Source organism: Neolamprologus brichardi, chromosome 7 (assembly GCF_056152115.1).
Source record: "Neolamprologus brichardi isolate AB-2024 chromosome 7, ASM5615211v1, whole genome shotgun sequence".
In the NCBI taxonomy this organism is placed as follows: domain Eukaryota; kingdom Metazoa; phylum Chordata; class Actinopteri; order Cichliformes; family Cichlidae; genus Neolamprologus; species Neolamprologus brichardi.
This window is the reverse complement of record NC_142110.1, coordinates 55,625,309-55,697,005: the sequence shown is the minus strand read 5'-3', so window position 1 is coordinate 55,697,005 and position 71,697 is coordinate 55,625,309. Positions and strand designations below refer to the sequence as shown.

The 71,697-nt window shown below is 38.8% G+C and overlaps 4 protein-coding genes across 7 annotated transcripts in view; 2 read left to right on the top strand and 2 right to left on the bottom strand.

The window, feature by feature from the left end:
- The window catches only part of lhx5 (LIM homeobox 5), a 14,333-nt gene extending 3,143 nt beyond the window's left edge, over positions 1–11,190 (top strand). Inside the window, exons 3-5 of the mRNA XM_006804744.3 lie at positions 537–814; positions 3,623–3,788; positions 9,239–11,190. Of these exons, the coding sequence (XP_006804807.1) occupies positions 537–814; positions 3,623–3,788; positions 9,239–9,588 (794 nt within the window). The 3' untranslated portion in view covers positions 9,589–11,190. The remainder of the gene's footprint in view (positions 1–536; positions 815–3,622; positions 3,789–9,238) is intronic.
- Positions 11,191–32,547: 21,357 nt separating this feature from the next.
- LOC102786115 (beta-1,3-galactosyl-O-glycosyl-glycoprotein beta-1,6-N-acetylglucosaminyltransferase 4-like) lies at positions 32,548–36,860 on the bottom strand. Of its 3 annotated transcripts, none has more exons than XM_087843900.1 (3): positions 36,682–36,860; positions 36,487–36,568; positions 32,548–35,176 (listed from the first exon to the last, which is right to left on the bottom strand). In XM_087843900.1, exons 1-3 carry the CDS (start codon positions 36,704–36,706, stop codon positions 33,883–33,885), a joined length of 1,401 nt encoding a protein of 466 aa, XP_087700026.1. In that variant the 5' UTR covers positions 36,707–36,860; the 3' UTR covers positions 32,548–33,882. The 3 variants fall into 3 exon arrangements, with proteins under 3 accessions (XP_087700026.1, XP_006804808.2, XP_035769739.2); XM_006804745.3 differs by having other exon boundaries at positions 36,512–36,568; XM_035913846.2 differs by lacking the exon at positions 36,487–36,568.
- A 3,609-nt stretch (positions 36,861–40,469) lies between these two features.
- LOC102791185 (3-hydroxy-3-methylglutaryl-coenzyme A reductase-like) lies at positions 40,470–49,618 on the top strand. The gene is made up of 20 exons (XM_087843899.1): positions 40,470–40,589; positions 40,983–41,189; positions 41,597–41,708; positions 42,057–42,144; positions 42,888–42,972; positions 43,088–43,193; positions 43,320–43,426; positions 43,552–43,671; positions 43,785–43,918; positions 43,994–44,283; positions 44,384–44,517; positions 44,626–44,820; positions 44,996–45,154; positions 46,200–46,357; positions 46,442–46,547; positions 46,630–46,800; positions 46,920–47,060; positions 47,211–47,369; positions 47,462–47,610; positions 48,629–49,618. The coding sequence occupies exons 2-20, from the start codon at positions 41,025–41,027 to the stop codon at positions 48,663–48,665; spliced, it is 2,616 nt and encodes an 871-aa protein (XP_087700025.1). The 5' UTR covers positions 40,470–40,589; positions 40,983–41,024; the 3' UTR covers positions 48,666–49,618.
- Positions 49,619–50,158: 540 nt separating this feature from the next.
- LOC102786407 (ceramide transfer protein-like) lies at positions 50,159–70,268 on the bottom strand. 2 transcript variants are annotated; one of them, XM_006804746.3, is made up of 18 exons: positions 69,595–70,268; positions 68,015–68,149; positions 61,503–61,619; positions 61,293–61,358; positions 58,496–58,603; positions 58,173–58,311; positions 57,332–57,415; positions 56,696–56,853; positions 56,516–56,608; positions 56,344–56,430; positions 56,140–56,232; positions 54,996–55,091; positions 54,674–54,806; positions 54,090–54,160; positions 53,823–53,951; positions 53,574–53,703; positions 52,321–52,457; positions 50,159–52,210 (listed from the first exon to the last, which is right to left on the bottom strand). In XM_006804746.3, exons 1-17 carry the CDS (start codon positions 69,703–69,705, stop codon positions 52,330–52,332), a joined length of 1,878 nt encoding a protein of 625 aa, XP_006804809.2. In that variant the 5' UTR covers positions 69,706–70,268; the 3' UTR covers positions 50,159–52,210; positions 52,321–52,329. The 2 variants fall into 2 exon arrangements, with proteins under 2 accessions (XP_006804809.2, XP_006804810.2); XM_006804747.2 differs by having other exon boundaries at positions 58,173–58,308.
- Between the last annotated feature and the right edge of the window lie 1,429 nt (positions 70,269–71,697).

Sequence of the window (71,697 nt, the reverse complement as noted above, 5' to 3'; positions counted from 1 at the left end):
TATAAAAAGCTCAGGAGGGCAGCAACTCCACTCCACACCCTATTTACTAAAGGTGTCACGCGTCCCTTTTTCATAAACCCTTTGTTTTGATCTCCAATATAAATCTCTTCATTTGCTCGCAAATGTAATATTGCTGTATGCCCGTATATCATCTTTTTTTGTGTGCGTAAATTGGAGATGTTAGCGACTGTGGATTTTTTTTTTTGTATTATTTTGCGCATTTGTTTTTTGCATATTGTTTGATACTTCTGATATTATTTAAGAAAAATAAATGTACAAATAAAGAAAGAAGGGAAAACAGAAACTGGGAGACAAAAAATCACCGAGGGGCGTAAAAACGCATTTCATTTACCATTAGGTAAAGTTTCGGATGCGTAATAGTCAGCAACGCTTGTGTGCATCTCCAAGGCTGATTAAAACAGCCCCCCACCCCCACCACCACCCACCGCACCCCGCCACCCCCCACCTTGACATTTCGGATCGTGACCTGACCTTCCTTCTTGTTTGTCCCCCCACCCATCCGCCCCGTCCCCCAGTGTCGTCGTGCACAGATAGGAGTTTATCGCCGGATCTGCAGGACCCAATACAGGACGACATAAAAGAGACGGACAATTCAACGTCCTCAGATAAGGAAACGAACAATATTGAGAACGAGGAGCAGAACTCTGGGGCCAAAAGGCGGGGGCCCCGGACCACCATCAAGGCCAAGCAGCTGGAAACGTTAAAGGCTGCTTTTGTTGCCACGCCAAAACCGACCCGGCACATTCGAGAACAGCTGGCACAGGAAACAGGGCTGAACATGCGCGTCATCCAGGTAAGATCAGCTGTGTTGTTTGTGGATCGCTGGAACTTTTTTTCCGATTCAGATGAGGGAGGGATCTGCGGCGACACGGACAGATTAGAGACAGATGAGACGTTATAAATCAAAGGAATTACTTTTTAATTTTACTGAAATGTGCAGACATTTAATTGAAAGCCTCATCATCTATTAGTGAAATGCCAAAACACGATGCGGACTATTAGATGAATATATGCCACATTTAAACGAACCCCACCACCTGCTGTATGTAAACTGTCTTCCTTGTTTGTTTATTTTGGCTTTTGTGTTGTGGAAGTATTTCATGAAATATATGGATTTGGTTGATTTTATTTTGTACTGTAGTATTTTAATTTCCTAGCTTGTAAAAAAAAACCAGTCCAACATATGGAACTGCAGGCAGCATGGTGCCTCAAATGAGAGTTTCATATTTGCATTAACAGTAGATTCACAATATGCAGAAAAGCATTGTTTTTAATGTTCACACTCACTTATTTTATTATTTATTTATGATTGACTTTTACAGAAATATGGTTACAACATTTGATACTTTTATTTAAATGCAAGTTTTTTTTAAAATTACTGCATTCAAAATCATAAATCACACTTTATTTTTTCTATAAAAAAGAGCCTCCTACTTGCGTGTAATTTCAGCATAAAAACATCAAAGCACACTTTGAACTTACACTAATACATTTCATTGATGCATAAGAAATACATTATTTGTAAAAGAATTTCCTTTTTTGGGGGGTGCAGACTGTATTTGTTTCAGCAATAACATGTGATGCACAGCCATGAAATTAGTGAAAGGTTAGCTTTGTTTTTGCCAAAGGTAAGAGGAAACCCACATACAAACATGTTGTGCAATACAACACAAGCATACACTGCTTTTGGACCTCTCTGCCTGTCTTTTCATCCTCAGAACACACACACAGACACACATGCAAGCACACATGCTTGATGCCTGGGTGCAGACTGTGTTAGGATGATTAGCACCATCTCTGCCAACTGTGATGTGGCTTTTTGTGCACTCACTGTAATTATCGCTGATTTCACAGATTTACATACCACCCTCCCCTTTCCCACCTCTCCGCTCTTACTCACTTACAGCCCGTGCCTCTCCACCGCTTCATCTATATCATAAACTGCAGCCAGCATGTGCGAGTGTGCAGCAACAGAGCTCAGTCGCTCAATGAATCAATCAATCATTCAATGAACCAGCAAACCAGTCGATATATCAGTCAGTCAGCCTGGGCTGCGATAACACTGGAAGTCCCAGCACCCCCCCCCCCACCCCCCCCCCCCACCCCCCCCCCCCCCCCCCACCTCCCCATTCCACCTCTGCACCCTCCGCCCGTGTGTGTTGCTCGGAGCCAAAATGGAGGCTGCGTTTCGTCATCTTCCTCCCTGTTCAGTGTGTGTTAAATACCATTGCTCTCAACGCAGGGAGCCCTGTGAGCCACGCTGCTTCTCCAGCATGCGTATGTAATCCCTAAGCAACGCTCTCTCAAGGGAAGCGAGAGCATTTCCATAAAAATGTACCCTACAGTTAGATGATTGTTCTCAATAAGCAGGTGTTGCGTTTGCCGCTGGAGCACAGAGTGCAGAGCCTAAGTAGTTTTAGGTGTATGTGTGGAGGGGGATATGTGTGTGTGTGCGTGTGTGTGTGTTTTTCTTTTTTTTTGTGAGTGTGTTTTTGTTAATCTGTAGCACAGTGGGATTCTCCCTCTGGCATAGCCTAGCTGGTGTGAACATAGATCATTATGCAGCAGTGAAGCAAAGGCGAAACGAGATGTGTTATGTGCTTATAATTCAAAGACATTCTTCCATATGATGCACCGTTTTGCAATTTTGAAACCCTCCTTTGTTTGTCTTTGAAAGACAGTTTATTTAATCTCAGTGGTTTAACTTCATATGGCTTTGTATTTGGGGCCGTTGATATTACTTTGCTATTCATCTGAAATTTGCAACAGGAAACTGCCATCATCACTGGAAAAATGGAGCAGAAATTGTTCCTTTCTTGTTATTATTCAGTCATCGCTGGCTTTCCTAATTTTTCATTTTGATCCTTTTGTGCTTTCTTGACATGAACTCTAACACTGTAGCACAAAACGCCTCCCGATTCATTATGTGCAAACAACGATTTGATTATACCTATGTAATTCTTGTGTCGCACTGCAGAATGTTCATATGAGATTGAGTTCTTTGACTTTTTCTGTTAATGGCATTTTTATGGGTTTTTATACTTTAAGTTACTCAAGTCATTTTTGAAGCTGAATTTCAAGCATTTACACCTCAATTAATACAAATGAAAACAGGCCATGGCTAATTGTGGTACAGCAAATACAGTTCAAAATGGGTGCAGAGGTGCCAGATAATTGGGAGGCAAGTACGTTGCGTCATTTCTGGGAAATAGTTTGCAGCTTCTGAATAAAAGCTCTTTAAAGGAATCAATTCATTTGAATTTAATTGTGGAATTTGAAAGTGGTGCAAACTTTGCAACACTGAGCATTAACAGTAAGAAAAACCCTTAAAACGATTAGTTGGTCCATATGTAATTGTTTTAGCTTTTCAATTGTGGTTCACAGATTTTTTTTTTGTTTGTGTTCACACCCCAGTGTTACTCTCACATCAACATCATTTGTGCGTTTTTACAAGCTCTGCAAGGTTTACCACAGTTTGAGTGAATGGTGATTTGAAAAAGGATGATAATAAACTACAAATTTGTAAAGGAAAAAAGAAAAAAAGAAAAAAGAAAGAAAAAAGATGAGATCGGCTGATAACTCAGACCCTGGTTTGTTTCAGGTCTGGTTCCAGAACAGGAGATCCAAAGAACGGAGAATGAAGCAGCTGAGTGCTCTGGGCGCCCGACGGCATGCCTTCTTCAGGGGCCCGAGGAGGATGAGGCCGCTGGGAGGCAGGCTGGAAGACCCAGACATTTTAGGACCTGGAGCCTACGGTTACTATGGAGGTAAGAAATGAACGCTGTGACAACAGATGGAGTGCTAGCACAAATTTAGTGCACACTTCTTGCTGTGTCTTTAAATACACTCAAACACCACATCTGCAGGTTCTTTACCTCTTGCAATATTAATGCGCAATATGGAGCGAGTGCAATAGCAAATATAATCTGTATCCCTGGTTTCACACTCAAAAAAAGGTGATATTGTGTAAGCAAACTGCAGTTCTGAGGAAAGCAGGTGCCTAGAGGATGTTTTTCACATTGCAAGTATATCACATAAATCTGCTATATATTAGAATACAGGTTGAGCCCCAGTGTACTTTATTGGATCATTTGCTTTCACATTACTTTCTTGAATCCACTCATCTTTTGTTCAGAGATGAAATGATCAGGACTTGAGTCTAAGTCTAATCTCGTGCACGTTGCACTCAGTTTGTGTGGTACACAATAACCAGCTAAGAAGCTTTTAACTGTTAACTGTTCCGAACACAGCTCTGTAGTCTGGTTATCTCAGCGCGCCCAGAGGAATGTAAATAAAGTTTCAATCCTGTTGAACTGTCACATTTGGCTAGGAGCTAGGAGAGAAAATGCTAGATAGGAGCACATATGTTCCAGTGGGACACTTTGCAAACAAAGCTTGCAGCATGGGTGGCATGACTGAAGTGTGATTTTTTTTAAAAAAAAAAATTTATTTTGGCCTTTCAGAATGGTGAACTTCAAAAATGGCACCTGTAATGGCTCCACTATATTTGTGAGAATTGATTTCTGTACCATTCAGCAATAGAAACACGTCTCCCTTCTTGTCTCTCTTAACTTTTATTCAGCATGAAGTTGCACCTAATAACCCTTTCCAAGATCACAACTTGTGAGTGTCATTCACTTTCTGAAAAGTTGCTAGCTTCCCTCTTAAAAACACAGCTGTGAGAGAAGAATACTTGTTCAAAGAAAGAAAGGGTGAGTTCGATAAGGACGTAAAAATGAATAGAAGATTTATTAATTTTAAAGAGAGATGCATTCATTTTAACCAAAACCAGACACATACCTCCATACAGGAATATATTTAGGTATTGCTATATAAGATAAGCTAGACTTATTAGTGCACTAATTTACTGACCATTCTAATGCAAATAACTACAATGAACAACACCCTGATGAAATATTTCTGCTGCCACAAGGGGAAAACAAGGCATGCATTTGCACTTATAGTCCAAAGGTTTCATTAAAAAAAGGAGTTGGTTTGTTGCTGAAATAGATTCTCCAGTTGGTGTAGAGATTGTCAAAAAAACATTGCTTTTTAAAGGTCATAAAAAAATAAAGAGAAAAAAGACCCTTTGCTTCAAAAGAAAATAATCTCAAGACAAAAGAGCGAGATAACAACACAGCACTAACGCAACAGCCGCCCCACACTGTACTGCAGGAATAAAGCCGATGCACCTGTCATGCATATCAGCAGTTCGTTTTTGATGGACAGTCTGTGAGCTGCTGTTTCCATACAGCACCTCCTGCACCTCTACCTGAAGGGCCCTGGCATTGAGGATACAATAAACCGGAGCCATCAAGGCTGCAACACAGGGAGTGGGAGGGGAAAAGAGAGGACAAAAAACCTCCATCCCTCGCTCTCATGTCTCTCGCTTTCTTTGCACTCTGCTTTTCACACCCTTTTGTCCCACGGCAGCGCAGGCCAGCCTGCTTGCCTTTATCTAAGCTCGCTGCCTCCTCGTGTTCCTCTGCTGCTGTTCAGAGCGAGGGATGCCTGTGTGTGTGGTATGATGCATCTGCATGTATGAGTGTAATTATAGTTTGCAGAGCTGACACTCCCCTCAGCACCTACCCTGGTCTCTCTCTCTCTCTCTCTCTCTCTTTCATCCGCACACACATGAACATACCACAAGCCAAGCTTTTTGCTTATCCCCAAGGTCAGCTGAACTAGCAGGAGCCTGTTTGGGAAATCTAACAATTAGCTTGTTTGCAAAACCTTTGATTATACCTCCTGATAATTTATAAAAAAAAAAAAATAAAACAAAATTACACACTACGGCAAATAAATGCAGATCTTACAATTAGGCCGAATGTTTCTTGAGGTGTAACCCGTTAGTTCTCGAGCCTCCCCGTTTCGACTGAAATAGCAGCGAGAAGAACATGTGGTAGGAGTGGAGAAATGTTAGTGTAGCATCTGGGGCACGGGGATAAAACCTGTCATCGATCTCGGTTCACGGCGGTGCTGAAACCGAATAGATTTAATGCAACCCTGGGAGTTTGGAATGAGAAACAGGAGGCAGGTGAAGGTTTGTAGTAATTGTTGATTAGTAGATGCAAAGAGTGTATAAAGTAACAGGCTATTTGTTAAGCCAATCAATTCTTTCTAAACTGTTTTGGTCATTGCTTATGATGAACAACACACGAAATAGAAAATCACTTAATATTTAATCATTTTAAAAATCACCTTCCAGACTTTTTGCAGTGCAAGCACTGCCTGTGGCTACTTGTCATCTGAGTCCACTGTGCTGGCTGTAGTGGAAGAATAATTGCAGTGCCTGTTTGAAAGCATAGCTGTGTTGATTTAAGATCGATTCATTTTGTTTTTTTCTAATAATAGGGGCACATATTCATATAATTTAAGTTTCTTGTATGTAAGGAACAGGTTAGCTTAAAGCTCAATATACAACCTTGGGAACAGCTATAGTCTGTCTTAGTTTTTAGATTAAATCTTCCTGTCTGCAACATTAAATCTCAAAAAGTACAAATACAAACCCTTTTTCAGGTTGACTGCTGTATATAGGATATGAGCTCCCCTGAAAACACGATTTGCAACATTTTGGGTGGTCTCTAAAATACTGACAATATACTACTGTTGCTATTCTGCATGTAGAATTAAGCTATTATATTGCATGACTACGTGCAATCACAGTTTAATGTGAATTCTTATGGGTGGATTTGTTTCCTTCAGTCAGAGCTAGCATTTTCTTTTCCACTGTTTGTGCTGAGCTGGTCAAAAGAAGTCTTTGTGCTAAGCTAAGCTGAGTGGAACTGCCCTTTGGTGATTGCATTACATCTATGAGACAACCTCAAGAGTAGCATGGGCTGCCCTTAATAATAGCCTTGGCAAGATGAGTGTTCATCTTAAAGACCATAGTTGTTGCCAGTTTAAAACACTAAATGCACCATACACACTACATGCAAAGAAGTTACAGGGAGTTTGCAGGGTTAATTCAGTAAATGGTTACCGGCTTCATATCTGCTACATTATTTGATATGTTTAAATTTAGTATAGGTTTCTCATTTGTAGCCGAGACCAGAAGGTCATATTTTGTGTTTCGACTGGCAGATTTCCAGGTACTCTGGATCAAAAGACCATCTTATAAGTGATGATAATCCCCTAGAAAGTTGTTTTAATTATGCAGTCAACAGGGACAGTCTTTGTGGATGTCACTGTTTATTTTTGACACTCAAAACTCTTCTTCTACTATGGGAACCAGAAACAAAATTGTGCTGTAGAAGTACGAGCAAGGAAACACAAAGAGATGTCTGAAACCTCTAAGAGGCATAAGCATGCCAGTCAGTGTCATAGGTTAACCAGAAAATATTGATTTATCCAAGTATGCAATGAAGAACATCTTTGAAAGCAACAAAATCTGTTATTAATGTGTCAGTTGTTTGCTGCAGCACTTTGAAGTGAACGCCAGGAGAAGGTGCAGACGAACCACGGTCCTGGCTCAGTCTTTTTCAGAGTGTTATAGAGGGAGCATTTTAAACATGAAGGTTCTGCAACAGATATATTTTTAGCCATTCTGTATGATGCATCTAGTTGATCATTTTGACACTTTCTGCACTATAAGAGTAAATCTACTCTTATAGGTTTAACAACATGTTGCACAAAAATCTGTGCAATCAAAAGATTAATTGTATTGATGCCAAAATATCTGGCTTTTTTAATAATGTGACTAACGGTCCAAAAAGTCACAATGACCTCATGATTATCACAGTAATAAAAAATTCACTTGTAACAATAAGCTAATTTATAACTTTGCTGTTTGTTGTATTTTATTTATTGGGAATTAATTAGCCTTCAAGTGGCTGAATAGGGTCATGACTGAAATCTTTCCCACCACATATTGTTGATCTACTTACAACTTTTTGTAGTTTATGTATAAAATATTTTTTTTTATAATATATTTTTTCTGTTAATTATGGATTCCTGGCTAACAGAGCTAGAGTAGAAAGATTAACTACTGCAGAAGCATTAAGGCGAATACTTAATGCCCAAAGTGCTGATGGAGATGAATGGGTTAATGCTGTTAATTCATAAAAATGACTGAAACCCATAATTATTTACATTAGAAATTCTGAGAATGTCAGATAAATGAAAGAGCACAGGTATGGTGAATGACCTCACTCGGTCATTTTCATAATTAGGTAGTTTGGTTGCATGAGGGTTGAAGTCCAAAAGCAAATTCAAGGTTGTGGCGAGAGATTAGGGAAATAAATGTGTACAAAAACATACAGAATGAGCAGTTATACAGTTATTTATGATACTAATCTTATACAATATTAACATAACATTGATAATAAACCTTTAAATATCATGGTTGTCATTGGGGCTTAGCTATCGTGACACTGGATACAAACACAGTGGGAACATGGCAAGGTGGAGTCACGCTGACACGATGCTGAAAGCACGATGTAGTGGACAAAACGGTGGAGAGAGGTATAAATAAAAAGGAGAAATAGCACGAAAAAAAGATTTCTAACGACATTTTAATGCCATTCTCCTTTTCTAACTTTTAACATCTGAGCTGTTCTTGCTAATTTAGCTTTTTTTATTTTTTACTTTTTCAAAATTGATTTTGTGTCGTGAAGTGTTGGTCAGATGAAATGAATAAAAAGATGTCAAACTGTGTGGGACATCTGGTGTTGACGTCTGACATTTCTTTTGGACTGGTTGAATAATAATAAAAATAGCCATCAAATAATTCTTAGCTGAGTCATCAACACTAAAGTAGAGAAACCACCCGTAGTTCAGCAAATAACCACAACCCAGTAATGTAGAAGCAAGCGACAGCGCTGGTGTTTGTCATCAGACCTGACAGAGAGAAGCAGCCGACAGGACATGGCAGGGCTGCAGGGACGCTGGAATCTCATTTTGGAATTTCTCATCCAAATCCAGAAGTTTCTGCAGGGGAATCCATCGAGGTACACGCATGGCTGCGAGCTGAATGAGGGAGAGGGAGATGAATGCACTGTGTAAGAGGCGAGAGAACTGAGGTGGAGAGGTGTGGAGTTGTTTATACACTCAAATGAGGCTGTTGGAGACCGGTTGGTTGGGAATTGGACATGATCAATTTCACCACTTAGGTAGGGGTGGAGCCGTGTGTATAAATGTAGACTGCTTGGGGGAACTGTAAGTGTTTTATGTATCTGATAGAAAGTCTAACCATATGTGTTCTCTTCTTACACCACAGAATACCAAGGTGACTATTATGGACCAGGGAGCAACTACGACTTCTTTCCCCATGGCCCTCCATCATCACAGGCTCAATCTCCGGCCGACTCCCCCTACATCCTGGGCTCTGGTCCCGGAGCGATGGAGGGTTCAGGCCACCACCCGTCAGATGACCAAAGGTTCACGGACATGATCTCCCATGCGGAAACTCCCAGTCCAGAGCCGGGCTTACCAAACTCACTTCAGCCTGTCCCGGGGGAGGCATTCGGGGGTGGGCCCAGTCCTCCTTTCTCCTTGGCCAGTAATTCCAGTTACAGCGCTCCAATGTCCCACCAAGGCCAGGAGATGGGAGAAACCACCGCTTGGTAAAGGACAAAAACACAGGGACCATTGCCTAGGCTGAATGTCAGCCTAGTTAATTCAGGAGATGAATTAAAAAAACAAACAAAACAAACAAAAAAAACCATTGTGGGGTGAAAATTACAGCTCAGATTTTTACGGACTGATTTTCACAACTGATGAACTGATGGACAGAATCAAGAATGGGATAGCTTGTAGGAGAACGTAATATTTGCTGCCCAGTAGACACTCCAAAGCATATCCCTTCCTGGATTACTGGACTTGAAATATATATATTTAAAAAGAAAAAAAAATGCGATTCCACCCAGCAAAAATGCTTCTCGCCTTCCCCTTGACGTTAACGACGGTATCATCTAATAAATGCCAAAGGGGACATGTTTAGTTCTCTTAGTTTCTCACCACCTTCTTTAAGACATTGCTCCAAAGCAGTATTAGTTTCCATTCTGTTGCTCTTCAATGCCACTTCACGCTCAGCGTAACAAAGGAGCCGGTTTTGATACATGCTTTAATGTTCATCTACAAACACCCTGTTTCAATCGAGGCAGCTTATTTTAAACATTCGCCAACATGTCAAATCAAAAGCTGCCACTTGATAGACACGCTGACACCTCCAGCACGGCACTGACATTCTCTAGCCCACGTCTCAGCTATAAGTCCCTTAATGCACACAAAGCATTCTTGATCATAGCTCAAAAGAAGGATGTCTATACCATTATTCAAAACACGGACACAATTATACAGACACTTGTACCCACACACACATACACATACACATACACACACACACGGACAAATCTCACACCCATCGAAGCGGCCCTGATAGTTCTGCTCTGCACACTGCTTCACCTGACCTTCCTTTTGTTACTGTTCCTTTTAAAAAACATGTTTTAATGGAATTGATTTTCAAAAGAACATTGAACCCATAATGGAGAATGTCCTTCAACAGCTGAGGTCTCCTTCCTCTAAAGAGAGAAAACAAAAGAGGGGGCAGACAACATCTGTGACATTACCGCTGTCTGCTCCGAAGCACTCGTTGCCATCTAGTGGCCACATTTTTAAGGCACAGAGAATTAAAATAAGCTCAAAAGCGGCAGACTCGGGTTGTGTGTGTGTGTGTTTGTGTCTATCACTGTGTGTGTGAACATCTTTGTGCTTCAAAGGACAAATTCTCTGCATTTTATTTCAGACCGATCAGGGCCAAGTGTCACCACAGCTGCTATTTGAAAAGTCCGCCTTTGTGAAAACATATTAAAAGAAAGAATGATTATTTTTTTGTCTCTTAATTCCTAATTTCAACTCCATGTCATCTCTACACAAAATGTCTCAAACAGACCACATCTAACACGAGGAATGCTGTTTTTTTCTGCAATGAGTTAGCTCTACTTGAAATTTTGTTTGCAGATCGTCTGTATTTCCTTTCAACATTGTTTCAGATGTAGGAAGAATGTGGTTTTTTTTCTGTTGTATGGAGATATTCTTGGATACAGGACTAAGTGAGAGCTTGTCTGTGTCTTTCTGAATGCTTGCGAGTGTGTATGCTTGTTCATGTGTGTGTGTGTGTGTGTGTGTGTGTGTGTGTGTGTGTGTGTGTGTGTGTGTGTAGATTTATGGGGGGGAATTGGGCCAAGGCTGTATTATTTCTATGTAAATAGCACTGGTAATAAAACCTTCTCTTATAACTTGAAGATCTGGTTTCTTGCTTAGTGTCGTCACACATCTTTTCTTTAATTTGCTGTAAAGCAAAGTAGTATTAGCACGATTTCAAGGCAGCCATGATTTGCTTTGGCTACTCATTACATTTGAGAGAACAATATCGCACTCTTAACTCAGCTACACCTGTTTAGCATTTACTGTGCTGATAATGATTACAATAAGAAAAATGATTAGCTTGTTAAAATTATGCATTACAATAAAACTAACAGCCCAATAAAATACAAAGCAGTTCATATTAGCTTGATCCCAATCAGCTATAACACATATATCTTTGTTAGGACATTTTATAAAAAAATTAATCAGTTGTAACACTTTTGATGTTACTGATACTGGTGAAGACACTTATGGATAAATTCAATTTTAGGGTGGTTGCCAGCCTCAACACATGCAAGAATTCATTGCAATGCAGTGGCGAGCACTTTGACTACTTGTTTTACCAATTGTGTTTATAGTGTGTGGATTAAATGCACATTTATTTACTTTTTCAACTATGAGGTTAAAAACACAACATTAGCATGTGATTAGCTTACAAAAATTGTCGTGATGAATATCTTACCCATATGGAAACCATATATATAAATCTTATAAAGTTTGTATCTGTCTTGTGTGAAACTTGTATGAAAAGCATACAAGAGTGAAAACAGATATAAGATCCCTTGAAAAATTATATAAATGAAACTTGTATGTTTTGGATACTTACTAAAACAATATATGAAAGTAATGAGAAAGTGGCCACTTTCATGAGTAAATCATATAAGCCTTATATGATTCACTATATGAAGTAGGCCACATCTTATGCAAGTCTTTTGTTTTTACTATTTCTTTTCCATACTGGTAGCTACCAGCGGCAGAGGTAAAGTGACATTACCATTAATCTGGAGTCATGTTTAATGGTTAATTTTGATTAAGCTGAATATTGTCTGTTCTGTCAATACTATTTTTGCTCTTCACCTTCACTCATGGGGGGAATGTCTGGCTCTCTGTTTGCTAAATGCTCAATAACCAGCTAGTTGGTAACTTGACTCTCTCTGATATCTGCTGTTCCAGTGGGTTTGTGAGGGGTTGTTCACTGCTAGCTAGGGGTGCAACGATACTCATATCGATATTGAACCGTTCGATACAGTGCTTTCGGTTCGGTATGCATATGCATCGAACAATAGAAAATTTTAATTTATTTTATCAACTTTTCTTCTGACAATGCTGTCCGTGTTGAGAGCTCAGTGGATCTGCGTTCGACTACTCCGCCTAGGCTGCACTGTCGAGCGCAGATCCACTAAGGGCAGCGCAAGCTAGCAAGACAGAAGCTAAGCTTGTTGCAACATGGCAAATTGAACCTCCCCCACCCTCATTCAGATCTGGCCTTTGGAACTATTTTGGTCTTGATGTGAAGTATGACCCTGAAGGTAAGCGCGTCATGGACTAAAGTAAAACAGTATGTCGGATGTGCCACGCAATGCTCAATTACATGGGTAGGAACTACTGCGTTAGCGCAGTTTGCTCGTTAACGTGTTGACGCCGTCCAGCCCCACACACAGGGCGATCCGCGGTAGCTTGTTAACGGAGATTTGCCGTGTTGTGGCGTTAATGTCATTCAGATTAACGCTGACAGCACTAGTGGGAACACAATGAATATGACAGCACATTTACGCCGACATCATCCTAGTGCAAAGACAAGTGGAAGCAGACAAAAACAACAAGCACGCATGCTACAAACTTTAGCCGAGTCATTTAGACAGCCGTTAGCACATGATCCTCCTTATGGGGACCTGATATGTTTAATATGCTGCTGAGAGTATAGCCCAGAAGAAGCGTATAGTATAGCTTTTATTTTGGAAAGAGCCATTTCTCTGTAATAAACTCTCTTTTCCAAAGATGAGTGATTTCTCGATCAGATAGATTTATTTTTTTATTACTTTGTTGTTTCAGCAACATTAAATTTAAAAACTGTACTTTTGAGTTAAAATATATATTTATAATTTTAATAAATGACAAATTAAAAAAGCATGAACATTTTTTGTATCGAAAAAATATCGAACCGTGACACCAAAGTATCGAACCGAACCGAACCGTGAATTTTGTGTATCGTTGCACCCCTACTGCTAGCAGCAGGGACTAAACCACATAACGACTTGTAGTATTGAAAAATAGTAAACATGTAAGTGCTAAAATGTATCTCTCCTAATGCTAATGATGACTTGCACCCTTACTCCAGCAGTGAGTAAAGTACCGATGAGGTCCTGCAATAAAATGATCAGCCTCTCCTTCTCTCTCTTTCGCTATGGTCGGCAGCAGATCACATGACATGGACTAGCAGCCAGCATTGATGGGGGGCAGTCGGCTCGAGTCACTTTGCTGTGCAGAAGTGGATCAGTGAACTCACCACACACTAGGACAGTTTACTGTGTGCACGCAATATGCGCAACACATTTTTTGTTGCAATTTTCAAGTAGGGTCATGCTTTCAAACTAGCTCCAAGCTAACAAATGACCTTTTTTTAGTTTCAAAGAGACGTGAGGGTACCTCCCAAAGTTTGACCTGCACAGGCCCATCCACTCACTGTCCTCCTCAGTCATGCTGTTACCAGCTTTGCTGCAGAAGCACTAAAATGTATAATTCAGGAAGGGATGGGTGCTGTTCACCGTTTTTAAATTCCTTAACAAATTATGATGATGATTTTTTTTCTTTTTTTTTTTCTTACAGCGCTTTGTGTTTCTGCGTCCTGATCGGCTGTAGACCATTGTCAATCTCCCCCGTGCCGTGTCTCCTGTACAGTACAGAATGCATTCAGCTTGTCAAATTTACATTAATCTTCGATCGCTAGCAGTGCAACTCTGAAGTGCTGGACCGTATGTTTGTAGGTTTTCTCCCCAACAAACACAATAATTTGACGAAACGTTTTGCACCGTCAAAGCCGCCTGCAATAGCACCCAAAAGGCGGAGGAAGATGCTAACCATCGCACAAAAACTTGGACTTCTGGACATGCTAAAGGAAGGTAGAAGTTACCGTATTTTTTGGATAATAAGGCTAATTAAGCAAAGCAAAACAGTCAGATAAGTCAAACTTTACTCAACTCATTCTTCTTGCTTCCTCTACTTCCATACCATTAATTCATTAATGTTGAATTCTTTCGCAGCTTTTCTATTCCCGTGTTTTGGACCTGTAAACAGGGTTTGGTCTTTGTTTTCATTCTATAATACCGGACTTTTTTTCTACAAAGGTTTGAACTTTGAGAGTGTTTAAACAAGAGAGAAAAATGTGAAAATGTTCATGCCTGTCTGAGAAAAGTGTATAAAGTGTGTAGTGAGGGGCTTTACAGTCTTAAAACATCTATAATAATTGTAAAAAATGAAGTTGGCTACTTCGCAGATTTCACCTATTGCAGGTTATTTTTAGAACGTAACTCCCACAATAAACGGGGGACCGCTGTATAATGTTTGTGTGTTGATGCATCTTGCTAATCAATCTATTGGTCTCATCTAAATATGAACTCTTTTGGCAATAATAAACAAATAAATAAATAAATAACTACACAATAAAAGAAAGGGATGCTGGTAGCTGAAATCTTGAACTTGAGGATCCAAATTAGTAGTCCACAAACCAATGAATGACATCACGCGTGTCATGGCCATCTTTTATATACAGTCTATAAACTGGAAAAACAAAGCAGTTAAATACTACGGTGACTGTGGTGACAATACTCTGTGGATTTGCTATTGAGACCCTGCACATTGCAAATAGTGATTTGAGTTCCTGGTATTATAAAACAAATATTGGTTACTGTAGTGCAGTCATTTAACTTGCAATAAAATGCTTGAGTTAAATTGACTGGGACAGTTTACTGTGTGCACGCAATATGCGCAACACATTTTTTGTTGCAAAAAAAAGAACAGCACCATGAACAGCAAGATGAAGAAAGCATAAATCAAATTCTTTTCTCCATCCCCTTAAAACTGGCTCTGGAGTCAAGATTTGTCTAAAGCCCTCAGGCACAAACCCAACACCAGAAATCCCCTTCTTGTATGAAACTGACTTCAGACCAGTGCCCCTTGGCAGCCTTGTCCCTCTCCAGGTCCCTTGAACCCCCCCGCCCACCTCCTCATCCCCTTATCCCCCTCTTTATCCCCTCCTCTCTCTGTGGGGCCAGGTGGACAGACGGTGGCCAGGTCTGCAGTAATTTTCCCCCTGACTGGTTTTAATGTAAAGGGTAATGTGAGAGGAGACAGGCAGACACTGTGTGTGTGTGTGTGTGTGTGTGTGTGTGTGTGTGTGTGTGTGTGTGTGATTCTTATATATGTTAACACACTTTCTCACACACTTGCGCACATACAGAGGTGGATGTGGTCCTCAGCATCTACCAGTCCATTACCAAAAAGCTCTACATCCTCTTTATTTATTTCTTCCTTGCCCCCTTTGTTTACTCTCTGGAGTATTTTCCTCAATTCAGGTTTTTATCACTCCAACCTCTCCAGCAGAGCAAGATCTCTCTTAGACCCTCACACACACACATAAGAGAGAGAGAAAAATTCTGGCAATGTATGGGTAGTTGCCCAAAACAAGTCAGGTCTCCGTGTATATGCACACACCTGCAAACATGTATATGCACAAATAGAATAGCACAAATGGCACACACATGCACAGAAACTTGTACCAAGGCCTAAACACCTCTGGTAACCTTCACCTTCCTTTCACCCAGTAGCATCTGGTTATCATTCTCTCTCTCTCTCTCTCTCTCTCTCTCTCTCTCTCTCTCTCTCTCTCTCTCTCTCTCTCACACACACACACACACCCACACACACACACACACACACACACACACACACACACACACACACACACACACACACACACACACACACACACACACTCTCTCTCTCTCTCTTTAAGGTGCACATTCACAATTGTGCAGCCTCTGGATCATGCACACACATATATGAGAATGCACACACACACACACACACACACATGCACACACACACACACACACACAACAATCCCATTAACATCAGTACGTTTGTAATGGATGTGTTTGCGGTGCTGCTGTGGGAGAGAGGAGGGACCTGAAGTAGCTGTTATAAATCACTCGCTTGTTCCCCCCTCCCCCTATCACGTACAAACACACACACACAAACACACACACACATACACACACACACACACACACACACACACACACAGAAGAGTCCTCTATGGCATCACTACATGGGGCTCCCATTCACTAACTCTGCAGCAAACACACACTCTCACATACATATGTGCATAGCCGTTCCCCCCTTCTCCTTTCTATCCTTACCGCCCGGGGTGGGGAAATCCTATTACCCTATGAAGAGGAGGAACACATCATTAATTACATTCACATGCTTTTTTACACACACAAACATGTATGTATGCCAGATTTCCTTGCAGCACAGGCTTCGTCACTTAGATCACAGCTACTCGCGCTGCCACCAAACTCAAAAAATAAGCTGTATCATGCAGCTATATTTTGTAAATTTATCTGCCAACTGCTCTTGACAAGTGACATTAAAGCTGAGCCACTTTATCTGATGGTGTGTACGCGCACACACACACACACACACACACACACACACACACACAAACACACACACACAAACACACACACACACACACACTCAAACATAGGGCCCCTGCCTTCACAAAAGGAATATGTCATGACGTGGAAAACCAAAGTTACGATAGCTGAGAGAGATTTCAGGGAACATGGACAGGCAGATCAGGGACTGTCAGAGTGTCTCCCCCAGATTTATTCAGAGCCTCAGCAGCCTTTTCAAGGTTTGCAGGATAGATGGGTGCCATAAAGTGATACATGCTCACTATAACATGAGTAGAAGAGGAGGAAGCCATGCACAGCTAGGGTGTCAGGGCTGTACAAGCCAAACTAGAACTAGAACTTGACTTTAATCGGGTTTATCTTGAACAATAACTGTTAATATTTGAGTTTTGGTCTCTGCCATAAACCATAGCTACATTTAAAGAACAAATTAGAGCAAAGGATGGAGTCCTGAAAAGAATTTTTAAAAACATAATAACTTAAATTTGGCACAGAAGTTCACAAACACAATTTCACAGCATATGTGTCATATGTGAAGATGATAGATGGATAGAGTCACTCACTTCCTGATACATAACGAAATAATACCATGGGATACTTATAACTGAGACAAATCTCTTTAAAAATATAATACGAGTATAAAGGTCTGGCCAACCTGTTAAAAAGGAAGTTAGGAATATGTGTTTGAAACATACTACATTCATAGGTTTAGTAAGATAACTCTATAAGATAAGATAAAATAACTCTTTATTGTCATTGCACAGTCATACATAGTACAATAGTTCAATGAAATTGGAAAACTGTCCCACGTCGGCACTACGTACAACACAACACTACACGGCACATCACAACACAACAAATAAAATTAAGAATAAGTGTATGTGTATTGCACATTGTTATTATTGCACATTAATTATTATTTCACCTTGTTAAAAATATAAATATTATTATTGTTATTGTCCCCCCTCCAAAAAATAAATAAATCAAAAATCAAAAATGAGGTACACAATAGCCAATGGAGGTAGCCAATCAGGTCAGTCTTTTACTCTTCAGCAATAATATGTCGGTTTTCACTTCTCATCATTGTTATCATTTTGTTCACATTTAATTTTGAGATTTTAAACTTAGAAATGGGCCCGTTTTTGACTGAAATAAGACAAAACGGAGAGCAAGCCTACAGTATGTGCAGAGCCTCTTCCTCTATCACACAACCACAGCACCACCAAGTGGATCCAGACTGCTACTGCAAAGACGCAGATCACGGCTGACCTCATATAGTTTGTGTTAGAACAGGATAACTGAAGTAGATGCAGATTTGAATAGAAAAACACCGAGAAGCACAGGCACTGCCTGTAGCAGTATATCAGTATAATAACTTTGCAAGTCAAATATAACTGAAGCACTTTTTGTATCCAGCCAAATAAAGCAGTAAGAATGCACGTATTTTGTCATCGAGGTCGGGAAATTTTTAGAAAAGAAAAAAGAGATTTTTGTGCAAGCAGAATGTTGCCTCATTTTTCTTTTCAGTCTTTTCTGCTCTTTGTGCATATCATAAACAGCTAAGTTCAGCCGATCGTCTAAATTTAATTTAGAAGATAATTTATATAGCCTCCAGCTCTATGTCACAAACTCTTCCATATTTTCACATAAATTTAGGCAAGTAGTAAAATGTAAAATGCTATTTAATTTCTATCATATACTCAATCAGTTGTAATAATTTCACAAAGAAAATTATTAGGTGACACATTACCATCACTGAATATAAGAGTTCAACATTCAGGGAAAGATACTTATTTGCTTCGTAGCAGAACACAGACCCAAATCTCAGGTAAATTTGCAGCTTAGGCCAATAGATGTGAGATCCAACACAATGTGCACTTCATGGGATGTAAGATCTCCAAGCTCTCTAGTCAAAAATAGCACTAACAAACAACTCTGTTTTTAGTGATAAATGTTATATGTTATGTTACATGTTATATGTTAGTGCTATATAATATTATTTACTATATACCATGATTTATTCTAGGTTTACTGAAAGGAGGTTTCATTGCACAGCCTAATGAAATCACTGCATATACACACTGACTGCCACCACACTGTTACTCCCTGTAAATTTTTCAATTTCTCAAAAGATACAAATCTTTTTTTTATAAATGCAATGTTTAAAAAAAGTTGATTATACTTTCTAAACTTTACATTTTTCCAAAATACAGTTAGTTTAGTTTAGTTTTTCATAGCTCAGCTTAGAGTCTGAAAGCAAAGAGAAAACACACTCACTGGCCACTTCATTACATACTGCCTTGGTTCAGGCCCTTAGTTAATCATCAAACAAGCTGTTTTACCTCCCTTCATTATGTAGTCATGGTTTATCTGAGCATACATTGCTGTAACAAAATGTAAACACTGTCTGGAAAATTTATTGGGTACAATTGTTCAGCTGGTTGTTAATAATTGAATCAGTCACATGGCAGCAGCTCAGTGCATTTATGTTTACAGACGTGGTCAAGGTGACCAGCTGAAGTTTACACCTCCAGTAGAATCAGGCTCAGTGAGGGGTGGCCATATGCCATGACCAGTTGGGGTGAAAGGAGGAAGACAGGATAAAAACACATTGTGGAAGAGAGCCATAAATGAATAATGACTAATAATCAAATACAAAGAGGTGTATACACACATAGTGAGTGAAAAAAGATGAAAAATTGAACAACAGAGATAAAAAAAAAAGTGAAGTGGTCTGATTAGTCTTGATTTGTGTCCGAATTTGAAGTAAACAATGTGAAAACATGGATCCATCCCACCTTGTATCAGTAGATGCTGGTTCATGCTGGTGTCGTGGTGTAATGATGTAGGGGATGTTTTCATGGCACAGTATCAACTCTTTAAAATCAATATGAACAGTAGATAAATGCCACAGCCTACCTGAGTTTTGCTGTTGGCCATGTCCATCCCTTTACAACCACCCATCTCCCATCTTTAGTGTATCAATCAGAAGCTAAAATCATCACAAACCCATTTCTTTAATATGCCATTGAATTCATTGCACTCAAATGACCTCCACAGTCATGAGATCTCAATCTGGGATGTGGTGGAACAAGATCACATCTATGTGCAGCCAGCAAATCTGCAGCAACTGTGTGACTCTGTCATGTCAACATGGACCCAAATCTCTCAGGAGCATTACCAGCACCTTGTTGAATCTGTGCCATGAAGAAACTAAAAGCTGCTCTAAAGTTAAAGTCTTTGACTTGAAAACTTTTACAGGTTTACATTCACATTTGAATTTACATTGTGTGTAAAGGTAATAAAAGCACTCTAAGACAAAAAAAACATGGCCTCAGGTAAATAGCAATGTCATGTTTCAAGGTAATGCTGGTCATTTAATCAGTATCTTTCCTTAAGAGACTGGAGTGGCTAAACAATGGGGACGATAAACATTAACACGCTGTCATGATCCTGGGTCTTATGACCCAGAGTTTTGAGTTTTAGTTCTTTTGATGTTTATAGTGTATGTTTAAGCTTATTAGGTTTCCTATGTTCATTTGCTTATTAGTTCCCCCTTGTGTTTTCAACCCCTGTGAAGTCTCCCTTGCCCTTCGTGTGTTTCATGTCTGTGTGGCTTATGTTGTCATGTCTGCGTCTCATATTTCCTGTTTTATTTTGAAGGGGTCCTGTGTTCCTATGTTCAATGTTTTTAGTGTTACTCTCTCCTTGTGACGTCGTTATGTTCATGTGTGTCAGCTGTTTCTCCATGTGTTCCCACTTCCCTCATTATCCTCCTGTGTGTATTTAGTCCGTGTGCTTTCAGTCATTCTTTGTCAGGTCGTCTGCTCATTCATGTCACAACTTCAGGTATCTATGTCAGTTCACCATGTTTAAGGTTTTTTCATGTTTAGTTTTAGTTCGCCCAGTTTAGGTTATTGTTTAGTTTCACCAATGCCCTTTTGTTTGTACCCTTTTTGCTAGCCTCAATAAACGGCTTGTTTTTTGTTAAATCCACGCCACGTTCAGTTTTTGGTCTGCGTTTGAGTCCTCTTTTGCAAACACATACAGTCTGCCCCAGCCAGACTGTGACACATGCAGTACTTTAGTGTCGAAAGAGTGATTACTGAAACGGTTTACTGTGAACATTTATAAGGTTTTCTGTGTTCTGTATGAACATTATGCAACCTGGAACGTGTTCATTCGAAATGTTTCCTTATTATGGTATTTCTGTATTACATAGTTGTAACTGTAATGCTGTGTATTATGTGAATAATAAAACATAAAATAAAATATTCCAAAAGATCTTTAATCTTGTTTACCAGAACAAATTACGATATTTAACTACATAACAAGTCTTAACTCCAATGTCTTGAACATATTAGGAAATTTAAGAAGCAATAATTAATCAGGCCACTGAAAGTGATATAACACATAAAAGAAAGCTCAAAGCATACTTGCCCAAAGTGCTGACTTTAAGTAATTGAAGCAGTCAAATGAAATAGTCTTAATTGGTTTCTCTCTATATCAAGCTCATTTTTCTTTAAAGATTAAGTATTTGAATAAATATAGATTTGATTTTATATATTGTTTAATTTTACTCAAAATTGCCTCATGTTCATGATGGTGAAAACTATTTGTTTAGTGCAAGCACAAGGCAAAATGTGTGAAAAGGGGAAATGGGAGGAGCTGGTGTATGTTTCCTTTCCTATTTTTGATCTGGTGAGCTCATAAAGTCTGCTACCTGGTTCTGCTTCTTCATGGGAACCTGGTACATTAGTTTTAAGATAACAGTCATTGTTGCTAACAAGTGATAGAAGAATAACCGGTATTTCAGAAATTTCAGAAAATCAGAAACATACAAAAGTATGTCAGGAGTGCTTCCTTGTGGAGGTTTAGTCCCCTTCGCCTTAAAGTTGACATGTGATCACTGTGATACACCATTTATTCAAATGTTGCTTCTGCTCTAACACACTTTCACTTTGCTACATCCTATTCTGACACCAATTGCTACAACCTTTCAATTTTTGAACATTTTACTGTAAAATCTTTTCTCAAAGCTCAAATGTAACTCAAATATAATAAAATAAAAATACCAGATTCACTGAAGCCCACAGATCATTCTCTGAATACCAAAATATATTGCTCAGTATTTTATTTTTATTTTTTTTCATTCTCTAGAATCTAAAATGCTTTTGGAGTCCAACATTTCTGACCCTGAAAATCTTCAAGGACTCTTCAGAAAAACTTTTTTTCTTTATTTTGTTTTTACATTTTGGAATTTACTTTTTAATACAGGAATCAAACGTATAGCATATAAACTAAACTGATGAATTTGAGAAACAGCGCTCATATTCTATTTCACATCATTCACGCGCCACAATCCAAACTTCTAACAGTGAATCCCAAACCTATGAAACACCATTGGATTATTTAATGTCCTTGCAATTACAATAAGAACAAGCATGCATCTCTAGATGTCAGCAACATGACGAAGTAGACAGATGTGATCAGAAAGGAAAAAAGTGAAAAGAAATTATTGGAATATTTAGAACTGCGTGACTGTTCGGTTTGTTCTCTACACATGTCTCACTGGAATACCACATATTTTAATAGTGAGCAGCTAACATTACAAAACCATGTTTCAATGTTTGTTAAAAGGGAGGAAAAACAAATTCAAAACTCTGTTTTTTTCCCTTTCCCTTTAAGCAAGAATTGAAACTCTTAAACCCTAGAGACCGGTGTCTTGAATAACAAAAATAGAGAGCTTAACAGAAAAAGGAACCTCCTGGTGTGAGTAACAAGATCATTGGCATTTTGTTTGACTAAAATAATTAATTAACTACATTCTACACATTCTAAAACATAAGACATTATAAATTGCTCTTATAATGTCAATTAGTGCACTGACCACTGTTTAGATAACTGATCCTATATAGTGGGCCTAGTCACATGTTTGATGAACTAGCTCATCAAACATGTGGGTGGTGGGTCTATAAAGACACATTAAAGCCACTCTACACGTTTCTTTTTTGGGAGGTGAGATAACTAAAGCCTATCAACACAAACAGTAAAATCTCACACCTAAAGCCAAGATAAATAGTTTTAAAGTGCTATAATGAATATGCAAGGTACTATTTAAGGCCTCAAAGTTTAATCTAACCAACTACAACTGAAAAAACTTCTGCTCTTTGCTGGAATAAATTATTCAAATGCAAAGGCATGTCACATTAAGGGACCAGTGATACCAAACTGAGACTCATTGTGAGTGTAATTATGAGTCAAAACATGATTTAATATGAGCACTGGTCTACTGTAGAATTTGTTTTAAAAGTTAAAATAGATTCAAAGAACTCATGAAATGAAATCGGTAGTGTAAGAATGGGCTTCAATAATGTCTCTTGTGCTGTTCTTTCAATACCAAACTTTACCAATAAGTAATCTATGTTAGCCAGAAACTTCAGGCTGCTCCTAATGTTCTCTTTTAGACCGTTTTCTTTAGCTCATTACAATGTCAGAAAGAGGAAGTATCCTCAATATGGTAATGTCTGGCACACAGTTATGGCTGTCAGCCCAGAAGCCCCACCTTCCTGCTGCATAAAGCTTCTACTTTGCTCACTAAGGCCCAGTAAGAGACAAAAACTGTGTCACAATCATTCAAAACTTAAGTTCAAGAATAAATAAGTGGAGCTGGAAATGTGCAGAATAGATACCCTTTGAACACTGGTGAGCCATTTTTTTAATTAGTTTATTATTTATTATTATAAGTTATTTATTATTATAAGTTTATTATCATTTTGTGCTTTTAGACCAGCAACTTCTAAGTCTAAAGTTAATACTTACAGATGTGTATAAGTAAAAACAGTGTGAAAATGATTTCAAATAAATTCATAGGGGGTTCAAAACCATAAAATGAACAACGAGAAATACCTTAAATACTCAGTGGATCAAATCTCCTCTAATCCCCCACCTGTTCCCTGTGTAAGGTGATTCTCATGCTTCCTTTAGGGAAGTGCGGCTCTTAGAGCGATGCCTGTGACCAACCTAGCGTGTAGGCAGATGTCTTCTCTGGCTGTATACCTGGTCAGGTCCTGTAGGCATTAAAGTAAGAAGCAGATGACAAAGGACACCTCAGTGAAGAGTCAACAACTCTGTCCTTAATGAGGACATAATAATGAAGTAATGCTTATATGTTTAATCATCCTTGTGATGAAGAGTGGATAATAAATAAATAATAATAGTAATACATTTGCTTGGGCAAGGGAAGGAAACTAAAACAGCTTGTTTCAGACAAAGTATGACATGGCAGGCTGCACCAAGCACCAGTACGTGAAATAAACAAGGATTATTTTAACTGTTAATCATGTAAAGCTACTCTAGTAAAATCCAATAATATAAACACTGAGCTGGCGATTACGATGATAAGCTGGGGAATAAGTGATGCCAGTCAATGTTCATTTGCAAAGGCCTCACTGCTGTTTGATACTGGGCAGGTGTTGTACTGGGGGGGTTTACAAAGATTTAGTCAGTGAAAACAGCCTTCTGCATCTATACATGTGAGTGAACCAAAAAAGTAAATTTGCAGCCATTATGACAAAAACAATAAGCTTAAATGTTCCGCACTACTGAGAAGTGCAGAGTAGAGATAATTCTCAGTGAGTTTGCCCCTTATTATGATACTTTTCACTTTAATGTGGTATTTTTGTCCTCCTCCACAATGATATAAAGATTTTTGCTGCAAAACAATCAAACTTAAATTTTTTTTTATTTACCTACGTTTTGAAAATGGTACTTTTTTTTTTCTGTGACAAATAACCTTTTAATTGCAATTAAAGTCAACTTACTGACCTCTTAAATAGCCCCTTAATGTGAACTCTACTAGAAACCTTCTGTCTACAATAGGCTTGTAATATACTCTGACATCTACTTTGCTTCACAAGGCTGCTTTACATATGCTTTTACACAACCACACCGTGAGTAACTGCTTTTGTAGATTGCATGAGCAAATATTTTCCACAAATAGATTCGAGAGTTTCACTTAACGAAAGAGTTGTGCTCACCTCATGAACTTTTAATGCAGCCTTGTGTAAACTGGAGTCAAAACCTCAAAGCAGAAACATATTTAACAAAAGGTTCATCAGAATACTTGATTAGGAAATTATGTATGTTACATGTTTACTTGTTTTATTAGTTTTATTATTATTAAGTTGAGAACATTACAACCCTATTTAAATAAGAAAAGAAAACTAGACAAAAAGAAAACCCCAAAAGGAATCCATTCAAGCATCAGTCCATCCATTCATCCATCCATGACCACATTAGGGTCACCAGTTAATGCACAGGGAGAGCATGTGTGCATGTATCAACAATAAAAAACTGTAGCCTGAATGTGAACCCAGGACTTTCTTGTTCACAGTGATGGTGGGATGCAGCCAATGTCAAATGCAGATTTGATTATCTCCTCAATCCTATAATCACACCTTCTATGATGAGTCTGGTACTGATAGCACTGACTGCACCGACTGGATGTTGTAGGGTTGTCCTGACTGACCTGTCTCTGCAACGTTGCCTGGACATCTGGGGCGGTGCCTTGGGTGTGGAGAAGGTGTACTGCAACCATAGGTGTATCACATTTCTCAGCCCAGGACAATCTACACCTTGGTACTAGTGATGTGATCTGTTAGTTAAACCTTCACTTCAAGAGGAACAATGCAGCTTATGACCTGGTCATGGAACAATGGGCCACGGCTTTATCCTCTCAAAGATGTTCAAGGGTGGGGGAGTTTGCCCAACCTGCCCAAAGTCTACATATGTTTTGTGGACTTGGAGAAGTAGTTTTACCGGGTTCATGTGGGTATACTGTGGAGGTTAGACTTGTTTTCCGGTTAATGCTAGACTCCACCAGGGCTGCCCTTGGTCACTGACTCTGTTCATAGGTTTTGTGAACAGAATATCTAGATGTAGTGTTGGATTATAATATTATTTTATGCCATGTTAGACCCCTAATTAAAGATTGTGAATTATTATGTAGTTTTAGTTTGCATTATTCTCCTGAATTAGAAGAAGGTGATAACTATTACATTTGTTAAACTGATTTGCATTACATTTGACTGCTGATTTATTGTGAATGAATGATATTGTTTTATGATGCATTATACTGCTGAGTTATAAGAAATACTGTTCGCAGAAAGTCATCGCCTTATTTGTCTGATTAGAAGAGAACAGAAGATACTGGAGAGGTTTTCTGCCCCATCTCAGCAGGAGCAGATAAACAGGTCGTAGCTTAGGCGCTGTGTGAGAGAAAGAATGTGAATGTTTAGGCTTTTATGATTAGGTGGGGGCCACTAGAGGCTATAAGAGTTTGATCAAGGCTCCACCATTTTGAGATCTGATGCTGTCTGCTGTATGGTGTCCATCTCCCACGCGTGTGTTCATTAAATCATCGTTTGACTCGACCCGGCCGGACCAGTGTTGTTATTTTGGTTTTTCCTCTTGTATCCATCCCCAATATTTGAATCCGTGACAGTAGCCAGATGTAACCAGGTGGAGGGTCTCCAATTTAGTGGCTACAGGATTTTACCTTTGCTTTTTGCAGATTATGTTGTCCTGTTTGGTTCTTCAGGTGGTGTGTGCGTGTGCAATTAAGGTTCAAATCTAAAGGTTCAAATCTAAGATCTACCCTTCTCCTGGGATCACACATTCCAGAAATCAAGTTCACTTGCTCTCAAACCAACTTTACCGGTTGACCGACTAACTGAACTGACTGGCATGAATAACTTCATTTCCTGGAACACTATACAGCAAAGCCTTGTTCAACTCTTCTTCTGTACTGGTGCTCCTGTCAGTGACCTAGAATGCCTAAAAGGACTGATGGCCTATCTTAATCCTCAGGGCCCAGTTGTTTAAAAGGTGTAATGCAGATAAAAATCATCTGCTTTTGGTTTTTCCTTGGTTTTCAATGGATCACATAATCCAGCTCACTTTTGTCCTCATTATTCAAAAAAAAAAAAAAAAAAAAAAAAGGAAAAAGAAAAAAAGAAGTTTAAAATACTGAAACATTTTTCAAATATTACAGAGAACAGTTAGAACAGTAATCACACAGTACTTTTAAGTGTGTTTATTTCAAGTGTTACAAAGAAGAGCTCTGGTGGTAACTTTCTTTGTAACATTCAGTCCACTGACTAAACAACTAATAAATATAAACAATATGGCATTTGAAGGTGTTCTTTAAAAAAAAAAAGTTACACAATTTCAAAGACTACGTTGTCACAGATGTCAGGCAGGACTCAAACACAAATCCAGGGGCAGGTCCAGGACACTCCTCTTCACACAGTCTGTGACTCAGTCACACTCACTCAGTGTCTCAGGGTCAGTACAGAAAATAGAAACGTTCATTAGAAAAAGCAGGAAACATAATGAGATACGATATGATTCACAAAGAGAGTTGGCGCTACACTAACCAAGGTGAGTACAACAACCCAGCAAAAACCAGCACTCCAGTGTGGCCTTAAATAATGGCAGGAGCAATCATGAATGATGAGCAGCAGGTGAGTGATGATGAGCAGGTGTGGAGATCAAAGCGGGGACCAGGAACCAGACGCCAGCCTGACATTATGTAACATAATCATCATCATTATCTGTCTTTGACAAAGACTTCTTTAAGCCTTATTTGATACCTTCTGGTGCAGTAGATGCTGGTTCTACCAGAGGTGATCCACTGTCCACAACAAGAACAAGTGTGTCCTCGTTATTAGAAAGAACTGGATCAGTTTCCTCTACATTTGTGGGCTCAGCATCCCTTACAGTGCTTTGAATCCCATGCAAAGTTTGTCAGTTTGCACCTCCAATAATGTTAAGGACCATATCTCTGTAGTCTGTGCTCTGGTAAGGTTTGTCACCAGTTTGAGTGTTTTTGGCTTCAGCATGGTCCCTTCTTGACTTGGCCTTCTTCCATCTGAATTTAACTAACTCTGCTGTCCTCCTAACACCCGAGCCCATTGTGACTCAGTCCTACAAATACATCATAATGGTTCTTGACACCCACCAGCAGTGCCAATGCTGAATTTATAGGACCAACTTGATTAGTTGAACAAAACACTTAAGAGATATTTTGAACAGCTGCATCTCCCTAGTCAGAGGGATTGCATGAGGATTTTCTGGGTCCTCATCAGGCTCAGGTGCATCATAAACATTATCACAAAGGGGTACATTATGTCTTGTGACAATGCTGTGAAGCACATTACAGGCAAGTATTATTTGGCATTGTAGCCTGTGGCTCCACTAGTACAAGTAGCTGAGCAAGCAAAGGGCCTTATCCAGAGAAATAGGACATGAAAGATTTGCCCTTGTTCCCACATGTCCTAACACAGTGCTGGTGAACAAATCCATCTGTCCATTTATGCTCTTCCAGGGCAGCTTCCTCCACAGAAAAACACAGACTTCCCTTTCCCCAATCACCTGCTTTAGTGTATCTGAGGGAACACCAAGGCGTTCTCATGCCAGCCTTAAGAAATATAATCTCTCCAAATTGTCTTGGGTCAGAGCCATTCATAAATGATTGAACTCTTCATTCTATCTCTAAGGGAGAGGCCAGACTCTCTTCATAGAAACCTCTTGTTTTTCAAAAATAAATAAATATATTTCTGTTTTAAAACAGAAAAAGTGTTCTGTGTACTATTTTCAAATCATTGGAATCTCTTTTAACGTTTTTAACTTCATTGTTTTTGCATTTTGTAATGCTATTTCATCAAAATACCTCAGAGAATCTGAGAAGTAAAACTTCTTCTTCTTCAAGGCTGAACTGTGAGGCTTGTTAAGAAATGATTCACTGAGGCTTAAAAGTTATTTTCATTAGAAGACTTCACCCCCTTGAACAGGGGCCGAGGGGTTTCTTTGGCTGACTTAACAGAGTACCTAATAAGTCCAAGATGCATCACCACTGCACAAACAAAACCTCTTTTATATTTTAGAATCTGAACTAAGCTGACCTCATCTGTCATACCATGTGCGCTCTTCATGATGTGCAAAATAAACATTAGTATAACTCTTATGCTCAAAACAGAGCAACGCAGCCCTGGTAGAAATCAGACACCTCTCAGACATGTGGTAAGTGAGGGGCTACAATTTCATGTGCTATTTAAGGGTTTTACTGTGACCTTTTCCTGAACACTACCACTGCTTCTGTGTGCAAAAGCCTTAGCAGCTTGAATTGAGTTAAGTTCTTCTGGGAATAAGGGATGAGTCAAAAGAAACTACACTTTCTAACACATAACTCGTGTTTAAAAAGCAAAGAGGGAAAAGAACTAATACTCTAAAGAAAAAAGTATGAGTAGAGAACAATGACTGCTTTGTTTAAAAAGAAATTAAGAAAAACTAAGAATAAAAGAAAAAGTACTGAAAAGTAATTGTGAGTTAAAAGGAAATGATTTCCAAGGAACTGCAGACCAGAAACATTAACACTTTTCTTACAGGAAACTAAAATGGGCACTTCACTTGTCAGCATTAGGAATCTGAGCCCATGTAATATAGTTACTGAGAAAGTTAAAATGAGCAGTGTGCAAGTCATACAAACCTTTAACCAGAAATATGGAGACAATTGTGACATTTCTGGGAAATACTGTTTTATTTAATTTTTATGCACTACTAGGCTATGCACTAGGAATTAGTAGTAGAGGGCTGAAGTAGTTACATGAGATGTGCCAGGTTAAGTACATTATCTCAGCAAAGCACTGTGGGGATCAAATCCTCAGATGTCAGTGGGAGTGAAAAATTATTACAGCTTATACAAAGGGCAGATTGTGAAAACTGTACATTTTGTCAGAGCCATTCTTTCAATAGATACTCTGCATACCTTAAGATGAGTCATATTATGCCCTAGATACGAACTTTCTGTTTGGTAAGTATCGTTTCTCCATAATGCTCAAACAGGTTCTGGTAACCAAGTACTGGTTTACTGCTTTACAGCTTACACAGCAGCACTGACAGCCAATCAGCATCTATAAATTGTAATTTGAAATATGTTCATAACACAATCTGACCACAAAAAAAGAAAAGAAGAGAGTAACTGACTGTTAGACCTTTATTTAAAGCTTAGAAATGCTGCTGTGGTAATCCACACATTCAGGACTGTTAAGGGTGTTTTTAGCATTTAGTTTCTTTCTGTTTTAGGTATTTTAGGCATTATCTATCATTTTATAGATAATCTATATTTTCTTTTTTTTTTTAACTTCCTCCTCTCTTCATTTCTTTTGCCAACAAAATTCTCTTTTTCATGATCTTGTCTTTAATGCTACTGTGGTAATGGTGTTGCAACAGTGGAGAATTTCCTTTCAACATACATCACTATTTACAGTGTTTTCATTTACACCAGTCATGTACTACTACACAATGCTGCACTTTCTCACTCACTGCAGTATTGCTGCTCCTCAGTGCTGCTAAGGCAAAAGCGGAGACTGCAGGACAACTGCACACAACAGAGCATGGAGGAGGGGGTAGAGTGTATGCACAGACACAGAGTAACTTAAAGGATGAAAAAAAACTACTGAACTAAGATGAGAGAAACAAAGTAAAGTATTGATTCTATGATGCTATTGATCCAGTACCAATACCACCTTTGGTATCAAAGCTGATCCACCAACTATTATTTACCACTACCGAGTCACAACTACAAGATTCCTGGTCTGAATCTTTGAGATCCAGACCCTTCTGTGAGAAGTTTGTGTGTGCTCCCTGTGCCTACAAGGATTTCTCCAGGTATTCCAGTTTCCTTTCAAAGACATGCATGTTAGGTTAATTGATGATTACAGATTTGAGCTCAATAAAGTGCTTAAAGTGTATCAAATAATGCATGAACAAACCTAGCTTGTAGTCTACAACTCTTTGAGTGGTAAGAAAGGCTGGAAAAGCACTTTAGAAATAGAAGTATGTAACATTAAAACGTCCAAATGATGAAAGAAGCTCAGGGTATCTGATGGCAGGATGGCTGCAAATGCAACTGTGTAAAACTGAAACTGAAAGACACTCCACACTTGTACTTGTAAATCCAAAGCTAGACCCAGTTTAAAGTTTAAAATAAAAAAAGTGTTATTTCACGTGTGAATAATATGACAGAGATCCATCAGCTAAGAATGTTTTCTGGTTTAATCTGGTAAAACATCACTGCAAACAAAGAAGCTCAGTTCAGCTGTTTTATCTAGAGTGATTAGATTAGCATGTAGGCTAGACACATTAGAACAAACAATAACAAAAAGCTTGTCCATTAGTCTTTTACGGACTCCTTTCATCTGTGCGTTTCTGGTTGGTTTATATGCATTGTATTAACTGCTGTTGCCAGTCTGCACAAATTACATGTAACTGGCATTCCTCAGCAGTATATAAGGATTTTCTCCCAGTTACCTGCTGTCAGAAACCTGTCAGATATCATGGGTTAATGCCCCAACAAGTCAGTTTCCACAGTAACATGAGGGTTGTTTTGGTGTTGCTGCTGATTGTGTCAGTGATAGAATTGCAGAAAAAAAAAAAACAAGCTTCTACTTGTCCTTACAGGTGTAGTGTTCTCATACGGGGTCATTTTATTTATATGCAAAACTGGAGCATCCCATAAAGTCTATGATTTACTGGAATTGAATAAGCTTTCATGACTCCATCTGTGACATGCTCAATGTTCTGTAAATAAACGATGTCGTTAAAGATGAGCAAACATAGATTAGATGTCAGATTGTTTCGAAACATCAACACAAATCCGGCACAATTGCTTCAGACTTTCCATTGTTTCAGAAAGCCCTAGTTTGCCCATCTCAATTTGCAGGTAACTCAAGTCCAGCCAAGGCACTGAATCAACTTGGAGCACAAACAAGAGAACAAGGTCAGGTGACGAAGGCACTCATAAGTTGAGAACCTGATTACCACCACAAGGGTGAAGATGAGCTGGCAAGGAGTAAGGTTTCTGCTGACCCTTTTAGGTATGCTGGCTAAAAGTGGGTCAGAGCAATGCACCAGCGCCTGCCCAACTCCACTTAAGAATTGAAAGAACAAGAAAGAGAGACAGTGGATGCAAAAGAGAGCAGTCCTGCGAGAACCATGACAATCTGGTTTCTCCTGTTTATGTTCTCAAGGATGAAATATTGACAATAGGAGCCTCGTAGCTCAGTGCTAATTATAATCGTAAACAACCATGGTTGATTTATGTGAACCACATTTTTTTCAAGTTATTGTTTTGCTCAGAGTTGTGGTAGCTGCAATAAGTTCCTATGTTTGTCCACTGCTGACATTTGTAAACATGTAAATAGAGCTCAGATAACAACAGAGTTCCTCTTGAGATAGCCTCTTTGTTTTTTTTACTTCCTTGTGTTCATATCGATTCATGTTGCAGTAACGCTTTAAAATGAATAACCATTTAAGGTATTTCAGTACACAATCCTAATTGCAACAGAACTTTTTTTTTTGGAGTGTTTATTTCCTGTCTATCGTAAAACTCAAAACATCGGTGTGAAAGCAGTAAAGATAAAAGAAAAGTATAAACTGTAATTAAAAGAGGCCACCCTTTATTTGGAGTCTTTTGACTATTGTGGTTTTTGTTTTTGCTGTTTTTTGTTTTTTTCCAACCAGGCATAACTTTTGGGGTGGATGTGAATGAGAAACCAAGCAACGATCCATGCTCAGTAGTACTAGCTATAAATAACAGAGTACGCCCATTCTGAATCATGTTGTAATTTTTCACTTTATTTGAGGACCATAATTTGTAAAATGAACACCTTGTTGTATTCAACTCAACTCAAGCATCAAAGACTAGAAAATCACAAGGAACTATTTAAGGACATGTTTAAAGCAGGTCACTTGATAAAGCCATATCAGATGAACATCGGGCTTATTTCCCCATCAACAGGCACATACTGCATTGGTTTCCTCCATGACCTTTACTTTTATAACCTAACAAGTTCTGTTAATCTTTTATATACAGTCTATCACTGAGAGGCTGTTTATTTTTCCAATTTACGTTATAGTTTGATGCAAACCTGCATTACATATGTAGTTGGAATCAACCCTTAATAAAGCAGCTTGTATCCATCCACCAGTTCGATTGTTGCAAACAAATTAGTTCTTGATTAATTTGTGAGGAATAGATGACATAGAATAGATGACCTCTCCTCTGTTTTACACAGTATTCTGTGTAAAACCAATCCAATGTGTTCGATTGCATTTCATGGAAAAAGGGGCTGTCCAGATAGCATGCTGTGTGTTGAGGAAATAATATTTTGTTATTATAGTTTGCAAGAGCACCATCAGAATGATCCGAAAACTGAATCTGTAGTAAAACGTTAACACATGTATCAGAGGAAAAGGGAATCGGTCAGAAACAGGCAAGAGCATGTTAGCTTTTAAAATGTAACCAGTCATTATTGTATAATTACCTCTCATTATCTCTCATTCAACCAATTAACAAAAACAAATATTATCCCTGTTTTCCCCATTCACAATGAGAAGCAGACGACTGTTTCTGCTAAGACATGTTCCTCATGGGTGTGTTTTTGTAAACTGGACTTTTCTATGAAGACAGAAATCTAAGAAATAAATCTCTTAAAAACTGAATACATAAAAAAATGCATAAAATTTATAGAGCACTTTTGAGTCTCCGGGAGAGTAGAAAAGCGCTATATAAGAATCAGTCCATTTACCATTTACCATAAAACCAACATTGTCTTTGTAGATAAACAACTGACTCAAGTGAGAGAGAACACCCTGAGAAAAGAATGCAGCTCGGCCAGACCTTTCCTTAAACAAACAGTGCCGATGCAACATATTAGAGCTGTAAACACCATTTTCATATCTCAACACTGCATTTTGTCTTTCCCACTTAAACTTTTGTTTCTAAAAGACCAGAAAACAGTGATTAGTCCCCTTCGCTATTACTTATAGCTCATTATAAATAATCAATTATGTTGATTTGTAACTTCAAGGATAATGATGTATGAGAAATAGCAGTCAAATTTGAAAAATCACTGAAAGAACATAATATTTGTTCCTGATCCATTTTAGCCATCATTTAACCTTTACGACAAGTCAGTGACACTGATTGAAATAACTTCTGCTTTTCCTTCAGCTTCTCCTCAAGGCACTGAATGAGTACAGGGTCCACTTTGGGGTCAAACTTATTGGCAAACCAGTGGCCATAGTTCAGCAACCAACGCATTTCCGCAGCACCAAATATACAAACGCTGCGAACGTGTGTCCCTGTGCACGGTGGGTACAGCTGCTCCTCCAGGTACTGCCACTTCACCAGCCTGGTTTTGCTCATCAGGTCTGTAACATCAGGCTTGGATCTAGGCACCTCTCCAGGGACACCTGGCAGTCGCACAAGTGTTGCCCAAAAGTGTTCATCTGGGGAGTAGGTGTCCTCTGACCAGGACAAAAAATCTTTCACTACACCTGAGGCATTCATATACTCAATGAACTTCCGGGAAAGTACAAAGTAGGCGTTTCCAGAGAACACCTCAATATTGTGTGGTGGTGGGTTCTTTACATACTCTGTTTTCACTGGCAGTTTTTGATATTCAAAGCTGGCATCTTTCAGCTCGTAGTGAAAGGTGAACCGTTGTTTCTTAGCTGGTGTGGGTCGGCTCGTCTCTAGCATGTTTCTGCCATTCAGTTGCTTTAGTTCTGACACTAGCTCCATGTTGGACTTGAGAGGGAAGTCTTGGCCACAGAGGTTGATGACATACTTCCACTTGACTTCTGAACCCAAAAGGTCAGACAGACAGTTGAGATCAGCCTTTAATCGGCTAATGCTTGCATAATATACTGATTCTTTCTTGCTGGTAATGAAGACATTGGGCAGACATTGGGCCAAACCCTCCATGGCTGATATGAACTGAGCAGAGGACTTTTGATCATAGTGGATACAGTAGATATTACTGGGTGAGTACAGTGCATTGATGAGTCTCTCTACCATCCAGGCAGATTTATGCACAACCAAAGAATAAGCAATAGGAAAGTCTTGCTCCTCTTCTGTGGCACACACATTATCATAACCCCTGTACTTTCTGAATAAAGTACAGTTAGAGGTAAGATAAGCTAGACTTTCATCTTTACTCTCCACAACGTCTTTCTTTTTGATCAGCAGAGATTTCCCCACCTCCACTGGGTCCATGTCATAAATAGCAGAGCAATCAATATTGTACTTGGGAATTATCTGCATGTCTGTACCAATATGTGAAGGTTCAGTGATGTAGCTGTGCTTGACACAGACCAATAGCAGGATGGATATAGTCAGCAATGACAGGAGGGAAGGAAGGAACTGCTTTCGTCTTAGTCGCAGCGATAAACATCGCATGGTCATTCTGTAGTGAGAGAAAACACAACATGAAGGAACATAAACCCAACTGATAATGTTATTCTTCAGAAATACCTAACCACCTAAAATGTTCAGTTTCTTTTAGAATAGGGTTACTCCACATTTGTTTATTGTGCAATAACTTCAGCACATCCAGTGAAGCCTTGCAAAAACAAACAGATTCAATAGAAGCTTCTACCCACAGTCTGTCAAACGTACCCTACACCCTGATTGAAGGTTAACTGTGCTGCTAAAACTCTTATCTTATGTTGCCTTCATAGAAGTGTGACAAGTGTCCAAAAGAAAGAAAGTGTCACTTCGTATTGCCAATTGTACAATATTTGATACATGAGTTTGTGAGACTTCAACGTCATAACTTTTTCCCTAACAAAACTGATTTTAATTTATTTTTAAGCAATAAATAGATGTGGCAAAAATTATACAAATGCATACATATATATGTAAATTTACATTCAATTGATTTTTTTTAAATGGTCGGAAGTTTCAATAAATTCTCTGGTTTAAAAAAATAAAACAAATATTCTGTCAACAATTATTTACTTAAGAATTTCTGAGGAAACACAGAATCAGGTTTCACCAACTCCTAAGTACGCTTGTAATACTTACAGTTTCTACAGTACAAAGGTAACATTTTGCATATCTTTATTGTATATGTGGACGTTATTATTCACGAAACAAAACAGAAAACAGGGTCTTATTCAGATCTGACGTATATGATTTTTTTCTTTATATAATGAAAAGTATACAACACACAGAGAGACATATAATTGCTATTAAAAATACCTTTACGTTTGGAAATTTAGTTTTACAGATTTCACATGGATATAGTTGCCTTATTGTCATTTGCTTTGAAAATTCATAGGCCTAGATTAAAAAAAAACAAAAAAACAAAAAGAACAACAACATCTCCCGATTCAAAACAGGAGAAATTCGGCTGAAATTTATAAGTGTGCCCTTAAAAAGAGTGACCAAAACACAAAGGTGACGTGAATATACACTAGAAAAGAAGTAAGTTAGAATAAGTTATCCAATTCAGAGTGGACGATAATAAATAAATAAATAAATAAGATCAAAACAGCTTATTCCAAACTTCCAAACGTGCGATCTGTTTATTGTTGTTTGAAGACTATCATTGCAAATACCTTCAACAAAAACAACAAAACACCATAGAATATATAGCTAATATGATCTCATCTCTTTAAGCAGACAGAAAGAGACAGAAGTGAAATTAGGAGGCATTTGCCATCTATGATATACAATAGCAAACGGGAGAGCTAATTTAGATGTGATGGATACCTTCCATACTGTGAAAAGCCCTCACCTTGCTCTTCACGCTGGTGCCGGTCTCCCCAAAAGACCTGGCAAGCAGTTTTTAAACCTGAAAGTTGTCAAAACGTGGGTTCAATGCAAATGTTCCGTCTTCGCTGCTTCGACAGTAAAACGTCGACTCACGAAAGTGAAGAATGAAAAAAAGGAAGAATGAAAACTTACCTATGTCAGAAAAAAGAGTGGGCATTCGTCCTCCCTGCCCTTGCACTTTCCCCACACTGCTGTCGCGACATCTGTGGACAAAGCAAACTTGAAGAAATTTCTGATTATACGTTGTTAATCAGAGGAAACCGTGTTCAGAAGAAGCGCGACAAGCTGTCATAACCGCGCTGAGCTGAGGACCACAGGACAGAGACGCGCTGAGAAATAACCCGGAAAAGAGGGAGGGGTTCAGGAAACTAATTACAGCTCAAGTCTTAAAAAAAAAAACCCGAAAGAAATAAACGAACAGAAAAGCAAGAAAAAGCAGAAAGACGTGTTTTGTGTGTAATCATTGGTTTGTCTCTGTAGTAGGTAAAAATAAATAAATAAAAAAAACAAAACTTGTTTTAAGAGGGGGTAAGGAGCAAATAAAAAACGGTTTCCCCTGCAAATGCGCTTTGCTGAAACGACTGCTTCCTGAACAAATCTGGTTAAAATAGTTTGAATTAAAACCCCGTGTCTGGAGTCATCTGAACTCACTAAGGGAAGGGTGAGAAGGAAGAAAGCTGTACCAATCGTGGGAGCTCTCAAGACTTAAAACTTGGAGGTGGTGTGTGAGAAAACTCAACAGTGAGGTCATTTCTATGTTTTTTGGGGGGTGGGGGGTGGAGGAAGAATAAAAAAAATCAATCTACGACGGTCGTTCAGTGACTTGGCTTTGTTCTGAAATAACACAATCCTGATTATCTCTTTATGACAGAAAAGCAAACTAATTCTTCAAAAGAATTCTAGGATACTGGCTTCAACGCATTTAAACTATAATCAGCCTATTAAAACACACGTGAAAATTAAATATGCTACCTACACGAGTGACTAATATGAGCCAGGTTGGAATGTAGATTGGTGATTTTGCTGGGTCATAAATGTCAACTCAAAGTCATGCAAATTGGTTATTATTATCAGTAATGCCATGAAAGTCATACTTATATACACCATGCAAAACAAAAGTCCAGGCACTTGTTGAAAAAAAGCATAGCGTGCAGGTGTGCAGGCATATATTGGTCTGAGGTGTGTCTTTTTTTTCCTTCTCTCTTCAAGTTCGTTTTATGAAGCTAACCTAGAAAACAAAAATACAAAGAAACTGAAAGAAACACCGGAAACCACTTACGTTTTTTTTGACAGTTTTACATGTGACACAACTAACAGAGAGCCATTAAACCCAGTCACATGCTTTATTATACTTTAGAAACAAATATTGAAAATGAAATGCAATGCAAATGCTGTTTTTAAACCAATGAATCTATTTATAAATGAAAGAAAAATTACTTTCAAAAATTAAAAGAAGAATTAAAACCCCCACTGGGATCTGCTCACTCTCTCACCCACTCTCTGTCTGTCTTCCGAGAATAAGCCTCGCTTCACTGAGCATGTGCGAGAGGAAAACAAATACTGTTTCCATTTATTACAGTCATCACCAAACAGTGGTTGCTTAACACTACCAAGATATTTTTCATATAAGAAAAGCTCATAAAAGTTCTCATAAGAGTTCGACACTGTTATATAAAATTTCCACATCCAACAAGATGAAAGGACAATCATATTTTAACTATCTTACAGTCTTTTCTGCTCAGAAATGTTCTTTAAATACAATAAAGGTGAAAGGGAATTACGCCTAGCTGGTTTATATGATTATAATATTGTGGCTGTGAATATGTTGTAAGATTATACTGGATGCAAATTAATAATGAGACCTTTGGATGGAAAATATTCCTGCTAGTGTTGTATATAAGAAGAAAAGTCAGATTAGGAACCATAACAGGAGCCAGAGGGTTGGGCCAACAAAAAAAAGAAAAAAAGAAAAAGAAAAAAATGCTGTTAGACTGCTGTAAACCTATCCAAGAGCCACCTTCTGCACACTGTGAAAGGCCACTCTGTCTCTGCCAAGTTCCCAGCCTGGCTCCAGGTTTTCATACATAAGCACGGCTTTATGTAGGAGTGACCACTATGTGAGCACAATATAAACACAAATATTTCAGGTCTTGAAGCTTGATTCAAACAGCTAGATCAAGGGCCTTATTCACAAAATATCCTTAGACTAAAAGTCGATTATGACAGATTCAGTAAGTAGGTAAGTAATTACTTAAGGAGTTATTTGATCAAAAAATGTTGAGGCAGTCTTTGTAGGCAAATGAAGGCAATGCATAAGAAAAAAACCCTCATAACCTCAGCATCTAGCTACAGCTCTGTGAAAAAGTATTTACCTCCTTCCTGATTCCATAGCTTTGTTTTGTTTTTTCATATTCGTTGCACTCAAACAGTGTAAAAATTAAATTTAATATTATACAGACATAATCCAAGTAAATACAAAATGCAGTTTTTAAAATTAAATGGAGCAGTGTGGTTATTAGCACTGTTGCCTCACAGCAAGAGTTCAATTCCACCACCTGGTTGGGGCCTTTCTGTGTGGAGTTTGCATGTTCTCTCCGGGCACTCCAGCTCCCACACATGTCCAAAGCCATGCAGTTAGTGGGGTTAGGTTAATTGGTAATTCTAATTGGTAACTCATGAATGTGAGTGCGAATGGTTTCTGTCTCTATGTGTTAGATGTGGAACAGACTGGTGATATGGTGGCTGGGATGGGTGATCCTGACATCCTGCTCTTTGGATGTTATCAGATGTTATCTGTCCATTCAATGGATGCTTGGAAAGACAGAAGAACCCAGAAAAATATTTAAAGAACTGCAGGCTACTCTCACTTATGGTCAGTGTTCATGATTCAACAATAAGACAGACACTGGTCAAAAATGGCATCCACGGGAAAGTTCCAAGGAAAGTACCACTGCTGACTAAAAAAACACAAAGATTATTCTCGCATTTACAAAAAAATATCTTGATGATCCCCAAGGCTTTTGGGAAAATATTCTATGGACGGATGAGAAAAAGTGGTTTTTGAAAGGATGAGAAGTTTTTGAAAGGTTTGAGTCCCGTTACATCTGGGGTAAAACTAACACAGCATTTCAGAAAAAGATCATCATATCAACAGTCAAACATGGTGGTGGTAGTGTGATGGTCTGGGCATCCTTTGCTGCTTAAGGACCTGGGTGAATTGATGGAACCATGAATTCTGCTCTTTACCAGAAACAGCAAAAGGAGAATGTCCAGCCATCAGTTTCAGCTGAAGCACACTTGGGGTATGCAGCAGGACAAAGATCCAAAAAACCACAGCAATAAATAAATAAATAAATAAACGGAATGAAGGTTTTAAAGTAACCTAAAGTCTGGACTCAAAAACGAATGAAAATCTTTGGTGTGACATTAAACAGTTTATTTAAGCTCCAAACCCTTTAATGTAGGTGCATTTAAACAATTATACAGACGAGTGGGCTAAGATTCTTCCACATTGCCATTGTCATTGTTATCACCCAGTTATTGGGTTTAAGTTTTGTTTTTTGTTTTTTTTTACATGGGGCCAGGTAAGTTTGAATAACCTTTTCCCCATAAATAAATGGGATCATAATTTAAAAACTGCAAAAAAGATCTCGCTGGACAAAAGTAGTGGGCCACTACTTTCGTATCTAAATTAAAAAAAGCAGAGACGTGATCCACATGAACAGCGTTGATAAAAGCCACAGATGCAGACAACGACCACTGATTATTCTTGAGGGCTTGTTTGTGTTAAATAAAATAAGATACACTGTACTACTAAACTACTAAACGGTATAACGGCAACAGCCTCAATTAACTCAGCAGGAGCTTGGAGCCGGAAGCAGGGTTCATACGTCAGGACTTCACAAGCGGATTGACGTCAGTATTTCCGGATCGCCATATTAGTTTCATTACATCAGATCAGGCAATGTAGCAGGCTAAGCGATTTGTGGGAAGGGCACTGTCGCTATGGAAAGGACTCTCTGACCACGAAGAAACTCTTTGTATGTTCACAGGTTTCCGTATAATGCAGAGTAGTACTTAAAATGTAATGAGCCTGGGGGATTAAGTTATTTTGGTGACAGGCTGTAAAATTAGTCAGCGTAGCTAATGTTGACCGATGTTACGGTAACTAGCATTAGCTAAGCTGCGCTAATATAGCCTCAGTGTGTTAACATCTAGGTAATGCTAACCAGGAGTATCGCAGTGATACCTTTGTGAATCCTATTGTTAAAATCCTTTTGACAGCACTGCGGCGACCGAGTGTGTATATTAAACTTGACGATCGTCTTTCACTATATTTCGCCATCATCACACAAGCTGCATTTTGATTTTAAAGCCGTACAGAAGTCAGACTTGCTAACTACCAGTGACTGGACAATGTTCTTGTAACGCAGGTGATTCTGGGATCTTGTGTAGTAGGAAGTTATCCTGAGACCATGTTGGCACGTCTATTTAGACTTCATGGGTTGCTGGTGGCCTCGCACCCATGGGAGGTAATCGTGGGGACCCTGGCTTTGACAGTATGCTTCGTGTCTATGAACAGCCTGGCAACAAGCAACCACATGTGCAAGTGGAACCAATGCCCCAAAGTTGAGGAGGAGGTGAGGCTGGTGTGGCACTCTCTAAGAAATGTTGTCGGAGTGTGTTAAAATGGTAAATGGCTTGTATTTGTATAGCGCTTTTACTTACTCCCTATGAACCCCAAAGAACTTTACACTACATTCAGTCATTCACCCATTCACACACTTGTGATGGCAAGCTACATTGTAGCCACAGCTGCCTTGGGGCGCACTGACAGAGGCGAGGCTACCGGACACTGGGGCCACCGGGCCCTCTGACCACCACCAGTAGGCAACGGGTGAAGTGTCTTGCCCAAGGACACAACGACCAAGACTGTCCGAGCCGGGGCTCGAACCGGCAACCTTCCAATTACAAGACCAACTGCCAGCTTTTGAGCCACGATCGCCCCTGAGGGTCTACACTAATGTCTGTTTTTTTTTTCTTGCAGAAAATCCAGAGCAGTGATGCAGTTATTCTGACAGTCACTCGGTGCATGGCCATTATTTATATTTATTTCCAGTTCAAGAATCTCAGACAGCTTGGATCCAAATATATTCTAGGTCAGTATCATGAGATGTTTGTTGTTGTTGTTTTTTTTTTTTTTTTCAGTTTTGGACAGTAGTAAACACTTCTTCTCACATCATACAGATTTGTTTTGGCTGTATAATCACCACTGATTAGTGGCCACAGTTTTTCTTGTACTACTTTTCAGCTTCAGCTGTTTGAATTGCCATAAAATGTTGTCAGTGGATTTAATGTAGAACACAATTTTAATGTATAACATTTTTAACCCAAAACTACTTGAGTTGGTTTGTTTCCTTGCTTTTCATTCAGACTGAAAAACAAATGACTGGCTAACAAATTTATCATAAAAATACACCAACATTCCATTTCTCCTCCGTCTCCAGGTATTGCTGGATTATTTACAGTATTTTCCAGCTTTGTCTTCAGTACAGTCGTCATCCATTTCTTTGGAAAGGAGCTGACAGGTCTGAAGTAAGTGTTTCTAATGGACTCACATATACGCTAGGAGAGTGGTTCTTAAAGTGGTCTGTGACATATTGAGAGGGTACATAGGCAGTGGATTATTTTAGCAATTAGGTATTCTATTAAATTATTATTCTGTTGATTAACATAGTTAATCCAGTAAGAAACACCTTTGTGTTATTAATGAGCAATAATAAATATAAGTAAGAAAATAAGTAAGCATAAGGATAGACATGTTGTCCCTGTTCGAGGTTATGCAAAGAGTTTCAGTTAGACTGATGTTACATTACACTGTACTTCCTCCTCAGAAGAGGCTGAGCTTACAGAGCTTCAACTTGCTGTCAGTTTACTTTGTTGTCAAAAGTTAGTACTTTTTCTGTGTTGACTATAGGGGAGGCCTTCTTTCTGCAAATAATTGTTAGTGAGAGGGTTTTTTTTAAATCACTAATCCATGTTAAAACATGTTAAAACTAGTTGCGTAGCTAACACAGTTGGTAGTAGCAGGATAAGAGGCAGCTAATGTGCTAGTGAGATCAGGTAGATAAAATAGTTAACATTTACCAGCAGGGTGATGTGCACATTGTTTCACAATTTTATGGCAATACATTTGAAGCTCTGCAGCTCCTTTACATTAGAGACAAGGATTTAATTCAGCTGTAAGATTAAGTTCACTGATCTGTAATTGTAAGATGACACTGTAGGAAAGTATTCCAGGTCACTCCCTGGCTGACACTTGTCTGCTGTCCCTGCAGTGAAGCGCTGCCGTTTTTCCTCCTGCTTATTGACCTGTCCAGAGCCTGTGCGTTGGCTAAATTTGCCCTCAGCTCAAACTCTCAGGTAATTTTGCACATATTTGGTCTTACCATATGTATGAAATGTGGCTTTATTCATATGGGGGACACAAGTGTAAAGCATCCTTAACTAACAAATTGGTCTTGTGTGTTGGGAATAGGAGGAGGTGAGGGAGAACATTTCTCACGGCATGGCCATCCTGGGCCCAACATTCACCCTGGATGCTGTGGTTGAGTGTCTGGTTATAGGAATCGGAACCATGTCTGGTAAGGATTACTGCTGTTTCTCCACCTATAAGCATCATCAGTGATGCTCGGTGTGTTAGAAATATTGTGGTGATGCTTGATCGAGTAGAAAAGCAGAAGTCAGCTGTGTTTCTTCCTTTTTTCTAGGTGTGCCTCAGTTGGAGATCATGTGTTGTTTTGGCTGCATGTCTGTTCTGGCCAATTACTTTGTCTTCATGACGTTCTTCCCTGCCTGTGTCTCTCTGGTGCTGGAGGTGAGATGTGCATGCAACAATTTGGAGAAATAAACACAGATAAGATAAGGAAACAAGTTGCTAGAGTTTAACTGTGATATATTTTTTTATTAATATTTTTTGTGGTCCTGCATATTTGTGTGTAGCTGTCAAGGGAGAGTCGTGAGGGGCGCCCCATCTGGCAGCTGAGCCACTTCTCCCGTGTGCTAGCTGAGGAAGAGGATAACAAGCCCAATCCTGTGACTCAAAGGGTTAAAATCATAATGGTGAGTTCCCATCATCTATGGTGGCGATGTTTATTTAGATTAGTCATCAACATTGTGTATTATAAAGTATTTTTAGGTCTGAACAATGATGCTTCTGTGATGTTGTCTTTCAGTCTCTGGGATTGGCTTTGGTTCATGCTCACACTCGACTGACAGCCGAACATTCAGGTCAAAACCGCACAGTGGAAGGGCCTGTAGCAAGGACACAGGACTCTCCTAGCACCATATTGCCTCTTAAGCTCACCAGGTAAACCATGGAATATTGCACTGTTTGCATTATTGATTCCTGCGTCCACTGATTTATGACTTTTTCTCTCTCCAGTATCGACCTGGAACAGGTGATAACCCTCGGTCTTGCTCTGATTCTGGCCGTAAAGTATGTATTTTTTGAGCAAGCAGAGACAGAGTCCTCGCTTTCACTCAAGAGTACCATTATAAGCTCCACTCCCAGTCCGAAGCCCTGGGTGGCAGAGGACTGCTGCATGAGGTCCCTCCCAGCCCTGAAACCCCAGAAGACATCTAATAGTGTTTTGGCAACCATCCCTACCTCTTTAGCAGCTGCTTCAGACGTGAAACTTTCCTCTGAAGCTGACATATCATTTAAAGAAGAGGGTGAGGCTCATAGCGGGTGCTTCTAGCTTTGATAACGCGTGTACCCAGTGATGAAGATGATCTAACTGCTGTGTTTTTTCATGTGATTCCTCTGCTGCAGATGTGATTCAGAATGCATTTTGTGGTGCATCTTCTGGGGATTGTCTTGCTCAGACACAATGTGCTCCTCCAAGTGTTTGTACGTCGGAGCCCCGAAGTCTGGAGGAATGTATGGCCATCCTCTCAGATTCTCAGGTAAGTTGTCAGGTTATACTGGAAGCACAATACAAAGCTATATAGATGATGTTCTGTGTTCCTCAGATTCTTCAAAAATATCACTGTTTTGCCCACAATTCTTTCCAGAGAGGTGCCCATTTGCTGAGTGATGCAGAGGTGATGAATCTTGTAACCCTGCGTAAGATTATGAATTATAAACTTGAAGGTGTCCTTGAGACTCCAGAGAGGGGTGTGGCCATCAGGAGAGAACTGTTATCATCCAAACTTCCTGTTCCCACTGCCTTGGCTTCTTTACCTTACAAAGACTACAACTACTCACAGGTACTGACAGTCCTTTTAAAGTGTAGCCCTGTTTATTCTTAGGAAAAATGTTTATCTTCAGTTGTCAGTTTTAAATCAGATATTTTTTGATTAAAAAAGTCAAATGTTTTTATGTTCATTTTTTTCTTTACTTTGTTCTTAGTTGTGCTTAGTTTGTGTTGTCTTTGCCTTTTAGGTGATGGGTACTTGCTGTGAGAATGTCATTGGCTACATGCCAGTGCCAGTGGGAGTGGCTGGCCCTCTTCTGTTGGACAAGAAGGAGTTTTATGTTCCTTTGGCCACCACAGAAGGCTGCCTGGTAGCCAGCGCCAACCGAGGATGCAGGGCACTTTTTGTAAGTGTGTCTCGTGTGGAGCCCTGAGGGAATAGTAATTATCTTTTCAGTAGATGCAAATAAATAAATCTACAGGGTTTGTAGATTCATGGAAAAACTGACAAGTCATAGAATTTGGCAATGGCAGTCAAGAAAGATTAATAATATAAAAGGTTATGTGGTTCAGTTAGCATGGACTTAAAAAACTCTATATGTAGTAAATAATACTTCAGTGTTTGGGCGGAGGAAACATCACTGACCAGAAAATCGTGTGTAAATTTGTGGCGTGCCAGCAATATAATGTCTGATGTCTGGCCACTTGTGAATTCTGCGTTCTGTCTAATGACCAGCAGGTGGCAGTGAATCTGATTGCTAAAATAAGTAGTTGATCTGTGACCTCAGTAAAGACTTTCCTGAGGAGTTATTAGCTTCAGTTGCAGGTTTCCATTGCAGTCAAAAAAGAGATTAAAGCAGTTTATAGGTTGTGGTGTGGCTCTCTTCTGACTGACTCATTTCAAAACATCAAGGCAGCAATTGTGAAAGCACTCAGCATACCGATTTAAAACTAGATTTCTGATATCAGTGTGGCTATCGTCCATCCTCTATAAATGGTCTCAGCTGATAAGGTGAGTAATTAATTGCTAGGCTTGGGAGTTCAGTTGATGTTGTTTTTACTTAGCGAATCTGTGCATGTGAGTCATTGTGGCAAAACCCTGGAGAGGTGTTGTGCACTTTGCCCTTAATTATTGGGTCTGTGTGATGTCACTACAATGCTCAAGAAAGATGGTTATTTTAAAAACTAACCTAAATCTAAAAACGTAAAGTGTGGTTTGGGTAAAAAACCCCAAACAATTTATGAACCAACACTAAAATGGTATGGCTCATTGAATGGCAGGTAGTGAAACTGATTTGGACTTTTACTGCCCTCCTATACGCAGCCAGGTTTAGAGGATGTAAGGTCATAAAAAAGGTCATCCTCACTGCAATGGAAAATTATTGTATGTAACTCTGGCTGCTGTTATTTCTGTGTGTGCTCCCTGCTGACAGTGTTTTCTTTCCTGTCCAGCTGAGTGGGGGTTGCATCAGCCGGATTCTAGCTGACAGCATGACCAGGGGTCCTCTGGTCAGGCTGCCCTCAGCGTGCCGGGCTGCAGAGGTCAAAGTCTGGCTCGAGACCTCGGACGGATTTAGCATGATTAAAGAGGCATTTGATGAGACCAGCAGGTCAGTGGAAGAGCTATGACTGATTGATGACTGTGGAAAAGTGTTTTTGGTACACACATGATAACTAGTGAGTACTCTTTGTAGGTTTGCTCGTCTGGAGAAATTGTTGGTGGGCATAGCTGGCAGAAACCTATACATTCGCTTCCAGTCTCAAACAGGCGATGCCATGGGTATGAACATGCTCTCGAAGGTATGAGAAGTCTTCTGTAATTCGGTCCTGTTATTTAAATGTTGACTTCAGTGCTGAATGCTTTCTGTGTCTTTTTCTTCAGGGCACTGAGCATGCTCTGCATGTACTCCAGCAGCAGCATCCAGACGTAGAGGTGCTTTCGCTCAGTGGCAACTTTTGCACAGACAAGAAGCCTGCCGCAATCAACTGGATTCTGGGCCGAGGCAAGTCCGCTGTATGCGAGGCCACCATTCCTGCTAAAGTTGTGAGAGAGGTAAAAACAATTCAAAGCTGGATCCTGACAGAAATCTAATGACAGCGGCCACAGTTTCTTCCCCTCCAGTTTTTCTGTTTTTCTGCAGTTTGTAAAATCACCCTTTAATGTTTCCTCAGGTGCTGAAGAGCAGCACAGCTGCTCTGGTGGACCTGAACATAAACAAGAACTTGGTGGGCTCAGCCATGGCTGGCAGTATAGGTGGCTTCAATGCTCATGCTGCCAACATTGTCGCTGCTATCTACATTGCCTGTGGACAAGTAATAGAACCTTAAATTAACACAAAAAAATAAAATAAATACATTTAAAAAAAGGTTTAAATAGTGAAACATTCTGTCTGTGGTATGGTATATGATCCAACAAAAAGACATATTATTAAAGAACAAGTATTTGTTTGTGTTGTGGTTAAGGACCCAGCTCAGACAGTAGGAAGCTCTAACTGCATTACTCAGATGGAGGCTGTCGGTCCAGGTGGGGAGGACCTGTACATCAGTTGCACTATGCCTTCTATAGAGCTCGGCACTGTGGGAGGAGGCACCAACCTGTCGCCACAGCAGGCCTGTCTGCAGGTAGTCTCAACTACATGTAACATAGCTGGCATTTGTTGATGAGTTTTTAGGATATTTTTTTCCCCTCTAACACAAAACCTCTGTACCTGCAGATGCTTGGTGTTAGCAATCCCAACCAGCCAGGTGACAATGCCCGTCAGCTGGCCCGTGTAGTCTGTGCCACCGTTCTGGCAGGAGAGCTCTCCCTGATGGCTGCTCTCGCTGCTGGACACCTAGTCAAGAGCCACATGACCCACAACAGGTGAGATGTCTCATTCTTTTGGGTTTTTTACAGTGATGCCTGGTCAAATTTGAGAATTTGTGCCGTTTTATTTTCATGCCGTGTGTTCTTTAGGAAAATGTGTTGACATGTCTGTTCTAGGATGCAAGCATAACATAACCAGCATCTCCTTTCATTATATGGCTTTACCTACCCTGACTGACAGAGAGCAAAGCATTCACAAGGTGGTTAACCACAATCCATTTAGTCAAACCAGAGTTTCCCAATACAGCTGTGTGAATGTTATTGTGAAAGGTGTGTTGCTGTCAGCATCTGACCAATCAAAAACGTGGACAGGCTGCTCGTGTAAAGTCAACGGACTCGTCAGTGTCAGAGCTTCATAGTGAAGACTGAGTGATCACAATTGTGTATTCGGCTAAATGAATACGTTGTGTAGTTTTTACAATTAGCCCTTCAGGATAAGTTATCAAAGAAATTCAGTTTACTTATTAGAAGGATATATTTTTGCCTCAAAATGATTACAAAGGCCTCACAAATGTGTGCTCCAATCCACAAAGAAATACAAAGCAATTTGACCACAAGTAAAACTTTTTTTTTAACAAATGCATCCAAACCTGGAAAAAAGGTGATTATTTACTACACAATTTCTTAAATTTAACATCACAAATCAGGCAATTTTTTTTCTTTCAAAAACCTTTTTGTGCATTTAAATGTCTAAAACTACATGCAACATCCCTCTCACTTACAAAACCTTAAATGTGTGTGCACAATCACCTGATATACACAGATCACATGACATGCCACATGAGGTTTTGTGGGGTTTTGTCATATCTTTAAAGTCTCTTGTTTTCAAATGTAAAATCCAGAGCCTCTACATTTTGTTCCTAAAAAATGTTTTGAAGTCTGGTTTTTCCAGAGTGCATCCAAAATAGCCCGTACTTATTATGTAAATGATCACCTTTAAGTTTTCCTTTGTTGATATCTGCTAAAGTGTTTTATTGTGTCCACTTTGAAATGATCTCTTTTTTTTGTCTCTTAGATCAAAAACAAACCTGTGTTCAGAGAATACGGCGTGACACTAACATCGATGGGCCGTCGTGATGCGGTTCTAAAAGCGAACCTGTGGACATCCAGATATCACAGTATTAATGAACAGAACATGTGCTTGCTTTGTTTTATTACCTCACTGGTTTGTGAGCTGAGGCCTTAAGTTTTAATTGTTAATTTGTGCCATTTTTCTGCATCTGAACTTTGTAATATTGTTTGAGAACCTGTTAATTCTGCTACTGATCTTTGAGAGAAGTGCGAGAGACTGGTGTTTAGACAAGTAAAATCCATCATGCCGCACAAGTTACAACAAGAGTCCTGTGCCTATCTATGATGGGTCGCAAAGGATGGATGGGATGTCTGAATGGTTTTTACATGAGCTGAATGAAATGAGATCCTCAGGCAGTCATCATCGTTTTTATTTATTTTTTTGGGACAAATGGATCTTTGCATTTATCAAAAGCTTGCTTGAGAGAGTGTAGTGGGCAGCTTGTGCTCAGGTTCTGAAAGTCAACTTTATGTGCAAATGTGTTTTTACCAGTGTTGTAGGCATCACTATGTAGACATGTTCATCCCTCCCTGAGTGAAGGTGCTACTGTATACTGTGTATACCGTAGATTGCCCGTGGTTGTTGGAATTCTCGCTTCAATGAATGAAGCTGTTGCCAGCAGAAGGATGTGTTTGGTTCAGATTCTGATCAACTACTTTTACAAGTTTGAGGAAAATTGTAAGCCATAATAATTTAATAAATCTTTACAGTACACTGTCATCTGTGGAACTGAAGGACTGGGTATAAATTATCACTGACTGCAGGTCCTGCTCATTTTCAGAAAGCAGTGACACTCAGAAGTGCCCTTACACACAGTATGTTTTAGAAATTGAGCCTTGTGCTGCACACTTTAGAATAACCAATTATGATAAAAGTAAACTTAAAACTGTCTTATTTAAAAAATAAATAAATGACACATTTTTTTGTTGACAATACTGTGTTTGTCTTTCTTTAACATTAACAAGACTGGAATCAACACTTGGGGGCTTTTCCAGTTAGCAGATGAACAAACTGAGTCAAATACAGGCTTAGAGAGACGAGGCACTTGAAGAAGCCTGACATGAAATCTATTCTAACACAGTAAAGACTGCGTTAGACTTCCAGGAGGAGAAAAGAAAAAGCTTTTTAAAAACCTAATATAGGGGTAAAGCTAAGTTATTTTAATAACTGGTGATTCTATGCACATAGTTTATTCATTTGAAATGAAAAGTAATTTTATGTTCAAATGGGTGCCTTGGCAGTTTGTTTTTTTAAATGCAGTGGATGCCCTTCATCATACAACCCCGAAGGGATTTAGTGTCTCCTCCAAGAATCAAATCAGGACTCTTTCACTTGTTAGGTAAATGTGTAACCCACTACATTATGGAGCCAACATAATTATGTTATAGACATACAAAATACAGAAAATGGCAACAAATGACCCCAAACATTACAAACTGGAGGATAAACTTATTTATTTCACTTTAAAAACAGGGCAGAGCCATGTTATCACAGTACATTTATAAGTTGATCCCACAGCATAAGTATGAACAGATTTACAAAAAAAAAAATTAATTACATTCGGATTTGACAAACCTGTATTACAAATGCCTGTTTTAGCTGAATGAGCTTCAGCATGGTGTTGTTACTCTTAGCTGCGTGGCTGAGCATCATTTTATATCTCCAACACATTTTTCAGCAAAGAGCTTGAAAAAAATTCAATGCTTTTGTGTGAAGCCTGAAACAGCTACAAATCTGCCAATGACACCACCCCAGAAAAACAAAGAAAAAAACCCACTGTGCTCTCAACAGGTGAAAATGCAACTTAAAAAAAGAAGAAAAAAAAGAAGTACCCTGGCAACAATACTGATATCTTAAATTTGAAACTTGTAGGGAAAATAAATCTTTATCCATCCCGTGTGCTTGACAAAAAGAACTTGGCTTTTAACATTTACATTTTTACATTTACTTAAATGTTTAGCAACGTATTGCATGAAAACTGTTCCTAGAAAAAACAAAACAAAACAGGGATGCACTTCTTGTGAACCAAAAACAATATGGCCAACAGCAATGGTTGGTGCCAGTAGTTTGTCTTTTTGGTTATTTATTCCCCTTTTGCCCAGGGAAACAAACAATTATAAAAAGAACCGACTCATTTTAAAGTCGTGGATCTCTTCATCACACCGCGTTCTATAACGGGAAAATATCGGCAAATGACGTCACTATATCGGCCAACAAGGCCAATATCAGGAGGTACCGATATTTTGGTGCGTCACTAATAAGAAAAACTCTACTTAAGCTAAGCAGAGTCTTACTTAACTCTATAGACTTAACAGTCCTGTACATGTACAATCGACATCTTCAGACAGAAAATACATGATACAAAGACATTTTAACTGATTAATTAAATCCCAGAAATCCTGACAGAAAAGTTGATGGCTTCTAGTAAAATTAATCCAAAAATGATTCAGAAATCTTCAGAATACTTGTGAAAACATCCTGCCAGCCTTCTGTAACATATCACATGGTTCATTCAAGCTTTAATTAAACATTAACAAGGGGAGCATAGCCATGAGGCACTTCACTAGTGATTTCAAAGGGTACACTAAGAGCACCCTCTTTATCCAAGTCTGGATCTACAGTTTGCTGGAAAACTAAGGCATTTGGGCTCAAGTTTAAAAAAAAAAAAAAAAAAAAAAAAAGAAAAAGCTTTGCAGATCTTCAGCAAAAATGCTAATGTCACTAATTACAATTCATGAAACACTTGAAATATGTTCAAAGACACTCCAACATATTAACAGTGATGTAACTATAAAGCAATACAGGTAACGTACATGATGTCCTGTCCCTCCTTCAGAACCAAAAAGAGGCGTCTTCATCAGAGAGCACAAGTCAGATCAAGTTTTAATGTCATAGGGGTCATGTGTGAATGACGGCCCTCTGGACCTCTGTAACCTTTAGAAAAGATTACAGTTGGCTCAAATCATTTATGTTGTTTTACTAGGAAATGTGAGCAGCTTAAAGGAAAGCTGTAAATGTACGAGTTAGGTATTTGAAAAAATAAACATCGAACCAGAGCTGAATATTTAATTTCAATTATCTAACATTTCTGTTTATTTTTACAACCTTACAGAACATAGATTTATATCATTTGTTCTCTCTAAACAGAGACAACCTGATAGTTCAGTCTCTTAAATGAGGGTTAAAGATAGCATTAAGTGCTGCTGCAGGGACAAGAACTAACTGGCTCACAGCTGGCCGGGTATCTCTCAAGAGAGACATTTGGAAATCCTTTCTGGGTTACAATCGTTTAAGTCTGAATGACTGCAGGCCATCATTTTCTAAATGAAGTCCCATTTCAGAGATTATATTATTTGAGGTCAACATATTTTTATTTGAATTCAGAAATCAGGAAGGGTGGGAGCCCTTTAACCCCTTCCTGAGGGGAACTTTAATAAATCTTGTTAAGGACAACAGAGCAGCTGACAATTTGCTTACAGTGTGTGCTTAAAGCTTCAGGTGAAGTTCTGGCCTTGCGTTTCAACACTGAAAAAAATGGAGATGCTTTGTGTTGATTTGTTGCATTTGTAGTCAACAAGTATTCAGTGGCAAAAAACACACACAAAACATTGGAACACTTGTGTGTGATGTCTTGCCTGTGTGCTTCAGAATAAGATGGGTTTGCCAGCAGTTTTTTCCTGGACATAGGAGGTGAAGCGTTTGAGGAACTTGGGGTACTCCCTCTTAGCCACGGCCCTGAGCACAGAGGCAGGAGCCCAGCCTCCTGGATTCACTGCACACAGACGACATAAAGATTATTTCCAGCTTCAAGCATACAGTAAAGAAAGAGCACTGAATCATGGTTAACCCCATTTTCATACATTAAGCATTGATATAACCTACCATAATTAGTGAACATATGTAGGTAGCTTTCAGTTTAAAGTCATTACGTTTGCATGGCTCTTTGTTTGGGCCCGCTGGCAGAAAGTCTACTTTATGGTAAAGAGAGAAAAATATGAGCCCCAGCAGTAAGATGTTGGCATAAAAATCTGGCACTCAACGAGATGTTAAAAAAATGAAAAAGGCAGATTGTTGCTCCTCCCTTAGCCACAACTCTGTTCCTGTTAAAAAAGGAGTTCTTCCTTTCTGCTATTGCCAAGTGCTCAGCCATTTCCAGAGGCTGTAAAGTAAACGAACTAACAATTTTAAATAGAGCCCGACCTATATGGGATTTTAATGCAAATACTATATATTTTTTCTTTCAAACAAACCAAACATAAAGCGATTTCCCTCACTTTTACTATGTGCACTTACTAGACTTATTATTTTACTGTACAAGTCATGGATAACTTGTTTACACCACGCCCTTCTCTACTCAGATCAGATGGTTGTTGTGTTTGTAGCATTCTAAGCATGTATTGCCAAAAAGGGAAGACACTTTGAAGAGTGATTCTTTCATCTCTTTACTTTTTAAATTTCCATTTATTGGCTGTTTTAAATGAAGGTACCAATCACTTATATTGGTTAAACTCAAATTCTAACTCAAATGGTGATTTTAAATGTTTGGGTGAAAATGCAAAATTCATGGACACCAGATTCATAAAAATGAGACTGTTCATGCCTTTATAAGTGAGCAAACTTAAAGATTTAGCAGGGGATCAAATAATTAAACTGTATCTAATGAAGTTAAAAGTTTCTGGAGATAACACCACTGAAAAGGACTGAACAATCTCTCGCAGCAGTGATGCACAACCACAAACCAGTCTCCCTCTAATGGTTGAACTGTGTTAAAAAATAATAACCAAAAGGACAGAAAGACAACAGCAGAAACAACAACAGTAACCCACTAAACAAACTAAGCAGCACCCTGACTGCTAACATCAGCTGTGGCTAAAACAGTGACACACACCATTGGCGACATAGGTGATTTTACAAAGGATGTTGTCCCTGCTGATCTCTTTATCTCCGTCTGGTGGACTGACGAGCGTCTGGCAGATCATGGCAATGTTGATTTTGGCACGCACACACCTGCTGGTTGGCTGTGGAAAGCGATCGAGAATGAACAAATGTGTCAGCATTACACATTTATTTTTTATTTATTTATTTTTTTAAAAGAAGAAGCTCTTTGTGTCAGATTTCAGGAGGCTTGACTGCTCACCAGTGCATTATCATGATCCACAGAGAAATTACAGACCAGCCAGGTGTCTGGATCATTCTCATTGCTGGCCATAATTTTCCTCATGGCAGAAAGGTATAACACATCCCTCTGAGAGGCAGGCCACACCCGCTGCAACACAAATTCTTTCTTGTTGTTTCAGATGTGATAAGAATGATTCATGCTCTAATCAATGGTGAGGTATTTAAGTAGCTTAAAACAGTGTACTTCACTGCATACAGTGTTTGATACTCAGCTTGTAGCTCTCACCTTGTGTGTTTGATATACAATAACTGCATTGTCCGACAGCGTCTCCACAACATTAAAGTTTTCAATGGTAGCTAAAGGAAGCAAAAAAAAAAAAAAGGCAGTATTACATCAAACCCATTAACTATAACATTTATAAGAGGGTTTATTATACTCGTTCCCACCTCCACAGTCTACTGGACTAGTGTTGCACAATTCAGTTTAAAATAAGGACTGAGCTCTGGTGCAGCCCTCAAGTTCAGCCTCAATCTCAAACAAATCATTTTCTCTCCCCCTTCCCTTTCAACCAGCTTTCTTTTGATTGGCTGCTTCTTGTAAACAGGGATCCTCTTTTCCTTGTAATATGGCAGTGTTTGTCACTGCTGATAGTGTAATGCTTCTGATACACCCACCAAATAAGAAAACACAGACAACTTAAGCTCACATATCTCATATCCGCTCTCTTTGTAATCACAGATCAAAGAGTATATAAAAAAATAAATAAATATGAAAGTGAACATTTGGAGTTCACTTTTTTTCACACACCACTACAACAGCAACAATTGTCTGAAATTAGACTTGAATTGATTTTAAGTTCACAAACTTACTCTCCCAGTCACTGCGGTAGGCAGTGTCCCAAAAGTAGTGGCACACCTCATGACCAGTCACCCCCTTTACTGAATGAGTGGCCTTCAGCGGATCCAGTACAATCCCATTTTCTTCTACCTCTCTCCTGTATACCTGGATACATAAGCCACATTTATGTGAAATCCAGACATAATCACTTTTTCTTATATAATGAGGCTTAAACACATGTCATCCAATAAACTGGTTTAGATAAATGTTACTTTAAGAACAAATTCAGTTTACCTTTTCAAAATAAGTTAACGCGCATGCGAGCACCATTTTACATTCAAATCTTCCTCATACCTTCATTTCACCTTCTTCAACGACCAGCTGCCAGTTGGCGTCTCCACCAACATCCTGCAAGGAGTAGGTCATGTGACTCTGCACCATCTCCTCCACCTACAACACAAAGCCAGGAGCAAAAAGAAAAGATGATACTGATCAGTTTGAAAAGATTGAGAGTAAATATATGGCTAATAAAAACAGAATGTGGACAAAAACTTAAAACCATGTCTTAAAAGACAAAATATTAACTTCCTACTTTTAGAACATTTATCAACATTGGAAATAATTCATTATCATTAATATGAATAGAAACTGATTACAGCTGTACAGTGCCTTCATCCAGTCTGCAAAAACATCGACTGACTTGGGTGTTGTTCAGGAAGAAGGAGTAGCTTTTTTTTAACAATATGTGAGGGGCTACCACAACAAGTTCACCAATTATTAGTAAAGGTCACTCTCAGATTCTGCCCACCATGATTTTCTTCCAATAGGAAGGGACCCAACCTCTAGAAATGCTATGTAACATTCACTAAATGTGCTCTGGTTCTCAAAAAGGTTCCAGAACAGCACCCTGTTAGTGGAAATGAAGAAAAGTGTCCTGAAACCACAAAACTGCCTTATTGATGATCGATGTTTGTAACAGAAAAACCCACACAGCCCATTTACCAGTTTCCATCCGTTCTTCAGAGGATGATTAGTTGATTTGCCTGCTGCACTAAAGAGCACAGGCTTGTTTTTCTTTGTGTCATTTCTCTAGTAGTAATGCTGGATTGCCTACATCTACAAATCGGGCACACCTTAGCAAAATGAAGGAAATTAAATTGAAAAGTCAAATGAGAAATGTGAACAAAAATTAATCAAACCTCTAAATGCGGAAGCTGATAGAATCTGGAACATTAAAGTTTTTTTAAAATTCACAGAATTTCTTTCACAAAAGATTAAGAGCCCATTTGCGCTTTCTCTGTGTACTACCAAGTCTGACATTGGACACAAATAAAAATCAGACCTTGCATTTCATGCTGCTAGTAAATCCTCAGTAAATGCAGATGCCTATTCAAGAAGTGGGCATCTGTATTTACTGAGGATTCGACAGTCTATCATGGCAAACAATGAGTCCACAGATGATGACAAGTAATGACATCTGAGTGAAGGGTTTAACAACCTTGTTGGAGAATCTGTGTGTGTCGGAGCTTGAATAGGCATCTTCAAGAGGAACAGCGTCAGATCTCTGTATTCTTGTCTTCTCAGTTTGAGACTAAACACAAACAGAAACAGGTGTTTTTAATCACAGACCTGACAGTGTTTAAGTGTATAATTAGTGTATCTAAATAGTTGATGGTACACTGTACTCTGATATTTAGATTACCTGTTCTTCTATTTTGTCCTGTCTGTCAAGAGCAGCTTCCACTGCATCAAAAAATTCATCCTCATTGATGAGGCTGTTTGGACCTTCCTGCCAGTAGAATGAGAACATTAACTGAAAGGCTCTCCTATAAGCCATTATTAATATTGTACTGTGAATGACATTTACACATTACCTCATAATCTGGACCTCCAAAGTGAGACTTTTTCTTCAACTCATTGAGGGCTGATTTGTAGCCTTCCTCTATTCTTCTTCTCTTTTCCATCTCCTACACACAGAAAATAAGCCTAAATTTGAAGAAACAAGAATTGTAGATGAAACTCATCTGGACACTGTTGAGCCAGAGATTACAAACCTTATCCAGTCTCTTTTGCCAGCTGTCCTCTCTCTTCACCATCAGGTCGATGCAGTGGGACAGAGTGGCTAAGATTCCAGCTGTTGTAGCCTTGAATGTAATGGCCTCTCCCTTAAAATCTATGCCATTGATTCCTTTGGGATTCAAGGACTGGAACACTGCAAATCAGAGGAGCAGAGGAAGTACAGTAAATGCTATGAGAAATAAACATAATTTTTAAGGCTTTGTCCCTTAAAAAATTGAGTAAATGTAACTATTTTGCAAGCTTTAGACTTCCTAAAGCCTCTTCTTACTAGAGGTTTCACAATACATGGGCTCAATTAAAGCAGAGATGACAATACTAAAGCTTTCCTTTCTCAGTGACATCAGACAGATCTGAAAGTAGAAACTTACAACTCACAACCTGCAGCATGCTGGCTATTGGTCTCTGGCTGCTATTTCTCAGAGCTTTCTTATATGCAAGTTAACAGCTTTTGGTACAAGTTATTTTTTAATATTTTAACAAATAACTTTGATAACTCTAAATGACATGTGATATCACAACCTGATATTAGGTATTTTTTCAGTGATCTAGACAGAAATACATTTAAAAACAAGTTCACAGGCTCTCTGAAAGAGAGTGCCCGCAATACTCACATTTTTCTTTGCTGCCATTATTGTTGTGCAGAAACTCTCCGTCTGTGCGGGTGTTGGGAAAGTCATCCTCATCATCTTCCACAACTGGGAAAAAAACATAAGAAAGATTCAGAGGAAACACAAGAAAACCAAAGAAATTTGTGTTGCTACAGGCAAGTCTTTTCTTTCAGGACCCTTCTGAAAGTGAGGGCTACAGAACAGGAAAGCACCTAGTGGCCCATTTGCAACTTAAGCTGCAGCACAGATAAAATCAGACTGACAGATCGCTGCTGTGCTGCACAACATGACAATGGTCCGGTTTCATCTTCAGAATGAAAACAGGGTGAGAGAGGCAAAGAGGCGCAGAGAGGGAGGTGAGGAGAACAAAAGCAGAGCTTTATTCACTGCAGTCAACGACAGTGCCCAGTGCAGGCTGCCGTGAACAAATGTTCAGCCAGCCAAGACAGTATGAGGGGTGGGTGAGTCACAGCACATAAACACATTCCTTACCAGACCCAGCCCAGGTTTCTCCTAAACAAATATTTATCATCAGTTCTAGGTAAAATATGAATGCTAAAGTTTTGGTAAAATGAAGGGAATACATTCAAGGGAAAAAAAAACCAGAAATCCTCATTTTTGAGAAGCTGAAAACGAAAATGTTTGGGGGTTTGTTTTTTTTTTGCCCGAAATGATCAACTATTTAAATCCAGCTACATAAAAAGAAAGTTGATTTAAAAAGTTTAAAACGCTCTGACAAAGTGGATTTTTTTTCTCTTTCAAATGTTAAAAAGACAAAATATATATCCAAACTGGATCACCAAAGCAATGGTTTTGTAGGTGTGTGGGTGGCTGTGGTTCTTACTTTTATCCCTCTGCAGTTCATCCTTGGACACAGCATCTGCACAGCTATCAAAGTATTTCTGCAGTGTGTCCACCTGCCTGCACAAGATATCTCTGAACGTCTCCATCTCGGCCAGCTTCTCTCTCAGGCTGTGACCCTTCTGAAGAAACAACAGATTTAGCTATAAACCTTAGTTTACATTATCAACATGCAACCAGACAAAAATGATCAGCCTGTGCATCTACAACTATCCAAACATCACAAATAGAGCCCTCATGTGTACAGATCCAAGACTGTACCCACTGACTTCCTCAGCTCGAGTAAACAGTACCAGGAAAACTCACCTTGAAGGAAGACGTGGAGGTGGCAGAGTAGCCACTGGTGGCTGAGGTGAGAGACAGCATAGAGCCATGTCTCCGCAGACTGGACTCAGAGCCATAACCAGAATCAGCCTGCAAAAATAAATACAGCAAACTGTGAACAATTTAGTTTGTTACAACACCTTTGAAAATGGATTGTAGTTATTTAACAGGAGAGCTGTAAAGCAAAGCAACTATATTCCAGGAAGACAAAAAAAAAAAAAAGACCAAAACAAACAAACAAACAAATACATCAGACACATACAGAAAACAACAGTTAATGATAAAAGACTATAAAAATTAATTGTAAAAATAAATAAATAAATAAATAAACTATATTGTATTAATGTGGTGTTGAAAATACTACGTCCAGATGAACAGAATCAACTTTTTAGGATATACTTACCTGGATGAGCATAAAGCTCAGAAATTATGTGTAAATACACTGATCTATTTGACACTTAAGCCATATTTAATATGAGCATATTGCAACACTAATAGGTCCCCTTTAAGCAAAATTAGAGACACTAACCAAGTTCTTTATAAAAACAAATATGTATCTTTTTAGTTTTTTCCTTATAAAGTATTCAGATGTAGTCACCATTAGTCCTACTATTCTAAACTTCAAAAGGTTTAATAAAAATTGTTGTCATCCTTTGAAAAACAACATACAGTAAGTAAACACTGAAATTCTTTTCACATTACATTCAAGCAGGTACAACAACACTTAATGTTGTTGTGAAAATGTTTCAGACACAGTGACAACAGCAGCACGTGACAAGGTTTTAGTGACCATGACAGCACAACTGAAATATCAGCTGGCTTCCTGTAAGCCAGGCTGGTTCAATTTTCCTCTTACATAATAAACTGGCCCTCAAAATAGACAGTAATGACAACACAGAGAAAAGGTTCAGCTGCACTGACGAGAAACAAGAGCTGCAGTACCCGTCCCTTTAAAAGATAGTTTCAAGTTGAGCCAGCAGAGGGCATGAAACGTATACGCACATGACAGGCACAAGAGCTTGGGGTTACTGTCGGTCAGTGACCAGAAGTAGCTCTGCCTGTGTTCAGATGGATTTCTGTCACTGCTGCTTGCCCTTTAGCCAACATTCTGCTGCCCCACTGACTTAACCAGTACAAATGGCCCTTGCTAAATGTTTATATAAAGACATTTTAACCTGTTTGATGACAAAAAAGTAACTATCCAAGCAAGTAGAGGGTTTCTATCCATGGTAGGATAAAAATCTGAAAATACAAATTAACACAGTATAAAGTATCAGATGTTGGATGCCTTGTCAATAAGACCCACACACATGCACAGGTCATTAGGTTGCATGCTGCAGGGTAAATAATAGGTGTACAAATATTTAGTGTGCCTGGTGATTACAGCCCCACTGAATACATATAAACATGCTCATTGGAAAAAAAGAAGATGCAACATCTGGTCCTCATAGAAAGCCTTCTGCCTGAGCAGAAACAGACTTTATCATTTTCTAATAATGAATAAGTATAATAAAATAATTGTATAAAGGCAGATACAAGAGATTAGATTACAGTACGTTAGGCCATATATCTGGACATACAGAACTTAAAACAAATATAGTTTATCTAAACACTGACAGTATCCTAGGAACAAGAGTTGCTTCATTTTAGGATGTGTCACTTTTTCAAAGTGTAAGATGACTGATCCCTGAGCTTGTAGTGTGTTGTGTCTCCCTGGAGACGCTGGTTGCTAAGTGCTATGAGTAATGTAGTTTAGACAGGGAAGTGGGGCCTTCTAAGAAGAAGGGTTTTAGGCAATGACTCATTGTGGGTGGGAAGGCCGGGTATGCTTGTATATGCTCAAGATTCATTCTTTGTTATTCTTGTCTGAGTCACTGGTGCTTAGATGATCGAAGACGGGGAGGAGGGTAAAGAGGGGGGGATTTCCTAAAATCAAGTACCACGTGTGAGCAGCATGTGTTTAAGCAGAGAGGCAGAAGGTGTGGTAAAGGAATATTGCATTGGAAATGAGTGTAGCAGGGCCCCTTTAAATAGTCACACACAAAATCTGTATTTAAAAATTAGTTTGTGGGATTTCTTTCCTTTTTTTTTTTTTTTTTTTTTTTTTTTAAACACAGGCATAAATGCTAAATCACACATGCCACAAAGAATTATCTTTGTGGCAAAAAATGCAAAACACATTTACACATGTGACATACATTGAGTAGTATGGATGTACAAATATAAACACAAGAGTGTCCTCAAAGCCACTACTGTCTTTTATCCATGGAATAAATATGCTGGCTACCACTGTTGCTCTCCATGCACTAAAACATGTAAACGACAAACTTCTACTCTAAAAGTGTATAAATTCACTCTGCCACTGATGCCAAAGCAAAAAAAAAAAAAATACAGATTGCATAGTCAAGGGTTATCTGAGATATCTGGGTAACGTCAACAAAAATGATTTAAACAAATCTTAGTTGTGCTCTTCAAACAGCTTCCTCAGCAAGTTACCTTTGTGTTCAGTGTCTGTGTTTGAAAAAGGATCGTGCTAAGCCTCAGCTAACTCCAGTGTTAGAATAACTGAGCTATGTATACCTACTTTGTTAAAAAGCCCTTACGCACCAGTAGAGAACCGTCTAGGATTAAAGTGCCCACACAGTACAGTATTAAAGTACACAATTATGGATAAAAAATAATGAATTTGTGCAAACAGAAACACGTGCTGTAACACTACTGTGCTACAGACAAATGCACAAGAGCTCCTACACTCCTTTGGTTTTGCCAACAAACGCACCAGTGGTGGAGGGATGATTATTCTTCCCTGGACTCCTCCCTTCTCTCTCCTCCCTTCTCTGATACTCTAAGAAATACATACAAGCACACACACAAGCAAACAATAAACACACACTTACAAATCTCTGAATGAGATGACATCTCTAAATATGACAAGAATTTGATCTCTTTTGATAACACCAGTTCATGGTCTGCTGTATTAAAGACTTACCCTGTGCAGTTCAATCGATTCAATCCACTGGTGTCTGTGCTCGGGGTCCTGAGCTCTGAGGTACCACACACTGTCGTTTACACTCATATCCAGCCGGCACTCGTCAAATTCATGAGGCTGAAAAAAAAACATATACACACAGAAAAAGAATATAGGACAAAAACTAGGTTAATCAGTGTGTGAGATTCTCGTAAATGAGGCCAGTTATGGGAACCAAGCTGACTTGATATCTGTAGTGATATAGCCATAAAATTCAGAATTTGCTTTCATGTTCTTTTCAATCCAACAGGAAAACCAGCTGACTTTCCTGTTTAGGAGTGCACAGCGAGGCATATGTGAGGGGTGGTCACCCATGAAAGTAGCTATTAAAAAGACAGTCCAAAAGCAAACTGCTGAGCTGTCCCTTGTATGTTACATGGTGGGCAACAATCTGTTCCTGCGTTTCCTTTAATAATAGCCTGTCTTTAGTTTAGACCAATCTATATATCGCAAAGTGATGGAAGACAAAGAAGAGTGCATGACAGGCACAGAAGTCTCAATTTTAAAATGGTGTATTACAGGTGGAGCAATGGCAGATAACTGGCCTTGTAAAGCATTTTTGCACAATGGAGCACACTCCTAATAGCTCTCCAGTATACTGTCAGAACTGCAAATCCACTGTGTTGGTGTTGCATGCAACCAGACTTTGTGTGACAGTAATGGAAGAGGTAATGATGGCATTTACATATGTAGCATCAGACCTTGTGAAAGGACACTTCGGCAGTTAAGTCCCAAGGCTAAACTGCTTTCAACGTCTAATCGCAAAGGGTAGTATGAGTAAAAGCCTGGCTTGTTTAAAGAGTCACAGATAGAAGTTAGAGGGCACAGAGAAATGAAAATACTTAATGAACAGAAATGCAGTTTAATAGAAAGAAAGAAAAATCTCTCCTTCCGTATGCTCGCCACAATAAAATAAACACATCTGTAAGCTGTATTTATTGTGTTTGTAATAAATGTAACAAATTTAGTCCTTTATAATGGAGGGCTATAAGGGGATCCAACACTGCAAAGACTTCATTTCCATGATTTTTTTTTCCAGGGAGAAAAAGTGATTGAAGTTAACAGTTTTAGTGTTTAATTAATGCAATTATCGATTTCCTGGGTCACTGAATCAATATCAACTTGTGAGGGCAAACATTGTAATTTTACTTAATTGATTATTCCAATCTATGAACTCCATTTAATCTATAACACATTAACACTACTATAAAGTATTTTTTTAATTCTGTGAACCAAGCTACATAGAGCTACATACATTTACGAGCAATTATGAGCTCACTGTCTAATACAAGGATGAGCAATTTTTTTTTTTTTTTTTTGGAAATAGTTCATACTAAGGTAAAGTAAGCAAAGGGCAACACACTGGGACATATGAGTTGAAACATGTCGTCACAATGAAGAGATTACTTAAATAAAACGATTACATGGTGCATCAACTTCTAAAGTAGTAGTTTATATCGGACTGATTGTCAAATATGTACCACTGCACACGTCATGAGTGAAACTTAGTGCGCATACACTTATGTTATAAATGTGAACTCAAGGCAGACAGTTCCATTTGTTTCCAAAGAGCAGTCAAATATTTCCCAGTGAAAAAAAAAAAATCTAACTTCTTTTGTCTTGATAGACTCAACCCTAATACAGCTCTGCATCAATACGTTCCTAGAATATTAATGTCCCAGGACAATCTAAGACTGGCAGTCTGGCATGTTGTGTGATACTGAAACATACAGTCCAAGGGACAGATGAACTGGATAGAATTCCTTTATTGTCCCTCTTCACAGTAAAACAAGATTTAATGTGCAACTCTTCCGTATAATAACCTCTCCGTTAAAAATAGCTGACGGATTGATTTGTTGAAATCACCATTAACATGATTTTTGGTCTGTGGATTTCATTTTTATTTGATTTTATTACATAGCACCCCAGTCTAAGACAGTTTACTGGCCATACTTTGCTCTTGTGTGATCTAATACGCTTAGAGATGGCTTGAGCTTAACTGCAGAATGCTTGAGTCCATTGGCAGAGTAAGAAATGGCCCACTACAGGGAATTTAAGTAGATTTCATTGGAAGAGTGTGATTTGACTATATTGCCTGGCATCTGAGCAGCACTGGGGCCAAGAGCAGATGCTCAATGTCAATACCACAGCATCTGAGTGAATACTGAATGCCCTCCTAATCAAACGCTCATTTAGGAGTTACCAGCAGCACTTACATAAAACCAACAGCCATCACAGAGACACATGTGAAGAGGAAACAAATACAAGGAAGGAAGCAAGCATGTGGCATCCTTGACCCTGTATCAGTTAAAAGAAACAAAGGACTGGATTCAAACCTGCAGAAATCACAAGTAGTTGTTGTCTTTGCATTTTTCATATATCTAAATTAATCTAAACGATTAACCTCCATATAAGCAATGACTCTTTTTGAGAAAAATCACTTGTTAAAAGCTCCCCCACTACTATTGCTTATCTACTACAACTATACTATACTAAAACTATGGAAACACACGTGAGAGAGCTGGTTGCAGTCATGCACAAAACTTGGAAGTGTATAAATCTGGATTCTGGTGACATCTGGTTGCTGGATGTTGGCCTACTAACAGATAATCATGGCAAATAGGAACCTGCACCAAGTCTGAGAAGTTACTTGGATCCAAGGGAAACAAAAAAAAAAAATCAATTTCTGACATGCTCTTTCACAAGATGACACGGCATGCTGACAACAAACACAGCCACAGTCGCATGAGAAAGGCAAACAGACTAAAAAAAACAATTAAATAAAAGTGCATGGACTGTTTATTCTGTGTCAGTTTATTTGTGCAGTTTGATGAATCAACTATCAAAGTGAATATGAAGGTCTAGTGAATACATGTTGTCCAGAGTCTATTACCTTATTAGTCCCCTGTGACCATGAACAGAACAAACAGGCATTAAACAAAGGGATGGATATTTTAGATGTGACTGCAGTAAAGCTCTGAAGGTCCCTTGACAAATCGATACTTTGTTTTTACATCTTCAAAGGCCAATATCTAATAAAGGTTGGATCAAACATGCAGTTCTCTTTGCCTCATAATGTTACTTTCACTATTTAACCTAGATATTTAGAAATCTATCTGGGACAAATAGCAGGTTGTGACCATTAGTGATGCCTTTAAGAGGGAGTGTTAGTGAGTGATTATTTCAGCGATTCTTTTGATTCTTTTTATTCAGGGTATTGTGCCGTTCTCCTTGCCTGTGTTTGCTGCCAAAAGCCTCTGGCAGCATCCCCCACAATCCCTGCCTTTATGTGAATTGCTACTGTACTTTATAATTCCCACACCTATCTCTAGCTATAGATATCCATCCATCTATGTGTGTGTGTGTGTGTGTGTGTGTGTGTGTGTGTGTGTGTGTGTGTGTGTGTGTGTGAATTAGTATCAGAGACTATTATACAAGTGGAATAAGAATCTTATTTGTTTAGTAGTTTTCCACCCAGCACGGTAGATAAATAACTACATTTTATGAACTTATTTACAGCTAAAATATTTATGGTTTGGTCATGAAAATGATGAGGGAAAACAGCCCCACCCTGTCTCTATTCTCTTATAAATATAAACTTCCTACAAAGCACCAAAAAGCGTCCCTTTCTGTCCTCTCCCATCTAACCTCTTTTTAGCTGGTGTACGTGTCTGCAGTCACAAACTCCCAAACTCCATGAATAGGAGTACAAGAAAAGAAGTCACAACAATTCAGTAGAAGAAAAAAAGGAGGGAGTGAAACCACTATAACTCTGAAACACCCTACTAAACTTTGAAAGAGCTAAATGTAATCAAAACAATATATTAATTCTCCACCTAAATGAACTTCAGACATATAACAACACAATATATATAATATGTTCTTATTCCTTCAACACTAAACTAAAGACCAAGTGCCAGGAACATTTTTCTGCATCTGTCTGGGACCAAAACAGGATTCACTTACAGTCATAGTAGAGGAAGCATTGACTCACCAAGTGGTCAAAGGGAAAAGGAAAGCTAAATCAGCAAGAGTGAATGATGCCATGAACATTTTTGTTAGTTACTTACACAATAAGGCACATGTTTCTTCACTGTCATCATGATCCACAGAGTGAAGGAAGTCACACACTATCAGGAAGAGACACACTTGCTGGCTAAAGGCACCTTGCAAAGCTTCACTGGCATTGGTCTATTTAACTTCTTCTCTTTCTCCAACCCTTTCAAGTGGTTCATTGTGACATAAATACCATTGCAGAAAGACCCAGGATGTCACCATCCATTTTTGCATTTACCTCATACAGATAAAAACATCTACTGCTCACCAATACCAGTGAGAGATTCTAAGTAGGTCAGTGTGCTTATTAACTGACCATGGAGCTAAAAATGGCAATGTTCATGTCAGTCTTTGTAGATACACTTATCCTACAATCACATTATAACCACAACTTGGAACAACATGACAAAACAGTTCAGGACCAAGTCAACAAACAGAAAAAAGACCGACTCAGAAATAAATCTTGAGCTAATAAAAGTTAGCAGGTGATTAAAGGATAATAGAAGAAGTTCCTTATCGATTCCACACAATGCTTTAATATCAGAGATTTAACTGTAAGCCTTTATCAGTTTCACTGCTTGAGAATTTGTCATAGTCAAAGCATTTATAACAAACTATAATTTATACACCACCAAAGAATCAATGCCAACACTATGAATGAGCTGATGAGTTACTGGAGGAGTCTTGTTTGGTTTACCCAAAACTTAATATTGATACTATGGAAACTGACCCCAAGAGAGAAATAGTCTCAAACACACACACACACACGCGCACACGCACACACACACACGCACACACGCACACACACACAAAATAATGCATTAAGCAAAATCTCTTAACTGTCATTACCCTGAAAAAAATCTGTTAGGAGTGCAACATAGACTTCCGTTACTTCCCTCTGGAATAAAGATATAATGTGTATGCAGTTTGCATAACTGATGACACTGAACCATTAAACAGAAGCAGCTACACTGTCTCCTAGTTTTCCCCCTCCTTTTTCCCCTTCACAATAATATTAGCATTTATTCTGAATAGTAAATCTCTTCCAGCTAACATTAGGTCGTTAACTTGTGTGTTGGACCATATTTGAACACTACACCATCTGAGAAACTATGATATATAACAAGATTTGTGATTAGTAATGATCTATTCTAATTCTGTTTTACTAGTATTAAGCACAGGTGTATAGATAAGTTTATCCTGTAAAGAGGCTTATGCACTTCTCAAATGGCTGAAGTCATGACAGAGCATCTTTAGGATTGTTATCAGCAGCTGGGAACATTATTTCAAAGATAAGAGCAAGCCTCACTCCAGAGCACGTCCACGGCATTCATGAATTCATGAACTGAATCATCTGGAAACTTGTTATTTTGGGCTGGAAAATAAAATCCTTTTTATTTGATTTGAAGCTTTATTTAAGCTTATTGACAGAAGCCATTTTTTTAACTTTTGTATTTGCACATTATTATTTTTTAAATACTACTAGCACTGTAATTTGTATTATTTAATGTTATTTATTTCATTTTTGTTCTGATGTTCTATTGAGTAATTTTAAAAATACGTTTGATTATTTTCAAATTGGTACATTAGTCAACTACCAAAATAATCTTTAGTTGCAGCCATAGTATGCAGACATGACATTCATGTATGTTTTGTTATGTGGAACATTTTTAACCTTCAGTTTGTTTCTATTCCAATGTAAAATTTTGATTTTGAGCCCATAACAGAAATGGCAAAAGGAAGAAGTCAGAAAACTGTAAACATTTGACCGGTGAGTATGGTGTAATTGTAAATATGGCTAACTAAATCAATGCAATGAAGCGTGTTACTCAATAGATGGCATAAACTAAGTAAGTAACACGCCTGTCACTACACTGCAATAACTGTCTGTGAATGGACATCACCTGCTATTTTTCCAAAAATATGGGGTATGTTTTCACTGGAGTGAGAAGCTAATTCCCTAGAGAGTGCTGTGCAAAAGTTAATTTTTACATGTGCTGGGAATGGTTAAAGCTGAACAAACAGATCTAATAGCAAAGCGTTGCCTAGAAACAATAACTTATTCATTTCCCCTGTTACTGTTTGGAAAGAGCAAGTCAGAAAGAGCTGACCTCGGGATCCCAGTGAGAAAAGATGAAAGGTGAAAGAGTGGGAATATAAATTTCTCTGACAGGATTATATGAAAGATCTGATGAGCATGGTGATCTCTGCTTCTAACAGCTTGGAGATGTATTTTTTTGGTCTATCCTAATTACAGTTGCACAAGAATGAGAGTCACATGATGTAGTTCTTAGTGAAGTGTTACAAGAGCAGCCATTCTTGCAAGATGTTTTGTAAGGACCACATTTGCACAAGTTTCACAACTTTAGCTGGTCAGTAATCAGTCGCCTCTGGTAAATTACAAATGCAGTACTCACAGTAATAACAGCTTTGCTAAGACAGAGGGAACCCCGACAGCCATACTCTGTCTCATCCTGAGACTTGTAGTAGCTCAGTGTGTTGTTTTTCAGCACAACCCAACGGTCCTGCCAGCCGTGGATGTAGTTTGTCCACTGAAAATAAAAATGAGCAGCGTCAATACTTTTCTATACTGGGGGACAAGAAAGTTCAAACAGTTGAACTTCAGCCTTACTGAAGAGCTACTGTAGCACAAACTGCTAAAAACTTCATGGCTACTTTTCAGCCAAGTGCTCAAGCTGACCACTTTCAACCACAAAACACCCAGAACTGGACCCTAGAGCAATTGAACAAGGTGACTTGCCCTAATAGATTGTGTTTTCTTTTACTTCATGAGGACAGCCAAGTGAGCTGTTTACCTGGGGAAGAGACTGCTACCTACCGAATGCACTTAGGAAAAAGGCCTGCAGGCTTAAGAAGCATAATGCTCTCCTTGGAGACCTCAGGTCTATTAATAAGGATGTTACTTTTACAGCTACCATGTGCATTAACACTGTTGCGGACTACCTGCACAAACTGTAAAAACTGTTCAAGGATAACATTCAAATACCAAGCATCTAAGTCCAATTGTGCATGTGTGGGATGGACTGATCTGTAGATCAAGATGGGACTGAGCTGTTCTGGCTCCATGAGGAGTGATCTAGCCAAAATGCTAGATACCGATGCTGGCAGTTGTACTGCTGTTTGGTACCATCTGAACAAGATAGTTTCTGTGGTATTAGACTGCACTAAAACAGCAAGCATTTTCACAGTAGGGGACTGAATAAATCAAAACAAACTTAAATTTTCCATAAAAAACATTCTGACACATAGAATTTAATCTAAGGTTTAGACTCATTAAACCTCAAGACCTATGACGTATGTATAGCTTAGTTCGATTTAACAGGTGAGCTCATCTGGTTACAGATCTGCTTAATCGCACAATATGCTTGGTTAGCAGGTCAGCGTGCGATCTGTTCAGAGACAGCCTGTGTACAGTGAGATTACCACATTAGCTTGTCAGCAGCTTAACAAATTTAAACCTTGCTCAATTTGCCCAAAAAAGGGTGACACACATGAGCAAAACCATATGGCAAAATAGGTTACAGAGATTAGACTTTGTCTACCGAAAGACTTAACAGTCCCTTTACTAAAGAAAACCAGGACAGTTGAACAATAATACTAGTCTAGTTATACTAAGCAAACGTTTTGTTGAATTGCTTTACAGTACAGGCTTTAAATAAATTTTACATCTAGTAGCTTGAGGGCTACAAGACCTGTGCATTACACTAGCTGGTCATCTGGTTTCACTGGGGGCTTTCCTTTTACTTCAGAGGGATTACTGGTGTGATATAGCTATAACGTTGATGGAAATGTTGTTGGGCGGATTCACTGGATAACCTTTTCCTAAAGGAGACATACCACGATTTGTCACCACATTACCGAGATTTTTTCCTGATACGTATACGGACACAGCTGTGCCACTTAGACCCACGGGACATGACAGCGAAACTGAGCGAGGAAAATAAATACATAAAAAAGGCTTTCAAACGTGACTTACCTTACTAAGGTATCCGCTGAACTCGGCGATGCCAATGGGATGTCCAGGCTCCTCTCGAGGCTCTATATCTTCCTCAGAACCGGAGGAGTTCCAACTCTGATTATCTGACATTTTCTTAACCTATCTCACTAACACCGGGGACACAAACCTGGCATATGACGTTAGGTTTGGAATGACAATATAGTAGCCGAGTTTCTTGGACCCGAAAAAACAAACAATAAACAAAACAAAACCAAAAAAAAAAAGAAAGAAAAAACGAGCAACAGTTTATAGAACCATGTTGCGCTCTTATCGACTGACTAATATCTTAGGACACACAAAATCAACAGCTAGCTCCCAGCTAGTAAACGTTAGTTAGCAAAGGAGGTTTCAACACATTTTCTGACAGAGATCAACGTTAGCTGAGTCCGGTACCTTAGCTGTCAACACCGCTCTACCGCCCTTTTCTTCAGCGTTCAATGAGTCCCAGAAATAAGGGACTCGGATGAAAAGCAGATAAACGTGGTCAAGATAGCGTCAGTATTTACGACTAATCCGCAGTAGAGTTTCAGAAAAACGCCGTGGCCCTTACAGCGCTTGTTTTCCTATGTACGTTTGTGACAGCTATCCAGCTCAACGCCATGTTCAACTGACGTCTGGGGCTTCCTCTAGGTTCGTGCTAGAGCGCCTGTTCTCAATTGTGTGGTGCGCAGGGGCGCTGGCTGAAGTCACGTCATCAAATCCCCTCCTAACAGGAAACAGGCCCCGCCCACTTTTTTTTATAGTAGCTTACTGAAAATACATTTAGAAGGGCTAAAAAATACACTCCGGAGTTCGAGAAAAGAAAACAGCCTAAGGTGTGCTGAGGAGAAAATAGTTTTTAATAAGTGTAACAAGGTTGAGGCTTTAATCACAAATATTTTTAATATATTGTATAGTTAGCCTTTATTATCTTGTAAATCAGATGCAAATACATTATACTTTTCCTCAATTGATTAGTCTTCCATAACAAGATAATTAGTTAATACAGCCCAATGAAGAAAATACAATTTAACATATAAAACAAAATAGTCTGGATAAACTATTTAATGTCATAACAGAGAGAATGAGGAGGAGCTTCTTCCTCCAGGCTATTCGGGCCCTGAACCAGGTGTAGGAATGGACTCTCTCACACACATCACATCACTATAAGACTGGACTCTCACACACATCACATCACCACACGCACTCTGGTTTTTCTTCATGCACACTTCCTATAATTTATAATCTCTTTCTGCTATTTGCACATTTTTTTTACTGTAAATTAAATTTACAGTTAAATCTGTAAATTTTGTATAACCTGTAAATTGTAAATACTGTAAAACCACTGTCATTTAATGGTCGGGCATTGCATTGCACAGCTACAAGCATTTCACCTCATGTCATACTGTGTATGGTTGTGTGTGTGACAAATAAAATTTGAATTTGAATTTGAACACTCTAATTCTAGTTGCTTATTCCACATGGCATAACACATTCATTCATAAGAAATCCCTTCCCCCTCCTCTTCTTGTTTGATATAAGCCTGTACAGACCTGTACTTATGGCAACCCTGAGTCATATGATAATCCTTAGGCAATATATCTATCTGAGACTATCAGGCCTTGTCATGTGAAATTCAAACAGCAGTTTTGTCAGTTACAGAAAGGAAAGAAAAGGAAAGGAAAGGGAAGGGAAGGAAAGGAAAGAGGAGAGGAGAAAAGAACCATGTCATGGGTTTTTTTTTGAGTTGGATGCATTTTCATGAAACCATGAGACTTCGAAACCACAAGACTCCTGTTAGGAGCACAATCCAACTATTCTCTTCCATTAGAGGGAAAAATCTGAGTGGCAGGAAGCTTCAACCTTTAGACATATTTTCAACAGCTATATCACTGCTGCAGTCATTATAGTAAAGTGAATTTGCTTATCAGTCTTTACAGAAAGCAATTTCTGATATTGAATTATTTTATCGCAATCTTTTTAACAGAGCCATTTTAAAGCATTTATTTTCATATGTTCTGTTCGCACAATTAAATTTTTATCTGTACTTTAACCTTGTGAGACAGGAAGAACTGAGTATTTTCATTGGAAAAATGTGTAAGA

Excerpts from the sequence above, each read along its gene's own strand:
- LOC102786115 (XM_087843900.1), bottom strand. The coding sequence starts at position 36,706 with ATGCCCACTCTTTTTTCTGACATAG. Across the intron at positions 36,569-36,681 it reads CACTCTTTTTTCTGACATAG|GTTTAAAAACTGCTTGCCAG; the intron begins GTAAGTTTTCAT and ends GACAACTTTCAG. Across the intron at positions 35,177-36,486 it reads GGCTTTTCACAGTATGGAAG|AATGACCATGCGATGTTTAT; the intron begins GTATCCATCACA and ends CTCTCACTACAG.
- LOC102791185 (XM_087843899.1), top strand. The coding sequence starts at position 41,025 with ATGTTGGCACGTCTATTTAGACTTCATGGGTTGCTGGTGGCCTCGCAC. Across the intron at positions 42,973-43,087 it reads CCCTCAGCTCAAACTCTCAG|GAGGAGGTGAGGGAGAACAT; the intron begins GTAATTTTGCAC and ends TGTTGGGAATAG. Across the intron at positions 45,155-46,199 it reads GAGGATGCAGGGCACTTTTT|CTGAGTGGGGGTTGCATCAG; the intron begins GTAAGTGTGTCT and ends TTTCCTGTCCAG.
- LOC102786407 (XM_006804746.3), bottom strand. The coding sequence starts at position 69,705 with ATGTCAGATAATCAGAGTTGGAACTCCTCCGGTTCTGAGGAAGATATA. Across the intron at positions 61,359-61,502 it reads AATCGATTGAACTGCACAGG|AGTATCAGAGAAGGGAGGAG; the intron begins GTAAGTCTTTAA and ends TGTATTTCTTAG. Across the intron at positions 58,604-61,292 it reads TAATCATCCCTCCACCACTG|GCTGATTCTGGTTATGGCTC; the intron begins GTGCGTTTGTTG and ends TTATTTTTGCAG.